Source organism: Caenorhabditis remanei, chromosome IV (assembly GCF_010183535.1).
Source record: "Caenorhabditis remanei strain PX506 chromosome IV, whole genome shotgun sequence".
In the NCBI taxonomy this organism is placed as follows: Eukaryota; Metazoa; Nematoda; class Chromadorea; order Rhabditida; family Rhabditidae; genus Caenorhabditis; species Caenorhabditis remanei.
The window spans coordinates 7,073,738-7,140,141 of record NC_071331.1 but is presented as its reverse complement, the minus strand read 5'-3'; the positions used below and the strand labels follow the sequence as shown (position 1 = coordinate 7,140,141).

The 66,404-nt window shown below is 37.9% G+C and overlaps 10 protein-coding genes across 10 annotated transcripts; 5 read left to right on the top strand and 5 right to left on the bottom strand.

The window, feature by feature from the left end:
* Window positions 1-10,969: 10,969 nt before the first annotated feature.
* On the top strand, window positions 10,970-12,639 carry GCK72_012677 (uncharacterized protein; the record flags this gene model as incomplete). The annotated part of the gene is made up of 2 exons (XM_053729309.1): window positions 10,970-11,094; window positions 12,357-12,639. 2 exons carry the CDS (start codon window positions 10,970-10,972, stop codon window positions 12,637-12,639), a joined length of 408 nt encoding a protein of 135 aa, XP_053584081.1.
* A 7,107-nt stretch (window positions 12,640-19,746) lies between these two features.
* GCK72_012676 (uncharacterized protein) lies at window positions 19,747-20,532 on the bottom strand (the record flags this gene model as incomplete). Its single annotated transcript, XM_053729308.1, has 1 exon — window positions 19,747-20,532. One exon carries the CDS (start codon window positions 20,530-20,532, stop codon window positions 19,747-19,749), a length of 786 nt encoding a protein of 261 aa, XP_053584080.1.
* Window positions 20,533-20,962: 430 nt separating this feature from the next.
* GCK72_012675 (uncharacterized protein) lies at window positions 20,963-21,560 on the top strand (the record flags this gene model as incomplete). Its single annotated transcript, XM_053729307.1, has 3 exons — window positions 20,963-21,125; window positions 21,315-21,451; window positions 21,501-21,560. The coding sequence occupies 3 exons, from the start codon at window positions 20,963-20,965 to the stop codon at window positions 21,558-21,560; spliced, it is 360 nt and encodes a 119-aa protein (XP_053584079.1).
* A 4,930-nt stretch (window positions 21,561-26,490) lies between these two features.
* On the top strand, window positions 26,491-32,575 carry GCK72_012674 (uncharacterized protein; the record flags this gene model as incomplete). Its single annotated transcript, XM_053729306.1, has 7 exons — window positions 26,491-27,160; window positions 30,050-30,187; window positions 30,279-31,095; window positions 31,188-31,504; window positions 31,602-31,902; window positions 32,009-32,255; window positions 32,453-32,575. 7 exons carry the CDS (start codon window positions 26,491-26,493, stop codon window positions 32,573-32,575), a joined length of 2,613 nt encoding a protein of 870 aa, XP_053584078.1.
* Window positions 32,576-33,828: 1,253 nt separating this feature from the next.
* On the bottom strand, window positions 33,829-36,124 carry GCK72_012673 (uncharacterized protein; the record flags this gene model as incomplete). The annotated part of the gene is made up of 13 exons (XM_053729305.1): window positions 33,829-33,979; window positions 34,025-34,120; window positions 34,173-34,426; window positions 34,557-34,692; window positions 34,737-34,861; window positions 34,908-35,024; window positions 35,072-35,171; window positions 35,216-35,356; window positions 35,404-35,570; window positions 35,621-35,725; window positions 35,770-35,947; window positions 35,994-36,064; window positions 36,113-36,124. The coding sequence occupies 13 exons, from the start codon at window positions 36,122-36,124 to the stop codon at window positions 33,829-33,831; spliced, it is 1,653 nt and encodes a 550-aa protein (XP_053584077.1).
* A 1,875-nt stretch (window positions 36,125-37,999) lies between these two features.
* Window positions 38,000-40,426, bottom strand: GCK72_012672 (uncharacterized protein; the record flags this gene model as incomplete). The annotated part of the gene is made up of 4 exons (XM_053729304.1): window positions 38,000-38,071; window positions 38,714-38,760; window positions 39,761-39,962; window positions 40,091-40,426. The coding sequence occupies 4 exons, from the start codon at window positions 40,424-40,426 to the stop codon at window positions 38,000-38,002; spliced, it is 657 nt and encodes a 218-aa protein (XP_053584076.1).
* Window positions 40,427-41,072: 646 nt separating this feature from the next.
* On the top strand, window positions 41,073-48,877 carry GCK72_012671 (uncharacterized protein; the record flags this gene model as incomplete). Its single annotated transcript, XM_053729303.1, has 11 exons — window positions 41,073-41,080; window positions 44,009-44,196; window positions 44,365-44,569; window positions 44,680-44,793; window positions 45,373-46,043; window positions 46,443-46,550; window positions 46,648-47,416; window positions 47,521-47,837; window positions 47,907-48,207; window positions 48,333-48,579; window positions 48,755-48,877. 11 exons carry the CDS (start codon window positions 41,073-41,075, stop codon window positions 48,875-48,877), a joined length of 3,051 nt encoding a protein of 1,016 aa, XP_053584075.1.
* Window positions 48,878-50,744: 1,867 nt separating this feature from the next.
* Window positions 50,745-53,806, bottom strand: GCK72_012670 (uncharacterized protein; the record flags this gene model as incomplete). Its single annotated transcript, XM_053729302.1, has 8 exons — window positions 50,745-50,816; window positions 50,999-51,086; window positions 51,131-51,271; window positions 51,415-51,461; window positions 52,051-52,278; window positions 52,411-52,801; window positions 52,959-53,202; window positions 53,797-53,806. The coding sequence occupies 8 exons, from the start codon at window positions 53,804-53,806 to the stop codon at window positions 50,745-50,747; spliced, it is 1,221 nt and encodes a 406-aa protein (XP_053584074.1).
* A 7,033-nt stretch (window positions 53,807-60,839) lies between these two features.
* Window positions 60,840-62,741, top strand: GCK72_012669 (uncharacterized protein; the record flags this gene model as incomplete). The annotated part of the gene is made up of 7 exons (XM_053729301.1): window positions 60,840-61,265; window positions 61,310-61,855; window positions 61,998-62,183; window positions 62,232-62,331; window positions 62,381-62,471; window positions 62,519-62,632; window positions 62,681-62,741. 7 exons carry the CDS (start codon window positions 60,840-60,842, stop codon window positions 62,739-62,741), a joined length of 1,524 nt encoding a protein of 507 aa, XP_053584073.1.
* A 1,042-nt stretch (window positions 62,742-63,783) lies between these two features.
* Window positions 63,784-66,205, bottom strand: GCK72_012668 (uncharacterized protein; the record flags this gene model as incomplete). Its single annotated transcript, XM_053729300.1, has 7 exons — window positions 63,784-63,922; window positions 64,116-64,442; window positions 64,494-64,788; window positions 64,864-65,287; window positions 65,338-65,489; window positions 65,816-66,097; window positions 66,151-66,205. The coding sequence occupies 7 exons, from the start codon at window positions 66,203-66,205 to the stop codon at window positions 63,784-63,786; spliced, it is 1,674 nt and encodes a 557-aa protein (XP_053584072.1).
* Window positions 66,206-66,404: the final 199 nt, after the last annotated feature.

Sequence of the window (66,404 nt, the reverse complement as noted above, 5' to 3'; positions counted from 1 at the left end):
ATGCGACGAAGTGACTCTCGGAATCTACAGAGATACCGAAGGAGATTGGAAAAGCGCGAATGGAATTCCAGTTATCCGAAACATTTTCCTCATCTGCGACTTCGTTCGCTGTTTCGTGTCTACTTTGGAGTCGCTTTTCGATCTCGGAGATTCCTTCTCTGACGGTTGTGTCACCTTTCTCAATTTCTTCGGCATATTTGATTGCTTGTTCTGCAAATGTGGTTCCTATAGGGGCTTGGTAAAGTTCACTCAATCCTTTATAAAGTTCTTCTTTATATGTTTTGTACTGGTCTTTAAATTTCGCTTCTTCTGAACGAAGAGTAACCATATATTTGCCAAGATAATCCTCAATTTTCTCATTATTGGTATCTGCTCGGTCCTTGGATGGGACCGCGTGGAGCGTAGTATGCTTAGAACTATGAAGATTGGTGTTTATTTGTTTTTGTAAGTCAACAATTCTATCTTTGATTTCGCGTACTTCTTCTAAAGAAGACATTTTTCAAAGTTATGGGAAAAGTTTTTTGTTTTTTGGTTTTTAGGATTTTTGTACTAATGATGGATAAACGTTTGATTATAGATACTGTTTTCGAAGTAACTGATTAAAGCACCGCCGATGAGGTGTGAGGGTTGCCGATATCCGTACGTGGCTTAAGCTATTATAGCTGGCTGTTATAGCGCCGATCAAGGACCGGTATATTCCACTGAGTGGAATGGGACGTACCTGGATAAATCCTCCAATTGCTCGATTTGGTCGATGCACCAATGTCGGGACCCCTAGATTCTCTAGAGTCTCCGGTAAATCGGTGTATAAGGGTTCAGTGGTATTTGTTGTTTATTAGGAAGAATAAAATGTAGTAGAATAAAATGGGGTGAAAAAGGGGGAAGAATGCGATGGGGAAAGGTAGAAGAGGGAGTTTTGGACGGGGGAACTCTTTGCTTCAGGGAAGCGCTAAATCAGGGAAGTAAATCATACCAAAGTACAGAAGACAAGAGTATTTATAGTCGAGAAGACCGGTCCCCAATTGTTGCCAAATTGTTGCGTTGCCAATGCCATCCTTCGTCCTCTAAAAAACCATAAGAAGGTAATTGAGGTGCTGATGCGGGAAAGCAATTGAGGCGAAACGAGAAGGTTTCGCTTGAGTAGGTGGGAGGATAATTACTTCAATAGATGGAAGGGAGGGCACGATTCGGAGGAAAGTGAAAGTGGTTGAAGATGGAAAAAATGATGCAACAATTATAGAATAATTATAGAACAATTATAAATCGCGTCCGCTGGGCGCGACACCTATCTCGTTTACAAGAAAAGCAGAAAAAATAAATTTGACACTATCAGCACCACCCGTTTTCAGCAAACTAGAAAACATTGATAACCCATTTGCTTATCTTGCAGCATGGACAGTCAACCTCATGAAATTGAAGGAAACCCAACGCGAACTCATGCTTAATCTGCAGAGTGAAGGGCTATCTTCACAGACAGTGGAGGACATGCTGAGCAGAGGAGCTGAAGGATTTAGAGGTTTAGCCGGAATTATTCAGGATAGTTTGGACAAAGGTGCAAGTTTCATTGAAAACGAAGTCATGGGTACCGTGAAAAAAGTAGTAGTACCTATTATCTCAATAGCCTTTCTGGCAATTGCGGTAATCATAGCTTTCAAAATCTACTTCGTCAGAAAAGCAGCTGGCATAGCTGTATCTGAATTAGTGAAAATCACAAGAAAAGCACCTCCAACTATACAACAGATGATTCGCCGATGGAAACCGGAAGTTCATAACATCATGATGAACGACGATCCGATAGATCTGGATGTTATGAGCATTGAACGGAGTGATTCCATTGTAACTATGCCAATGATAGCAACCATTTTAACAGAAGGAGGAGAAGAACTAACACCAAAAATTAAGGTGAAAATACAGCAAGCCTACATTCAAGCGATGGTAGATACTGGAGCAAGTATCTCTCTCATATCTGAAAAATGGTTGAAAGGAATGGGAATCAATTATAAGGCTCACAACACACGGCAAGTTGCAGGAACTGCTAACGGCACGTTGTTGAACCTCATAGGATCCCTGAGAGTCCCTATGAAGATTGGACCATTCAGAATAATGACAAACTTTTCAGTTGTGGAAAATTGGAAAATTCCTTATAACTGCATTCTTGGAATGAATGTTGTCAGTTCATTAAACAAACGAAACCTGCTTATCGCAGTTGACACCCAGAACAAATGTCTCCGAGTTGGAAATGTTTCAATTCCATTTCTGGAAAACGGGAACAGGATGGAAAACACTCCAGAAAGACAGGGGGATAATGAATCCAACTTAGACGAAGACGAAATGGCATGGACGCACAAAAGTCTAGGAGAAGTTCAAAGAAAAAGCGAGAAAATTGTCAAAATACGCAATTTATTCCGTGAAAATAAAGCAACAGAACGAATGAAGAATATGTTTTACCTCATAGGAGATGTTGTTTATCGGATCCCACGACACAAAAGACAGACCCCACCAGTTCTTTTAGAATCGGGAGAAGATGCGAAACAATTAATACGAGATCTTCATTTTTGTGAAGACTCGGATGGTTTCAAAACAGTCATGGAGAGATTGCAAGACATCGCAGTCTGGAAAGGCATGAGACAGGACGTAGCAGAAGTTCTACATACTTGCAGAAACTGTTGGAGAAGGAAAGCATTTCAACAAACACCCTACTTAAACTCCATAATGACAGTTAGCGGGAGAACACATTTACCATTTGTTCCCGTTCACTTGGAGGGAGTCCCGGTGGTAGCTCTTCTCGATTCAGGAGCTTCGGTATCGCTTATTCCAGAACGAATCCTAAAGTTACTGAAACTAGAAGGGAAGGTCAAAAGAACTACCTGTTCAGCAAAAGTAGCAAATGGAACTGAGTTGAAATTTCTGGGAAAAGTAACCACTATAATCACCGTCGGAAAAACAAACGTATCGCATGAATTGCTGATAACGGAAAATGAAGGAGCTCCAGCACCTTGTTTGCTCGGAGTTGATTTCATCAATGCCCTAAATAGCAGAGGAAAATTGTTGACTTTCAACATGACGGAAAGAAAAGTGAAAATAGGAGACACTTCAGTCAAACTATTGGATCCAAACCAGAATGGGCATGAGAATATCATGAAAATATCGGTTACATGTGCAGAAGAGGAAGTTATCCCACCAAGGTGTCAAGCAATAATTGCCGGAGAAATGCCTGGGGTGACTATAAAGAACAAAGAGTTCATCATCACGGATACTGATAGAGAAACAGATGAGATTTACTCAATCAGTTCAACTCTCACAAAAATGGATAGTGAAGGGAAGGTGGTAGTAAAAATCACCAATCCGGGAAATGGCAATTTAGTGCTAAGAAAAGGTGAGAAAATCGCTGAAGCAGAAGTCTGGTCAGGAATAACAAAAACCTCACCGGAAATAAATTCAGTCAATATGGAGGATCAAAATATTGAAGTTCTTCTATCTAAAGTAGACCTGGAGAAATCCTCTTTGTCCGCAAGCGCAAAGAAAAGAGTGAGGCAAATGATAAGGAAATACAGCCAGGCTTTTGTAGGAATCGATGGAAGAATTGGAAGGTTCAAAGGAAAAACCAAGCATTACATCGAACTAAACGACAATCATAGAATTCCGCAATGCCGGCCGTACAGAGTTAGCCCTCAGCAAAGAGAAAAATTGGAAAAAGAGTTGAAGTTTATGAAAGACAACGGACTCATTGAAGAATCGACGTCTCCATATACATCCCCTCTTCTGAGCATTCCAAAGGCTAATGGAGAAATAAGAATTGTCATTGACTATAGAAGATTGAACCTCATCACTAGAAGTCGTACATATATCATGCCAAACACCATTGATGTTACGGAAGAAGCTTCTAGAGGAAAGCTATTTTCTGTGTTTGACATTGCTCAAGGATTCCACACAATACCAATGCACGAAGCGCATAAAGAACGTACAGCGTTCTGCTGTCACATGGGTGTATTCCAATATCGATATATGCCCATGGGATTGAAAGGCGCGCCAGACACTTTTCAACGGGCTATGGCTGAGGTAGAAAAACAGTTTACAGGAACAATGATTCTATACGTAGACGACCTCATTGTAGTATCCCGAGACGAAGAGGAACATCTGAGAAATTTGGAAGAATTTTTTCAACTCATGATTAATATGGGGTTAAAATTAAAGGCAGAAAAATCTCAGATTGGAAGAACTAAAATTAGCTTTCTGGGATTCGTGATCGAAAACAACACGATCCAACCAAGTGGGGAGAAAACAGAAGCTATTAGGAAATTTCCGACACCAACGACACTATCTGAAGTGAAATCCTTCCTAGGAATGTCAGGTTATTTTCGGAGGTTCATCAAAGATTATGCCATTATTGTAAAACCCCTTACAACGTTAACTCAAAAAGACGTTGAATTCAATTGGGGAGAGGAACAAGAAAAAGCTTTTGAAGAAGTCAAGCAAAGATTGATTTCTCCTCCCATTCTCACAACACCTAGAATGGACGGGGATTTTGAAATGCATACCGACGCGTCCAAAATAGGGATAGCAGCTGTGTTACTACAGAAACAAGACGACGAATTGAAAGTAATAGCCTATGCTAGTCGTCCAACTACACCTGTAGAACAGAGGTACGCAGCAATTGAGTCTGAAGCCCTTGCCATTACTTGGGGACTCACGCATTACAGACCATACATTTTTGGGAAAAAGGTAAAGGTCGTAACAGATCATCAACCATTGAAATCTCTGCTCCATAGGAAAGAAAAAGAAATGAGCGGTAGACTACTACGTCATCAAGCAATAATACAAATGTATGATGTGGAAATTGTTTATCGTCCAGGGAAAGAAAATCCTTTAGCGGATGCTCTTTCAAGACAAAGAGTAGAAAACGAGGGAAAAGTGGTAACGTTCATTGAAGGAACAAATGAAATTGAAAAAACCACTAACCTGAAGAACATCCAAGATAGGAGCAAGGCTATCCAGCACATCAAGAGAAAACTCCGGCAAGAAGACGAAGACATTGAATCCATGAAAATGCAAGACAAATTCATGGTAATCAATGACATAGTATACGGAATCCCGAGGAAAGAAGGCCAACTGCCTCCTGTAATAATTGAAGGAGGAAACAGGGAGACCGAGACTCTTATCAGGACAATACACAAAGCAAATAGCCATATAGGCGCCGGCAAAATGATAGCGAAATTAGAGAATATTGCGATCTGGAACAAAATGAAAAGTGAAATAGAAAAGGTCATTTCAACATGTGAAGAATGCCAGAGACGAAAGAACCCGTCAGCTTATTGTCACGTCTTGCCTATGGGCAAATGGGAAATCCCAAATAGACCTTTTCAAAGAATTCATATTGATGTCATGGGACCACTATCGGAAACGATACATGGTAAGAAACTCATTATTGTTGCCACCGACGCGTTCTCAAAGTTTGCAATTGCCAAAGCAACAGCAAATCAAACGGCGGAAACCACCTTGAAATTTCTTCTTGAGAACATTGTGTCAATACATGGGATTCCTGAAGAAATTGTCACAGATCAAGGGACAAACTTCATGTCAAAAATGTTTGAAGAAGTGTGCAGAATATTAGAGGTTAAACACTCCATATCTACAGCCTACCACCATGAAACAAATGGTGCGGTAGAAAGACTAAACCGAACATTGGAGGAAATGCTAACGCTATCCACAAGTAATCCAATTAACTATGATAATTGGGATGAAAAGTTACCGTTAGTAATTCAATCATACAATGCTAGTTACCATTCCTCAGTGAAATACTCTCCAGAATACATCGTTTTTGGAAGAATGACAGTATCACCAACCGATATAATGATCAAAACACTGAGACCAATATACCGGGATGAGGAAGATATGGTAGAGAACTTGTCAGAAAGCATTCGACAATGTCATGCAGCGGTCTACGGAGAATTGGAGAATTCTTTAAGAAACGCCAAGAAAGCTCACGACAAAATTAGAAAAGTCAGGGTACCCATCTTCGAAGTAGGGGAGAAAGTCGTGATACAAAACCCCACTGCAAAGAAACTCATGTACCAATTTTCACCGCCAGTCACAATTGTTTCATTAACGGCATCAACAATCACGATAAGAACCGATAGAGGCAAAGTCGAAACGGTGCATAAAAATCGTGTCAAGAAATTCAACGAAGCCAGACCGGAACGAGATGACGGCGACGACGACCTGGGAAGCGAGACGTCTGCTACCGAAGGATCGATTGGTTCAATGGCACCATCAATGCACCAGAACAAAAATGGCAGTTTCGATGGAGAGATGGGACAACACGATTGGATGGAGAAAGAAGTGATTGGTTGGAGTCAGAGAGATCGCGCATCAACGGGAGATGGCCAACAACATCCAGGACAGTTGCGAAGAAGTCGACGTCTTCAGAACCTGCCAGCTGAGTTGGACCACGTAATAATTTGATCTGGTATTTTCTAATGTACTCTCCTCGTTCACCCTTAGATAGTGTATTATTATTACCCTGTACTATCCTTCCGCCCGGGACGTGCGTCTTCTACGGAGGGGGATGTCAGGGTACCGTTTTTGTTTTGTTTCTTTTATCTATAACTTTCCGTTTGAGACCGATAAGAGTCCTATAAAAGGTCTCTTACGGGCGCAATCGGGGCTCTCCGTCCAGCTCTCTTATCAGAGAGACTGGTCTTTTCTTATTATTTTCGAGGTAGAAATAAATGTGTATTTGAATATTGAGTTAGTCTTTCTTACGAACCGCTACACGATGGAAGATAAAGTACCTAAACCTCAGGGTTTAGCTACCCTATTTAACGCAGTTGTCTTCACTTAGAACACCACGTGTTAGATAATAACAATACCATATCGCACTTATCCAATAATCAATAGTGAAAGTCCCTGTTATCGCAGAAATGTCCGAAATATCCTGAATAGTTATCTCCACTTCGACCTTGACTGGTGCAGGTTCTGGTAGAGCATTTTTCGAATAATTTGTCTTCAAAATCGTTGCCAGATCAGTTGCTTTCGCTCCGGAAGAGGCCGAAACACCAATGTTATCGCATGTGAAATCTTCGATATGTTAATAGGTCACATCTGGAAACTTTCAAAAACGTAACGTTTGTAAAATCAAAATCAAAAAACAGGAGGCTTTTTAAGTGTATATCGGATTTCCTTATTTCGATTCAATGTGTATGCACTTGGTCTTAAGTTAGATGAAAAAGAATATTTTTAGTTTATCGGCCTCCCGACACATCAATATTTTGAACTTATCATTAAATTTAAGCAATGACTGAAAAAGCAGTCGAAAATTACAGACATGAAACGGATTTCTAGTTTTAAAAGTTGCATTTCAAAATTTCAATTACTTAATTTTTATCATATTAGGAACTGGAACTATTTGCAAATTTCAATTCATTTTAAAACTGCAAAAAAAAGTATGCTTCAAATAATTTTTGGCTGAAAAAGATTCTATTTATAAAAAAAACTTCGGCATGATTTTAAAATGATTATTTTCTAGATTAAAACTCAAAAATGGATATTTCGTTGTAAAATTATTTTTGGGCGGTTAAAAGAACATCAATGAAAGAGTAATTGAAAAAATCAATGTTTCGTTTGTTCAAAAAATGAGTACCCATTTTTGAATCCGTGCCGACCGGGGCGGAGAGAATACTCAGCCGTCTTGGAATTCATAATACTTTCGATCGAATCACATTCCACAACATTCTCTATCTCATCACTAATTTCTGAGAATTCTTCCAATTTTAATCCCTTCCAACGCACCACCTTTTCATCCTCAATTTCATCTCTTATTCCAAAATAACAAATCAGAAAAAAGTACATTTCTCTATCTCTCATCTTCTTCTTTTTCATATTTTCATCTTTTTTGTTGACACACGGCTCACATGGAAAACCAACCACACCATCTAGGGGAAGGATCAGAGGCTAATTTGGAGGGGAGAGATAGAAAAACGGTTGGGTTGTCAAGGACGGCGAGTTGATCTACATACCTACTCCATGTGTCTCCAGATTGTCATTTTCTGCCAACTTGGTCCGGCCAGGATCCGTGGAGTTCACTTATCGGTGAGTTGAAGAAAAAATTTTGTTTTTTGAGTTTTTACTTGGGATTTTACCCGTTGAAGAATTTTTAATAGAGTCTGCGCAATAATTAGGAGAAATTTAATACTGCAGAATAATTCATAACGACTGAAATTACTGTCCAGAAACCGAGATATTAAATTACTGATAATCTGATATGTTTGGATCAGGCTTGGTCGAGGTCGGGAAATCGAGTATCCCGATTTCCCGATTTTCCCGACTTTTTTCGGGAAAATTTCCCGACGGGAAATTTCCCGAAAAAAAAATCGGGAATTTTTTCCCGACGGGAAATTTCCCGAAAAAAAAATCGGGAAATTTTTCCCGACGAGAAATTTCCCGAAAAATTCCGGGAAAATCGAGAACACTTTTTTTATCGCGTGTTGCTAAAATTTTCATTATTTCTGTCTCTTTCCCGTATTTATCATGAGTATTTGAGCTCTCTAGCAACGAATTCCGAAGCAGAACGTATGTTCTCGTCGCCAAAAACTGTTTTGATGATAGAAAGTTATTGAGAGCTGAGAGATGTTTCTTCAGCGAAACGGGAAATTGATAGGGTTCCAACCTCAACAAACGAACTTTTTGTTATTGAATAAGTTTTTATTGCTAGCATTGATGATGAAAATAAAAAATGTGGAAAAATACGCATTTATGAGTCATTAAATGTTCGTTTTCAAAAATTCTCGAATTTCTCGAAAAATTCCCGATTTTCCCGAAAAAAAAAGTCGGGAAAAAAACCGGGAACCCGATTTCCCGAAAATATTTTTCGGGAAATTTTTCGGGTTCCCGATTTCCCGGAAAAAAATTTCGGGAAATTTTTTTGTTCCCGATTTTCCCGAAAAGTTTTTCCCGACCAAGCCTGGTTTGGATAGGACTTTCTGTGACCTTGTGAAAAGGGTTTAACAAAAACAAAAACCTTGAGATACGACAGAGGGTCAGTACGTGGGGTTACCAAATTCTTAACTGTCACATAGAAGTAATATTAACCATTGAAAACAGAGAAAATTTGATTTTTTTGACTCATACCGGTTCTAATTCCTTCCCCTTTTCCTGTTTTCGTTTGTTTTTTGTGATTAGTCATATCCCATTTTTCTTCCCTCTGATTCTCTCTAATTCTGTATTTTTGGGGTTCTGCACACACGCTAGAAAATGCCAAAATTTTTATTGTTTGTCATGTTTTTCTGTTTTTATTTTCGCGGTTTCGAATAAATGACGTAAATTAAAATAAAATAATGAATATTGATAGATTTCTGATTGTCGGCAAGGGATTTAAAAATGGAGAAATGTTTATAAATGAATTGCACAAAAGCGAATCAACATTGCTTTCATGTTTGTCACTCCATATAACCAGTAGCTGAAAGTGTAATTTATTCATTTGAACGCCGCATATTGGGACGCAATGAAACGTTAATCAATTATTATTTCAGAGAATAGTTATGCACTAATAATTTTCAGTTGACCTGCTGGGGTAGAAATTGAACCATCAGTTGCATATTTTACATTCATTAAAACAAACAGTTATTTTACAACAAAATTATTTACAACACAAAAAAACTCAACAAAAATACAACAAAGAGATTCACATGTATGTGTTGTTGATGAGTTTCAACCATACTTGTCAACCGGGCCGAAACGGGCCGGCACGGGCCGGCGCGTAACTCGCGTCCAAATGAATATTATGAGCTGAAAAATATACCAAAATGTAGATCTCAACGAGTTCTATGTCCGTGACCTACTACGGGCCGGATGGGTATTCGTTAACGTGCCGCGGGCCGGGAAAAAGTGCCAAAAAACGCGAAAATGGCCAAAAAAGCCATTCTAGCCCGGCCCGCGGCCCATTAACAAATAGCCATCCGGCCCGTAGTAGGTCACGGACATAGAACTCGTTGAGATCTACATTTTGGTATATTTTTCAGCTCACAAAACTCAGTTTGAAGCGAGTTACGCGCCGGCCCGTGTCGGCCCGTTTCGGCCCGGTTGACAAGTATGGTTTCAACTAATTTTCATTTTGAGCTTTCAGCTAATTCTCATTTTGAGTTTGAAATGGTCTATGAGGTAATCTGTGTTTCCGGTAATAGAAATCTTGGAAATAAAAAAAAAGCGACTAATTCCGATTTTCACAAACAGTTTAGAAGAACATTCTGAAACAGAGATCACTGGAGTTTAAAGTATGCATTCGAAGTATCATCTCAATGACAGGAAAGTGTAAAATTCTTTGAATTACTTATTGAATGTCGCAGGGTTCCAAGTTTCCTTCTCCAGTAATCGTTAGGAAAATAACAGAACTGACTTATGAATCAACTGTAACAGTACAATGTAAGCTATCCGTTTCAGATGATTGAAAACTAATTTTCCGTTTCCAAACGCGTGTTGTTTTATTTTATTGGTACAGAACGTTACGAAACTAAACAAACCAAGATTTTCTAGTTTTAGTTATTTCTGTGAAACATGCTTGACCTCACAAATCCGTTTCATATTTTTCGGATAACCAAATGTGTTTTCAAGGAAGTTCTTCTCCTATAAATATGATCATCAAATTTCACACCAATTCATTTAAAAAATACAAGAAATAATAACCAGTGTTTAGATCAAAATGTAGCAATCAGTGTTCATGTATAAACCGGATTCATACTTGTCGTCAAGTAGTAGGACCAATAGACCAGATTGAAGAGAGCGAACATCTGGAATTAGAGACAATTGTGGGGGAACAAAATGCTCAAATCGGTGATAAACAGTTAAAAGGTAAAGCCGTTCATCGGCTTGCTTTTTTCTCGTATTGTGACCAAATTTAAAAAATTAAAACGGATTGTTGGAATACCCTTAAATATCGACATCTGATTGCTGTGACTTTTGTAACAATCAACAAATCATGAAACAGCAAGTTCTTACCGGCAGTGACTTGACAGTAAGGCTTCCATTCGGTCCAGTCGGGTTCGGTCCGACCGCCGACCGACCACCGACCCGACCGACTGCCGACCGACCGAGCCGACCGAGGTCCGCATTTGTGCGTGAAGTGTTTGCGTATTTATTGGCGGAAGTTTAAATTTTAACAATTTTTTCACAAAATATCAGAATTTTTCAAAATTCAAATTGTGAAAAGTGCGCTGAAAATTATGTCAAAACATGATTCACTTTCAAAAATGTAACGAATTTCGAGTGATTTTCGAAAACCCAAATAATAAACCTGTGCTCATTAAAAATTGAACTATGACCGAAAATTGGTATTCAAAATTGTTGAAAACACTAATTCTGTTCAAATTAGTCCAAATTTATTTCATTTTTGTCATTCTCCTTCGTAAAAATGCCAGTTTTGAGCCCATTTCTTTTATCAAAAATTGTCGTCGAATATAGCGCATGCAGACAGAAAAAATTGCGTAGGTCGGCGATCGGTCGGTCGGGGGTCGGCCGGTCAGGTAGGTCAAAAATTGGACCGAATGGAAGCCTTACTTGACAGTGTTTCCAAACTGAAACATCAATGTCATTAACAAAGAGACTGAAAGTGTGATTCTAGCAGGGAGTGCTTTCGTATCCATCCAGAAAGCAATCCATGAAATGAATACAGATATGTAGGTGGGAAGATACATTTTAAGGACATAGAAACCGTAGAGACGTTCGAAGTGGATGGACACGGAGAGACGGTGCCACATTCCTGCGGTATAGGCCTGGATGGTTAGGTAAAAATAATTTAGAACAGATTTTTCAAGTTAATCACATGATTGATGTTTCCCGTTTTATATGCTTGACATAAAACATAATGTTTTATGAAAGTAATTTTTTCTGGAAATTGCCTTATATCTTCTCACCTCCGTAATACTTCGATACGTGGTATTCGTCATTCAAAAGTCCGGAAAATTATAGTCACTTCTCAACAAGTCCGTTTCATATTTTTCAGATAACCATGTGTTTCTTTCAATGGAGCTGTTCGCTCCACTACCAGTAAAATTCTTAAGTTTCACACAAATTCATTTAAATAACACAAAAGAATAATAACCAGTGTATAGATCAAGTAGTTGCAATCAGTGTTCATGTATAAACCGGATTCATACTTGTCGTCAAGTAGTAGGACCAATAGACCAGATTGAAGAGAGCGAACATCTGGAATTAGAGACAATTGTGGTGAAAACCAAATAGGAAAGATGAATAATTTTAATAAATATGAATATAAATTCGTCGAAGCATACTTTTTTTAGTTTTTTTAATTAGCATTTTTCATGAAAACCAAACTTGATTAACTCCAAATTTTTCTTGAGTCATAGACACTGCGTGATCACCGGTGCCGCTTCCCAAACGAAAGAAGTGACTTGCAGTGCATTCACTGCCTTCCAAAAGACTATTCTGACTATTCTCGTCCTCTCAATGGTACTCCTTTCGCTTGGATTCATTTGTATTTGTAGAAGAAATCGACGACTGGAATACAAATATACGAGACTTATTGAGTCTCATACTGGAGAATTACCAGCTGTGGAGACGTGTGGATTGGATGAGGATGAAGATGATGATGAGGTTGGTTTGAAAAGTGTTGGGGTCGATATACTATAAGAACATTTATTTTCAAGTTTTGAAACAAAAGTGAAACATAAATTGGTACCTATATTAATTTTGCTGTCTCATAACTTTCAAAAATCTCTTCGACCTATATTTCTTACGCTTCGTTGTCTTTCTGATAGCTTTTATCATTTCCAGCTTCAAGACCGTGTAATCTTCTCGAAAGGCCGTCGTTCAGCTCCAAATAACTCGAGAACAACACTTCGAGATCATCTTTCCCATACTTGCAAATTTACGGCCCGGCCCGGCCGGAAGGCCCGGCTTCAAAAAAAAGTACCTATTTTTTACCAAATTTTTTGAAATTTTTTGAAATTTTACATTAAAAATTTCAATTTTTGATGCATAACTATCTTTTGATTGAATTCTGAAGTATAGTCGAAAATTCGACATTTTTGGGAAAAAATTCAAAAAAACTCAAAAAAATTCAAAATTTCGTTCAAAATTTCAGTTCGAATTTTTCAGCCGGGCCTTGGAAATCCTCGTCACGGCCCGGCCCGGCCCGTTGCAAGTATGTATATTCCAGACTAATTCCAAGTATTATAGTTTCTCCATTTTTAATCATTTATCATAGTAATGATACTGCAATATTGTTGTGGCTGATTAGGTTAAATGATTTATTTGATAAATATCAATCTTGACATTTTTTTCCTCTTTTCCACTAAAATTATTCGGTTATTGAATATTTTTATTACCAAGGTAAAAAAATGAAACTATTATGTCGTTTCTCTAAATTACCGTGAAAATCTAACACCATCAGTTGCAGTTTTCACTTTCATAACAAAACTCATACATAAGTTCTCCAGTTAAAAGGAACTGTTATTTTTCAACAAACATATTTTGAGTTTTTCTGAACAATATTCATATATAGATAGAGTGTTAATATCAAAAATGGGAAACGGGAAAAGTCTATTGGTTCGACAATTACTATTGCTGCGGGTACCACCTCCAACGGGAAGATTTGTTATTTGCTGGTGAGTTATAATGTTTCAGCTAATTCTCATTTTGAGTTTGAAGTGGGTTAAGAGATTATCTAATTTCAGACTCAATTTCAATCAACTCTTGAATAAAGTCAATATGTACTCTTATCGTTTTTTGCTTCATTATCCCAACTGTTTCAAAAAACCTGAGTTCAAGCATACAATTTGCTTGAAACCTTAGAGAAAAAAGTACTAATTCCGATTTTCCACAAAAAAGTTTAGAAGAACATTGTGAAACAGAGATCACTGGAATTCAAAGTATGCATTCGGAGTCTCATCTCACTGACCGGTAAGTGTAAAATTATTTTAATTAATTATTGTAAGCCATAGGATTTAAAGTTTTTCTATAAATCAAATAACACATATTAATCGTAAAGAAAATTGCAGAACTAACTTCTGAATCAACTGGAACAGTACAACCCGTTTCAGATGTTTGAAAATCAATTTTCCGTTTCCAAACGCATGAAATCAGATTTTATTTGAACATTCAGATCCTTCCGAAATGAACAAACCAAAGCTCGATTCCACAAAAATAAAATAAACACCTTCATTGTCAATAGAGCGCCCTTTACACCATACCTCCTAGATTCCAGATTAGGGTGTCCCACCCCATTTGAGTTGAAGATATGCGTATGAAGAAATCATGATTCTGAAACACGCACTTATTGAAATCTCCCAAAATTTGTAGCGAATTTAGTTTTAGAAATTCTGTGCAGACAATTGTTATCCTATTTTATTTTCGCGTGTTTTGAAACTAATAGAAAGACAATCAAAATCTCGGAAAATGGAAATTTTGAAACAGAACATTCTAACGTTGTAGCCAATAATCACATTTTCCCACAAATTATTAGGCTGAGTCATAAGTTTCTTTCTTTTTTGAGATGATTTTTGACACGCGATTTCTCGAAAGCTAATAACTCACATAATGAGAAATATAATTGGTCAGTACATATAACTCATTGTGATTCTACCTGTGATTTGACGTCCGCCATCTGCTTAATCTCAGCCGTAGACAAGTCAAAACACTTGAGGAACCCTTTTTTGGTACAATTTTTTGACTTCATTTTTTTCCTATAAAATTTTGGCAAGAATGTGTGAGTCATTCGGAATTAAAACAAGTTAGAACAATTATGTATAAAAAACTAATAAAGATATTTGAACTAAACAACGATGGTTTAATGCGGGTCTTTGAAGAAAGGTGACCATAAGCAATTTAGAGAGGTGCGAGTATTTTCGATTTTTCTTCAACGCTAGTTAAGTAAATTAGTGGAAATGTTTATTATTGAATAGAGTAGACATTGATATTTCTAAATTTACTTTGTTTTGGATATTCACACCATTTGTCTTTTTTCGCAAGAAGCCCGAAGTTAACATCATCAAATTCACGTGATTTTTGAGTTTGATGAAGTCTACTGCTCGTAATTTTGAATCAATCCACTAGATCTTTTGCACAATTTTAGAACAATGTATCTACTGTTGATTACTTGTAACAGAATATTTCAGACTTGTTCGTGATCGTTGAAAAAAGATCCAGACTTCACTCAGGTCTACTTCATTAATATTCTCAAAAGTGTGAAAATCTTAACAATCACATCAACCAAGTTTTATCACTTATTCGAATGACTTTGGTATACAGTTTTTTGTTGCATAATTTGCTTATGTTACTGTCTAACTTTTACAAATAGTTTGATATAAATGCTCTCTCCAATATTTCAGTAATCGACTTAAACCCAGGTGAACATTGTTTTCTCATACCTGTCGGTCGTCTGATCATAAATTCTTTATCTTGGAGAGTTTTATCCAAAACTAAATTGTTATAACAAGACAAAGTCTTTCTTTATAAATACCACTCGTTTCCTTATGAAAATTTCAGAATTTTGATATAAATCCGACTAGAATAAAAAATCTTTTCAAAATAGGAATTTGATTAGAGACAGAAAAAAACTGTCGTTTTCACGAGTGGACAGCCTGTGCACTAACTTGAAACATTTTTTGTTAGCCACTGAAAAGGTCATTATAATGCAAAAAAGTTTGGGTCGATAAACAATCACAGTACTTAGAAACTGGAAATCAAAGTTCAACCCCAAAAAAAGAAAGAAACTTATGACTCAACCTAATATTTGGAAGCTTGAAACATTTAGATTTTTGTAACATTCCAGCGTTTTTTGGCAAACGAACTAAACAAAGGACACAGGGTGGACGCGGACTTGATATTTTTTCAAACATGGACTTGATAAACAACTTCGATGGGAACGCCGTTCAACGTCTCTCTTTTTTCTCGTAAATATTGTCGGCGGATTTTAAAATTAAAACAGATTGTTCGGATACGGAAACTCCCAACTATTGGTTTTTAATAAAAAGTTTTAAAGTAGGCGACTTCGGATTGATTTGACATTTGAAGTCAACAATAAATCATGAATCTGAAACAGCAAGTTCTCACCTTAGGCAGTGACTTGACAATGTTACCAAACTGAAACGTCAATGCCATTAACGAAGAGACTGAAAGTGTGATTCTAGCAGGGAGTGCTTTTGTATCCATCCAGAAAGCAATCCATGATATGAATACAGATATGTAGGTGGGAAGATACATTTGAAGGATATAGAAACCGTAGAGACGTTCGAAGTCGATGGACACGGAGAGACGGTGCCACATTCCTGCGGTATAGGCCTGGATGGTTAGGTAAAAATAATTTAGTCCAGAATTTTGATATCATAGGAGTGTTCACTATCAGTTTCAAATGCTCGACATGAAACAGAATATTTTATACAGGTGATTCCTATTTCAAATCTATATCTTCCAACCTCCGTAATACTTCCATACGTGATATTCGTCATTCGAAAGTCCGGACTGGATTCTAGAAATTCCAATTTTTAATTTAATTTAATTTATTGACTAAGAAAAAATAATCAATACTATACACTAGAGACCTGATCAAGCCCCTCACGAGGCGACAGACCAGGTAGGGGGGGGGGGGGGGGGGAACAAATAAAAAAATAAAAAATTGAGAATCATAATGGCAAGATAGGATTGGGGTAAGGATTATAAAACCGAACTGTGAAAGTGGTGGTGGAAGAATTTCGAGAAGGATAAATTAAAATAAAGTGACAGACCGTTAAAATGGGAGAGTGAGCAATATAATACATGGGGGTGGGAGAGAGAGAGTTTAAACTTATAATCGATTAATGGATTGTTCAAGAAGGGAGATAAATTTACCGGGGGAGAGAAATTCAGGGCAATTAGATGTGATGGAATTCCAGATGGGGACAGTGGAAGAGAAGAAATCATTTACTTGTGGTCTAATACAAATGAGGGTCATGGGTCGTCGGTTAGAGTTAGACAGTCTGACATAAGAGTGGATTTCAGGAAAGAAAGTGGCGCCGCAAATTATTTTATAGAGGAGTATTAATTGAGATTTAAGACGACGGTGACGGAGGGAGTATAAATCAAGAATCTCAAGACGGTTTAGATAGGAAGTATAGCGAATGTTACATCTCTGAAGAACTTTCCTGGTGAAAGATCGGAGAGGTTTTTCTAGTTTATGAGAGAGAATGCTAGAGGGAGAAGGAGAGTAGACAGCTGAGCAATATTCAAGAACTGGAAGGACGTAGGTGTTGAATAAGTGCTTGTAGAGAGGAAGTGATCGAGATCGGAATGACTTGAGTAGTTGGCTGCAGCGAAGGATAGCTAATGAGGAAGTTTTGGCGATATGGCTATCAAATTTCAAATGAGAGTCTGTTAATAATCCTAAGTCCCGTACTACTGCGGATTCGGTGATGGGGATGGAGTCTATATGGTAATGATGACCCGGGTTTTTAGCACCGAGCCTAAGGAGAGTAGTTTTTGTGTGAGCCAGAGGGAGGGAGTTGGCAGAGGCCCATTCGGAAACAATGTCAATACCAGATTGTAAAAGTATCGAGTCATGAGAATACAGCTTGATATCATCCGCAAAAGCGGCAAAGTGTATGCTAGAAGGGAGAGAAAGGAGGAGATTGTTTATGAAGATTAAAAAAAGGAGAGGGCCGGCTACTGTACCTTGGGGAACTCCAGAGGGTATGGGGGAGATTATACTATCGATGGATCCGTTAACCATGACGGAGAAAGTACGATCCTTCAGAAAGGATTGGAACCAGGAAACGTATTGTAGGGGGACACCAAAACCTTTAAGTTTTTGGAGCAAGAGGGTGTGGTTTACTTGGTCAAATGCTTTCCGAAAATCGAAAAAGACTACGTCAACAGTCTGGTGGTCTTTGAGAATCCTTTTGTAGTTGGACGTAGAGTAAACAAGAGAGCTGGGGCAAGAGCGACGGGGAAGGAACCCATGCTGGTGAACGCTGAACTGGTGGCCTACGTCCAATCTAATTTGACGACAGATTATTCTTTCGAAAAGGCGCGCGAAGGGATCTGTTAAACTTATGGGACGGTAATTTTGAGGCGAGGAGGGATTACCTTTCTTGAAGACGGGTATAATAGTGGCGTGTAACCAGGCTTTGGGAACAGTAGAGGTTTTAAAAGACTCAGAGAAAATTATAGAGAGAGGGAGGGCAAGGGTAGTGGCGCATTGTTTGATAACGTAGTAATTGGCTAAATGAACTGAGAAACCACATTTGGGAGGAATCTTGGAGATAGCTTGCTCTATAACCCAGGGAGGAAAAAGATCCATGAGAGGGAGTGTATGGGGGGAAGATGAGGTCTTTGTGGTCGAGAAGGATGGGGAGGAGGGGCCAGTGGAATTATAATTTGATAGAAATTCAGTCGAGAAAATGGAAGCTTTTGCGGAATCTGAAGTAATCAATTCATTGCCTACGGAAAGATGTGGGATTGCAGACCTGCACTTTACCCGTGAGTTAATTAAGGTACGAGATGACCTACTGTGGAGGGAGGCGAGGATATAGTTTTCGCGGCGGTGTAATTTTATTTTCATACTATGTTGGATATTCTTGATTCGGGCTTTGAATTTTTGAATTAGAGCAGGGGGAGGAGTGGATAGCTTAAGAGCTTTAGAGTATGAGGCGCGAACCCGTTTGAGCTGCCTAGAGAGGTTAGAGGGACCACGGGTTTTGACAGGAGACATGAAGGGGGTGTAGGAGGAAATTAGATTGGAAAGTAATGAGATAAATGTATCGTATTTGTCAGATGCTGATGGGAGGGTGCTGAGTAGAAGATCCCAATCAGTAGAGGCAAGTGAGGAGTTAAGGGCTTTGAAATCGCATTTACGGTAGTCAAGGCGATTGCGACAAGTGGGTAAAGGTCTGGATGTATTAGAGTTTGTAATGGGGGGCCCGAATACACAATGCACGCTGAGATGATCTGAATTGAGAAGAGGTGGACTGCTTTCTAATTTATAGATGGGAAAATCGTTGGATGTGATAATGAGGTCAAGAATGTTCGAAGAAGTAGTGCCAATTCTGGTGGGGAAGTTGGTGAGCTGAGCAAAGCCACGGGAATCTAGAAAGCTTTGGAACTTGTGAGGGGCATGAGATTTTCGAGACCAGACTATTTCGGGAAAATTAAAATCCCCGATTAGGAGACATGATTTGAGAGGAAGGATAGTATTAAGGTGATTCAAGAGGGCTTCGGACTCAAGGATGCGTGAGTCGGGTGGTCTATAAACAAGGCATATAGTAAATGGGGCGAAGTTAGAAGAAGAAGCAGCGGCTGGGGCAATCTTGCAGGAAAGAATTTCAGACTTGTGGAGAGGATAGTGGACTGCTGAATTAATTTCAATTGGAGAGACGGTGATACTGCTTTAGGACAAAATTGCGATTCCGCCTCCTCGAGACTTACGATGTAGGGAGGGATCGCGGTCAAACCTAACGATATTTATATCAGGAAAGGTGAAAAGAGCAGATGATACTGTTTGATCAAGGAAGGTTTCGGTTAATGCTAGGAAGAGATGGTTGGAGGATCGGAAGAAGTCGATGATGAGGCAAATTTTGGATAGAGTAGCGGCACCGCGAACGTTGGAAAGTAGAAAATCTATGCTTATGTCAGACTGTCTGGATTGGATGGCAGGGGAAGACTGAGTGAGATAGGAATGAGAAGGAGAGATGAGAGAAGAAGGAGAATTAGATGGAGGAACAAACGTGGGAGAAGAGAGTAGGGGAAAAGGAGGATGACAGGCATCTAGATAAAAGGGCGGGGGTTACGGTTCAGCTTGTAGTCGATATCCACCATGATATACTTGGAAGACTTTTCCTTCAGATTGTTATCGTATACGAACTTTCTCGATTCGTAAAGTCTTTTCAGCTCCTCCTTGGTGAGATCTCTCCGAGCTCGTGGGCGATTCTGGATGGACGAGAGAGACGGGTCGGAGTTTTTAACTTTGTAGAAACCATGAAGAAATTTGTCACGCTCGGCGTTGTTAGCGAACTGGAGTTTCAGCGGGCGACAGGCGGTCTTTGAAAAGTGACGATGAGCTTCGGAAGGCACCGGCAGTCCGTGAGTGGTACTGAATTTAGTGAAAAAAACCAGGTCTAACTTCTCTTGATCAGGGTCTTCTTTATTATCTGGCATCCTCTCGACAACGGCCCGAGTGGCCTTGTCCATGATTTTAGCGGCCTCTTTAGCAATAGAAAGTGTATCGATAGGCTTAGCCAAACCATTCGAAGCAGCGTTAGCGTAGGATTTGGTATTCGTGGAGGGATCAGTGAAGACATCGTCGCGAACAATTAAACTAACCGGCTGTCCGATGGGAAATGGGTCTGGAAGGATAGGACAAGTGTCGGTCAGCCTTTCGCTGACTTTGGCGGACGCGGATTCCATCAGGCTAGATTGAAGTTCATTGATTTGGTGGGTCAGTTTCACGACATGATCGTAAAGCTTCCTGTAGTCTTCGTAGGCAACATAACCGTCGATAATATCAGAATCCGTGAGAGCCCTTTTAAGGCTAGGGGGGCCGTGTTTCAGCATCGCAATATTGATAATACAGCAGAATATAGAGTAGAAAAAAATCAATAAAATATCGATGAATCAATAAAATATCGATGTTTAATCCCCTCCAACACACCACCTTTTCATCCTCTATTTCGTCTCTCATTCCAAAATAACAAGTAAAATAAAAGAACATTTCTCTATCTCTCATTTTCTTCTCTTTCATCTTTTCATCTTTTTTTTGACACACGGCTCACATGAAAAACCAACCTCACTATCCCCTCTAGAGGGGAAGGATCATAAGCTGGTTTGGAGGAAAAAGACGGGTTAATTGAGGGTGGAATATTGAAAAAAAAACTATGATTTTGGTTGAAACCCCAATAACTATATCCTTCGAAATTAAAATTTGACATAAATTTGAAACAGTACTTTTTTGCATTTCAGTATCCATATCATCTCCCTCCTGTTCATGCTATACTCCTTCACTACATGCCAACAAATTTGCACGGATCAGGATTACGAGTTCACGTATACAAACTGCGATGAGAAAGGAGAGAGATGGAGGGTTGCAGTTCCACATAGTGGAATGCAGTGCTCGAATCTGCCAACTCCGAGGAGAGGATGGAATTGCTGTGAGTTTTACATCTATTCCATTTTTTTTTGGTCAAAAATGTCACCTCATGTTTCAGTAATCCGTTCCGTGTTACACATCCATAATTATTTAACCTCGTTGTAAAAATGTAGAATTTACCATCAACAATCCAACGTGACTAAAAATATTTAACCTCATTGTGACAGAAAAACCCGCAAGACATTTTCAGCGTTCTCGTGTGAACCCGGTCACTACCTCGACCTAGACAGCCAACACTGTCGTCCCTGTAACCCTGGATTCTTCAGTTTGGGTGGTGGTATCAGATACGAGGAGTTTGTCACGTTTTGTAGTGGAGTGTCCGAAAGAGTTAGTTTGTAAAACGGTTTCAGTGGTGATTTAATATCAGTTTATTTAGGACGTTCTAATAGTATACAATAAGACTGAAGAATCAACAAGATTCTTTGAGAAGAAGTAAAGATACATTACATGGCCTAGCTATTTATACTTATGTTTCGGCTCCTTGCCTTCCTGATCCTCCTATCCTTTCGTCTGCGGTGGTGTTCATGATATGGTGTAATCTTCTGCTCCTCCTCTGCTCCACATGCCCTCTTCCAGTTGACCTCTTAACCACTGCTCCCGCAAATGACGTGGGCAGCTGTTCTTGTGGTATCTCTGTGGCACTTCCAAGCAACATGTGTTATCCTCCTTATCCTTGATTGATGAGTTGACTCGTCGGTCACGACACTCCCGGCCTCACGAACGAACGGTTGTTCGGCACCAATATTACTTATACTCCTTCACGACTCGATTTGACCAGTGATTGCGTCTGACCGCGGCTACTGACATGGCTGACTGAAACTGCTTGGCCACTGCTTGGCTGCAGCTTGGCTACTGCTTGGCTACAACTTCTCGTGGCAGCTTCTGACTGGATACTGAACATACTGCTTTCCTAGATGCTGCTACTGGAACGGATCTCTTGCGTCGTATGAACTGCTTTTCAGGGCGATGTTGTAAACTTACAATAAAGTGGGCCTCTGAGATGAATTTACAAATTATTATTCCTTTTAACAATTACACTATGAATTTTCATGAGATCCGAGGTTACATACTACCTGAAAGTAAGGGGGGAATTTTTAAGATAAAAGGTGGTCTTTACGAAATGTTAATACTATGGGGTTTGACTTACGAAAAAGGTAATGCTATTTGGGTTTTGTTTAAAAGTTCTAAAAAGTTTAACTAATGCTAGGGCATCCTCCGGGGGTGACAATGCTATTCTCAGTCTATTTTAGCTCCCTATTTACATTTTAAAATGGGTTTGTGTGGGGATGGGCCGTGGATGTTAAAATTTAGTTGTTAACTTCGATCTCTATGTTAATTGGACTGTTCCAATATTATATATTTTTACTAAAAATAGTTAGCTCTTACCTGTTCTAACCTTTCTTCTCATTTTTCTTCATCGGCTATGCTTATTATTGGCTTTTTCAATGTATAGCTCACCTGAATTTCTGCGTTTAGGGTTGTGTTAATACATTTACTGAATACATTATGATTTTACTAGAAATCGGCTTATTGAACTTATTGTTTAAGACATTACATGCTTGATAAGTAGATGCACGTTACATGAAGGAAACATGCTTTCCTTAGTTATTAATGTTTTCCTTGATCTATAAGAATTAAGTTTCTTACTCTTTTTAGTATGATCATCAATTTTATAATTTTTGTTATTCTTGAGATTAGTCTTACTAAAAAAGTGTATCATGTTGATTAGTTTATAGTGGTTATACTTTAGTTAAGCATGAGAGTTTTACTCAAATTTACTATTATGTTTAAATTTGACACAACAAATATACCGTTTTACATTCTATATTTTCTGTTATTTCTAACGTATCTCTCCTCACTGGATTCTTTTTCAAAATTATCCCGGATTTCCAGTACTTTTTTACAAATTGATATGTGATGGTTTTTGTCACATTTCCAACATTTTCTACTCCAGCATTCTCTCACACTATGATTTGTACCTCCACATCTAAAACATAACCCATGGTCCTTGAAGAAACCTATTCTGTCTTCAAAAGTAGCAAAAGTTCTACATTTTTTAGATGAATGGTTTGACTTATCACAAAATATACATGGTTTCCTAAGATTTGATTGTTTAAAGGGTTTCCTATTATTATATGAGTCCTCAGAACTATCTGACCTATCTGACCTATCTGATGAGCTAGAGTCTCTGTGTCTGTGTCTATGTTTATTATATCTGTGTGATTGTGATGCTCTGTGGTCCCTATCATTTCTTGAGTGTAATGTCTCGATCGTGTTGTGTTGTTTGTATGTTCTGTGATGTGGGTCTCTATCCCTATCTCTATACGCGCATCCTCGCGACCGGCTGTATGCTCCTCTATCTCTCTCATCTCTTTTTTCCCTGTTATCTACGAAAAAAGTTTGACCCTCTGATTTCTTATGACCTATCATATCCTTTTCTATTCTCTCCTCTCTATTGATTGTATCTTCAATTTTTTCTAAAATTTTATCTGTACTATCACACTTTGCGTCTCTGCTCAATTCTTCGTGTATCTTTCTAGGAAACTTTCTCTTAATGAGAACTTGTAATGCCATGGTTTCGGTATCAGTCACTCGTTTCAATGCTGCAACAATCGCAGCCACCTCGTTTATTGTCCGTCTCATACTCCCTACGTTTTCTCTAGCTGGTCTTAATTCTTCTAAACGGTCCCACAACATTAAGAATCTGTTATCCTTATTCTCGTAGTTCTTTTTAAGTCTTTCTATCGCCTCTTTAAAACAGTCTGCGCTGGTAAATATTCTTATCATATCTCCTGCTTTTCCTCTACACGCCTTCTTCAGTAGTGCAAACTTAACTATATCTAGTAACTCCATGTTTTCCTCTACTATGGGCTTAAATATATCATAAAACTCCGCCCAATTTTCCGGCTCCCCGTCAAAGTCTGGGACAGGGAGTGTTTTGTTAGAAATTAGTGCACTTCCTACTTTCTTCCTAACATACTCGATTCCCTCTTCTTCTATTCTATTTGATGTTCCATGAAATTTATCTTCTAAGTCTCTTATGGTTTCTACGTCAATTAAATTCTGGCTTGGTGATGCGAACACTATTTCTAAGGCCTCACACTCTTCCTTACTTTCCTCGAACCTTTCTATGACTGTTTTCATATTTAAAGCTATTTGCCTTTCTGTGTCGTCTATATCTTTTCCCCATTTTTCTATCAATACTGCCGCTTGTCTACCTAATACTGTGTTTACTGATAGTTTCCCTAACGCCTCTGTGGCTTTTTTTACTAATTCCTGTAAGTTTTCCCAATCAATTACTATCTCTCTATGTTTTTCGTAGCACGCCGTTCCTATTATCCCATAAATTTCTGTCGCCTCTTCTACCGTCGCTGTTGTTTTTGGTTTTTTAATTGCCTTAATATCGGCTTCGTATTCTTTTGCCTTCTGCACTATTGCTCTTATTTTAGCGCTAACTAAATTTTTTCCATTTATAACTAGCTCAGCCTCATTTTTAGTTGATTGCCTAGTTACGCGCTCTACTAAGCTCTCCCTGCTGTTCCTAACACTCATCTTTTTGCCACTTCTTACCACTTTTTACTAATTTCCTTGCCAGATTTTTTTTTAAACTCTCTCTTTGTCCGCTCTGTCTGTTACGTGTGTCCCGCTGTTCCGCCTAAAATTCCGCTCTCCCGTAATTCCGGTGTAAATTTCGCTGCGTTTTCCGCTGTTAGTAATCTCAATTCCGACGCGTATTCCGCTGTTAGATTTCCCAATTCCGCTGCGCGTTCCGCTGTACGTTTTCCGCCACCGCCGTTTGTTCCGCTGTTAGTTTTTCCGCTGTAATTTTTTTTTTTTTGCGATTCCGCTGTTAGTTTGCCACGTTTCCAAATTTTTCCAACCAATCTTTCTGCCTAACCAAGATTCTCACCATATACTTTTTAGTGCCTTAAGGGCGACTTATACCAAACACTTCTCACTTATACCTACTTACTCTAGACTTATCTTGACTTTTTATGCTCACTGAAGTGATATTCTTACTATTTCCAACTTTTCCACAAGTAAAATTTAAAATCACGTACCTTTTATTCTTTCTTATCCTATCCTTTAGGTCGATGCACCATAAAACGGTTTCAGTGGTGATTTAATATCAGTTTATTTAGGACGTTCTAATAGTATACAATAAGACTGAAGAATCAACAAGATTCTTTGAGAAGAAGTAAAGATACATTACATGGCCTAGCTATTTATACTTATGTTTCGGCTCCTTGCCTTCCTGATCCTCCTATCCTGCTCTGATATTTCGTCTGCGGAGGTGTTCATGATATGGTGTAATCTTCTGCTCCTCCTCTGCTCCACATGCCCTCTTCCAGTTGACCTCTTAACCACTGCTCCCGCAAATGACGTGGGCAGCTGTTCTTGTGGTATCTCTGTGGCACTTCCAAGCAACATGTGTTATCCTCCTTATCCTTGATTGATGAGTTGACTCGTCGGTCACGACAGTTTGTGTCAAATCGAAAACAGCCAAGTATCAAATAATCCAGCTTTTCAAAATGTTAGAAAAAATTAACTGAAACAGTAAGTGTAAACAATCCAGAAATTTTTACAGAGCCGGTTGTGTCGTCATGGACGGCGAGTTGATCTACATACCCACTCCATGTGTCTCCAGATTGTCCATTTCTGCAAATTTGGTCCGGCCAGGATCAGTGGAGTTCACTTATCGGTGAGTTGAAGAAAACATTCCGGTCTTTGAGTTTTTACTTGGGATTTTACCCGTTGAAGAATTTTAAATAGAGTCTGAGCAATAATTGGAAAAAATTTAATACTGCAGAATAATTCATAACGACTGAAATCACTGTCCAGAAACCGAGATATTAAATTACTAATAATCTGATATGTTTGGATTGAACTTTCTGTGACCCTGTGAAAAAAAGTTCAACAAATACAAAAACTCGAAGAAAAGAAGTTGCTGTTTCTTATCTTCAACTTTCCTTAAACTTATCTTAAACCAATCAATTGGTCTTCCTGTTGCACCTGACTATCTTGGAATATCAAAATAACTGACACTATTTTTTCACAAGCAGCTCACATTGAACCCAAATCCTTTCAAAACCTATTTTTTACATAGTCTTAGTAACTGGAAAACTTCCAACTGGAAACAAAAAAAACTTTTTCCAGGTTGTATCAGGACAGAATAACGTGGCGTCTAGTTTACTGCTCTTTTGAACTTCCTAATCTCCAAACTAATATCCTCGGTCTCAAATGTTTTTATCATCAGACATATCATCTATTTCAAACCTACTGTTGCAAAAAGTGTTCTTCGAATTTGAAGAAAACTTGAAACTGTTTCAATTAACTCACAAAGGGAAGACTTCCATATTTCCAGAATGCCCCGTAACAATCGTGCTCTCTCCATGCAAGTAGACATTCGTAACGAGCAATGTCAAAGTTACAATGACGTCGCCAAGTCAATGTTTTTGAAGTACACGAAAAAAGAGAAGGATGAAGAAGAGAGGAATGGAGACTGGAGGAACCGGAGAATTGAGTTGAAGTCGGGTGCCAATGTGATCTCATGGATTATTCAGAACAATCTGGGATACCAGGCATCCAGCCAACCCATTCATATTGATCGGATTGATGTACTAGGATTAGCATTCACAAGACAATGTACCGCCTGTCCACCGGGTACAAGTTCTCACGGAGGATCTGCAGAATGTATTCCATGCTCTCCTGGTCACTTCTCTTCCAAAGGGTCCTCTCAATGTGGAAAGTGTCCAGAATCTCAATACTCTGGATTCAAATCCGAGAAGTGTATTGACCGACCTCCTTGCCGTGTATCCGACTACTATCCAGTCCGTGAACCGTGTACAAACGGTTCAAGTCGGGCGGTCTACAAGAAAGTGTTACCGTCGATATGTCGAGATGACATGCCTTCTTCTACTAAACTCCCTCCACCAACTCCATGGAAGACGTGTCCGAAATGTAATCCCGGAATGGAGAAGAACAAATTGGGAGTCTGTGAATTCTGCAAGAAAGATTATTATTCGGATGGGAATTGTGAGTTTAAAAAAGTATTTTCTGTCTGATAATTTATAGAAGTGACTGGTGGAACTACAGTTATGATATCCTGGTTCCAATCATTTCTTGAGAGTATGTGGGGTTACCAAATTCTTAACTGTTACATAGAAGTAATATTAACCAGGGAAAACAGATAAAATTTGATTTTTGTGTTTATTGTGACAAATTAGTTGCATTGATTGTCAAAATAGAAAAGTTCGACTAATTGAAAGTTTAGCTTGGTTAAGTTTTTATCAGGAGCAAAGTTGTTCACTTATCAGCATTACTAGATACGAAGATAATCCTCCATGTTTCAAAATCATGCTTTGTACTAATCCATGTGATTGATATTAATGTAAAGGTGCAACTGTTACTCTATCCGGTTTACAATCAGTACCTGACTAGGGAATGACTTACACATAGGTTGGAGATACACAACATGACCTATATCGCTGGAAAGCTGACGTTTTCCTTATTCCGAATCTATATTCAGTTTTTGCAGTGGCCCTCCCAGTTTTGAGAAATTCGGCTCCAAAGTTAGGTTAAATTTTAGTGCTCAAACTCGAGTTGTCAACCCGCGTGTTGCCCTAAGGCGTAAACCCACTCGTAGGACAGTTAAAACAGCGGTTGAATGGTCGAGGGGGTTACAGGTGTGGTAGTAGGTGGACACTCTATGGTTCGATTCTTTGCATTTTTTCCTTCTTTTTTACTTTTTTGTAATCCTCGTTTTTGGGTCCCATGGTCATCACAATGTGTTAGAATCCGGTTTTTGAAGCTTTTCGAGTCTATATTGACTTTCTCCGACGATTTAAGACTTTTTTGAAGAAATTACTCTGCTTCTTATGCGGTGATTCAAAGTTAAAGTCGTAATGAAGATCTCTATCATGTAAACATGGAGGAATCTAATATTAAAACGCATTTTCTATTGTTTTTTTAAACTTTTAACGACATTTTTTCAAAAAAAAATTCCGACTGCCCACCATGGACTTGGTCACAGAAAAGTTGAATTTCTTGAAAAAAATAATTGTTCTTAAATTGTCGCAGAAAGTCAATATAGACTCGAAAAGCTTCAAAAACCGAATTCTAACACATTGTGATGACCATGGGACCCAAAAACGAGGATTACAAAAAAGTAAAAAAGAAGGAAAAAATGCAAAGAATCGAACCATAGAGTGTCCACCTACTACCACACCTGTAACCTCCTCGACCATTCATCACAGGCAAACCGCTCCGGATGAAATTTGGTCCAAACGCGGATGAACACTCGCGTCAAAACGATACCAAAAAAGACATCAAATTTGGTCCTAATTTGGACCAAATTTGATCCTCGGCGGTCGGCAGCGGAAAAATTGGGCAGGGGTTCCCCGGATCAGAATTTTCTGGTTCTTTCTAATCGTATATAGTTAAGAAGCAACAAACAATTGTATAAATGTACATCAATATTTATTTTATTCACACTCAAGTAAAAAAAAACATAGAAAAATTTAGAAAAGTTGTGGAAAATTCGAAGATTTGACAGTTTTGATTTTGATGTTGCTTCTTGGTCTGCTTCCAGGGCACGATCCAGATGTTGACGATAATCTGAAAAATGAGTTTATAGTTATGTATTATTCTTGGTGTTACTCATAAAGTGACATTTTTCAGTATAATTTGCCAAGGTTATTGAAAAGAATTTTGAAAACAAAAGATGGTTACTTCAACTTCGTAGAGCAAAGAATTTGGATTTTTGAAACGTCTTTTTTGCTCAAAATAGAAGTATGAACTCAAAAAATACAAAGATTTAGAATTTTGATTAAAAATTCCGAAAACTTACAAAAAATTCGGGATATTTCATTCAAATATTCTGTGTTTCAATTTCCTTTATAACCAAAAACGTTTATTCAAAATTTCGGAGTTTTTGTGTTATGCATAAGAACTTACAGTTATTGAAATGCTGCGTTAACACTTGCAAACCGGAATCCAATCATCGAAAACTTTTCTGAAAAGAAAATTGTTCAATTTTTCCAATTTTCGAAACAAAACTAACCTCTATGATTTTTGAATGGAGTAGTTCCTCTATTTAGTCCAACTGGTAGACCTCTATTGAATGTAGTTGACTGAAATGAACTTATTTTCGATGAAAACCGAAAAATCTTATATGAAAAACGAGAAAATAGAAGAAAATGAAATAAAAAGTGAAAATGAATGAGTGCCAACTCATCCACATTTGATCCTCGTTTCATCCTCGGCGCTTTAGAGATCCCCTCAAAAATGAGGACGCCCGCATCTGACCCGCGTTTCATCCTCAAAACGGCTTTGAGCCGCGTAGGATGAAATTAGGGCCACGTTTGGTTCTAATTTCGTCCTTCGCCCGCGTTTGACCCGCGTTTCATCATCAGCGGTTTGCCTGTGCAACCGCTGTTTTAACTGTCCTACGAGTGGGTTTACGCGTTAGGGCAACACGCGGGTTGACAACTCGAGTTTGAGCACTAAAATTTAACCTAACTTTGGAGCCGAATTTCTCAAAACTGGGAGGGCCACTGCAAAAACTGAATATAGATTCGGAATCAGGGAAACGTCAGCTTTCCAGCGATATAGGTCACGTTGTGTATCTCCAACCTATGTGTGAGTCATTCCCTAGTGAGATACAAAAATGGATCAATATCCCAAATTACCGGTTTCTCAACTGATACCTAGAAGTAATATTAACCATGGAAAACAGATAAAATTTGATACTTTTTCTAATTTAGTTGCCTTGAGTGCCAAAATGGATAAGTTTGGCTATTTGAAAGTTTAGATCAAGTTTTTATAATAATGAGCAAAGCCTCACTTATCGGCTCATTCAGACAAAAAAAAGAAAAGAAAATCCTCCATGTTTCAAAATCATGTTTTGTACCAATCCCTGTTTAGCTAATTCTAATCTCGCTTCGTCTTTTGTAGCTTGCGCCCGATGTCCAGTCGACACAGTACCAAACTACGGACTACAATACCAGAATTGGGAAGTTATGCCGCCAAAGTTGAGCAGTCGATGTGAATATATTTCTGAAGGTGAGTGAAAGTTTGTTTGACCGAGTACTCAATAAACTCATGTATCATTGAAACCTTAATTACGAAAGTGAAACTGTAACAATATTTCCAGACGTCGCAACTACTTGTAACATTGGCGACGCCTGGCTTCCTTCCGGTGACTCTCTCATCTCTGCTCCATCCCTTGAGCTTGGAATCGCCTTCGAACTGATTCTTTCGATAGAAGAGGGATTCTGGAACCCTCTTGCCCCTAAGCCATCCAAAACTATGAAAGTACCAGTAGCCCAAGTGACAATAGTATTCGAAACTTCCTGTGCTGATGAGTCATGCGCCCTCTACTTCATAGAAGACATGTCAGCTGGAATCAAAGGACAACGAGAATCATTCTATCACTTCCTCGCTGCATTTAATGGAACAAACAGTAAACGAGTCTGGAGTCATACTGTAACTAAAAACACTCCTGCCAGATTCATGGTAGCATTCTTACGGTCTGGAGTATCATCTGGAGAGGATAGAATCTCAGATGAAGCTAGAATCTACTCAATCAACGTTACCAATGTCGGACATCGTGGAGGACAAGGCGGCGGTGCATCTCAATGTCTGACATGCCCACATACTGCTGGAGGAGAGACGTGTGTGCCGTGTCCGGCTGGAAATTATATGCACGAAGTGACGAAATTGTGTGTGCCGTGTCCGGCTGGAAATTATATGCACGAAGTGACGAAATTGTGTGTGTCGTGTCCGGTGAACACGATTGTGAACGCTTCTTCGAGTAGAGTTGGAGTCGAGAGTTGTGTTCCGTGTGGACAAGGATTGACGTCGAAGGATGGAGTGGCGTGTACAGCTATTGGGAAGATTCAGTTGGATTCTGGAGGGAAGGATAACAATGAGACAAAGTTCACTTATGATTTTTCGCCGTTTGTTGGGAGGTAAGTCACTGTTTCGAAATGTTGCTATCACAAATATAGAAAATGTGAAACCTTAATAATGTTCTTCCAAACTTGGAATATTATAATTTCAGATCATGGAACATCTCTGGTGTCCGCGTATTCTCCCGAGAAGGCTCCGCCTACTATCATTTTTTCACTGTCGCCCTGTTCCCTCCTAATATCAAATGTCAGGAACAATACGATAATTTCGATATGATAGGATTACTGGACCAAGATAAAGAGGCTGTTGAAGGACTTGCTTGTCGAGTGACTGCACTGCCAACTCCTAGTTCGAATAGATCAAAAACTGCCTACGTGACTCCGTTGTTAGTGGCGAGTCGATTGGATTCAATCACTACCAGTCGGACTCATGGGAACACGAGTTTGAGTGATGAGGTGTTGGAGTATGGTGAGTTTAAGGAGGACAGTAACGTAATATATTCTGTTACAACCTATTCATAATCTGGTAGTACTAAAACAGTGAATAATTATATTTTATTATTCAGACAGCCATGACAACACGTCCCGCCCACTGGACGTTTTCTTCTGGTTCGACCCGGTTGCATCGCTTTCCTCCACGTGTCCGAATGGCAATCAACTCGTAGTTGTTGCTCGTTGTCTCCCAACCAAAAAACAAATGGAAATGCGTCTTCCACACAGTTGTCCCGATGGAACATGTGATGGATGTCTGTTCTTGGTGATCATGGAAACTGCGCAGGCGTGTCCAATTTGTGAATCGAATGACTATGAGACGATAAATGGAGAATGTGTTAATGGGAAGCAGACGATTCATAGTATTCCCAAAAAGTGAGTCCAGCGTATAAATTAATGAAAAAATATATTTCGATATAACTTTAGGAATTAAATGAAACAGTATAAAATATCAGTTCCTAACACAATTTCTCTATTCCAGACACTGCGTTATCACTGGCGCCGCCTCCCAAACGAAAGAAGTGGCTTGCAGTGCATTCACTGCCTTCCAAAAGACCATTCTGACTATTCTCGTCCTCTCAATGGTCCTCCTTTCGATTGGATTCATTTGCATTTGTAGAAGAAATCGACGACTGGAATACAAATATACGAGACTGATTGAGTCTCATACTGGAGAATTGCCAGCTGTCGAGACGTGTGGATTGGATGAGGATGAGGATGATGATGAGGTTGGTTTCACAGTTATTATAAATACGTATCATAAGAAAAATTCTTTTGAAGTTTTGAAACATTAGTGAAACTTTCATAAACTAGTAGATGATTATTAATTTTGCTGTTTCACAACTTGCAAAAATCTCTTCAATTTTCATTTTTAACGATTCGTCCGGGATATTGCCTTGGATATATTGTTAGATTTTATTTCCAGCTCCAAGACCGTGTAATCTTCTCAAAAGGGCGTCGTTCAGCTCCAAATAACTCGAGAACAACTCTTCGAGATCATCGTGAAAATGACAATGCTGCATTTATTTCTCTCGACAGTGAAGATTGATTCATACCGGTTCTAATTCCCTCCCCTTTTCCTGTTTTCTTTTGTTTTTTTGTGATTAGTCATATCCCATTTTTCTTCCCTCTGATTCTCTATAATTTTGTATTTTTGGGGTTCTACACACTCGCTAGAAAATGCCAAAATTTGTATTGTTTGTCACGTTTTTCTGTTTTTATTTTCGCGGTTTCGAATGAATGACCTAAATTGGTAAAATAATGAATATTGATAGAGATCTAATTGTCGACAAGGGATTTAAAAATGGAAAAATATTTATAAATGACTTACACATAGTCGAAGCAACAATATTTTGAGTTTGTCATTCCCTTTAATCAGTAGTTGAAAGTGCACTAATTTCATTAAAACATCGAATTACGGGAAGGAAAAGTGATTCTATTATTATTTCAAAGAAAAAAGTATATCAGAAGACATATCATTTTCCAGACGGTCTCTGCATAAAAACAGAAAAATGTGGTAAAAAAAACAGAAAAAAAAGAAAAATTCACGGTTTCTAATCTTATAAATTAAGGGAACTAGATTCGTGGGTACAGTCCGTGGTTACAATGAAATACGAGCAGAGATGATAGAATTATGCAAAGCATGAGTAAGAAAAAACTGAAAAAATTGTATAGTGTTTAGAGTATCGTGTCGAAAACAATGTCAGCCGAAATTTTCGACAAAAATCTAAAAAAGTCGTGCCGAAAATTCCGAAAAATGTCACGAAAACCGAAAATGTAGCTTATTAATCCGGAATAAACCGAAATGACATGAGTTTCATTTTATTTCGGCAAACCGAAAAAAAAATTTCCGAAAACCGAAAATTTCCGGTTTTCGATTTTTCGAAAATCGTGACATTCCGACACAATAGATTTCCGGAAAAATTAATATTTCGGAAATCGAGTCATTCCGGAAATATGTCAACGGAATTTCGGAATGAGGGACTGTGGCCGTGGCCTAGATTTCGCAAGCTTCGTGTACTCCACGCGGAAAACTATGAATGGAAAATTTTTCTTCGCATTTTTTCTTGTTTTATCTGGTTTTTTTTCGCATTATCAGCAATAAAAGACACTGTCAAGCAGAATTTATTATGTTCAAAGAAAAAAACCTTGAATGAGCGTCGATACAGAATTTTAGAGATCATTCAAAACGCAAGCAACAATTAAAAATGGAAGAAAGAACCTGTCAAAGAGAAAAAATCAACAAACTATTTCGAATAGAAGATAAAAAATAAACAAGAGAACAAGATAGAATAAAAAATATTAGATCGTGTTTGAAGTTGAAGCGACAGCTGGTGGTGCAGTGCTGGTAGACGGATCGATAGTAGATGGTGCAGGAACTGATGATACTATAGGCGAATTTTCGGATTCTCCGTCCGATTCAAAGTCACTTTCCTCATCATCTGAAGCAAGACTGAAAAACTTGGTTTAAATGGAGGAAAAAGCTGCCAATTCATACTTTAGCTGACCAAGAGCTGAATTCAACAACATGTCGTTGAGAGTTGTCGCTGTCAATCTGTTACGCTTGCACGACGAGAGAATGTCTCCACAGCGACTGAAAATAGGATTTTTGAACTTTTTTAGACATTTTTTTAGTATTGTATTACCTGAAGAGCCTCTCGACTTGAGCAGACGACATCGGAATCGAAAGGAAATGACTCGCCAAACGGGATAACTGAGGGAATCTCGTAGATTGCGTATGCCAGAAATGAAGAGGGGACGAGGTGACTGGAGGGCGAGCAGCACGAATCAAGGCCTCATATTCGACGATTTCGTTCTGAAATAGTGCATAATTCGCATCGATAAAAAACCTACCTTTGTAGTTCCAGATTGAGCAGACTCCGTTTGAGATTCCACATATCTAAGAAAATTGGAATCTGAAGTTTTTGATTTCTTCGGCGGCGGAGGAGAAGTTGTTGTCGTCGACGGAGAGCTGTCCCGAATGCTATCTGTAATGATTATATATAACTTTTTTAAGTGTCGTTACAAACCGTACCACAATAATTTTCAACTATTGCTTCAACATCTTCCCATTTTAACGAATTGATCACTCCCGGCATATATGCGTAACGTGGATCAACGAATGTAGCGATTAAACATGCATCATTCTCAAGATACCCAATGTAACTAAATTTTGAAAATTTTTCGTTAAAATCTAATATTTTTCAAACCGATTCAAAGTTTCGTCGGAGAGAAGACGAGTTATGGTTTTACGCTGCTCCAGTGATTTAATGAAATGATGAAGACTCGCGTATTGCACCAGAATAGAAGATGAGAAAGAATCATCTGTTTCTCCCTAAAAATTGATGAAAATAATGAGTTTTCTATAAAATAACAGAAACCTGAGAAATCGCTTCTAGATATGGACTCGTCACATTTACAAAATGTTCCAGCGCATCTTTTTCAGTAGAGTCAAGTAGAAATGTTTGAAAGTTTGACAACGAGCTGATACTTTGAAACTGAAATGAGAAATTAAGGATATTATGAAACGAATAAACGCATTTACATGATCCAGGTACGCCTTCGCTAGCATTGCAGATCCTCCCCATCTCGTGATGCAAAACGGGAGTGGAATTCGACCCGCAATCTTCAGCGCTGTAGATCTTCTAAATAAAAAAAAAAGAATTAATACTTTTAATTTTATAATTACTCTCTGAAAATAGTCCGATCGGTTTTCGAGCGAGACAAGTGGCTAGCCAGTTTGTTGACCTTGGCAAGGATTGGTGACATTGATGGCATCTCGGCAGCAGCTTTCAAGATTAGCGAAACAGAATGAGCAATACAGTGCACACTGAAAAATAATATTTGCATGTTTTCACTTTTTTCAAAGTTTCTCACTGATATAACGAATTTTTATCCAGAAAACATTTCAAGTTGCTGCCAGCATCACATATTCCTCCAATCACTTGCCCCATTTCGATGTCGAATTCTTGGAGAACTTCAGTAACCAAATCACCGACATTTTCTGCAGTGCTTTTTCCTTTCAACTGCCGAATACCAAGCAACTAAATAAAACAACTAAATAATAACTCATATTATTGATTGAAATCCTTACCGTCTTCTTGCGACGAAAACTTGAATCGATGTAGTACACATAGACAGCGTAGATTGCGACAGTCTCGAATTTTCCGTCCCATCCATCCACTGAGATGAAACACTTCTGTAAACAAATAAGTTAACTTATTCTTTACACCGAAATCATACATTCATCTGTAGCAGTTCAGTTTTTGTTCTTCTTTTGTATTCCTTTGAATTTTCGGATAATTTTCGACGAATAGCATCTGGTGACAATAATTCATAATCCGGGTCCAAACTACGACAGAACAATTTGAAGAATCTGTTCTTCACAAATCGGAAGGACACGTTGGAAGTACAGAACGCCCTAAAATATAAATATTGTTTTCCAATATTTTTGATTATTGACTTACAAGACCAGCGCATCATTTGCTTCAGAATGCGATCTCGGAGTTCGAATAATTGAACGATTACGAACGTATTTCTGAAAAATACTTCATGATTTCAGTGAATACTAGTTCCTCCAACAAACCGAGTTTTCCATTTTCCTCAGCTCTCGCGAATGGGAATTCCGAACGTGCACTATCATTCCAGAAGTCGAATGGGTGAATTTGTACACTTTATTGCATCTTGTACATTCCACGCTTTTATCTCCATTAATCTTTTTAAAAAAGCTCCAAACTACCGAATTTTCTGTTTTCGACGCCATGTGTAGGTGATTTGAATAAATTTTAGACGAATGCCTGAATTTATAAAAAAAATTCGTCATAAATCAACCAAAATGCGAAAAAAAACCAGATAAAACAAGAAAAAATGCGAAGAAAAATTTTCCATTCATAGTTTTCCGCGTGGAGTACACGAAGCTTGCGAAATCTAGGCCACGGCCACAGTCCCTCATTCCGAAATTCCGTTGACATATTTCCGGAATGACACGATTTCCGAAATATTAATTTTTCCGGAAATCTATTGTGTCGGAATGTCACGATTTTCGAAAAATCGAAAACCGGAAATTTTCGGTTTTCGGAAATTTTTTTTTCGGTTTGCCGAAATAAAATGAAACTCATGTCATTTCGGTTTATTCCGGATTAATAAGCTACATTTTCGGTTTTCGTGACTTTCATTGAATTTTTTTTTTCGATTTCCGGAACAAAATTTTCCGAAATCCGTGTCAACACGTCACTCTAATAGTGTTGTTAAACGAAAAGAAAAATATCCACTAGATGAATTCCAATCATTATAAGTTCTTCATTTTTAATCACTTATCATGGTAATGAAACTGCAATATTGTTGTGGTTGTTTAGGGTAAATGATTTATTTGATAAATATCAATCTTAACCTTTTTTCCTCTTATCCACTAAAATTTCTCGGTTATTGAATATTTTTATTAACAATATGAAGAAAGAAAACTATTATGTCGTTTCTCTAAATTATTACCGAGAAAATCTAACACCATCAGTTGCAATTTACACTTTCGTCACAAATCCCATACATAAGTTCTCCAGTTAAAAGGAACAGTTATGTCTTCAACATACACATTTCGTCAATAAACCGTTTTGGATATCAACCAATATTCATACATAGATGTGAATATCAAAAATGAGAAACGGGGAAAGTGTATTGATTCAACATCTACAATTGCTACGGGTGCCACCTTCAACGGGATGATTTGGCATTTGTTGGTGAGTTATAATGTTTCAGCTAATTCTCATTTTTGAGTTTGAAGTGGGTTAAGAGATTATCGAGTTTCTGGGCTCACTTCAATCAGCTTTCAAATGAAGTCAATATGTAGTTTCATTGTTTTTTTCTATATTGCCGCAACTGTTTCTGAAAAAGCCTAAAGCCTGAAAAGCCGTGTACAGTTTGCTTGAAATCTTGGAAAAAAGGTACTAATTCCGATTTCCACAAAACAGTTTAGAAAATCATTGTGAAACAGAGATCACTGGAATTAAAAGTATGAATTCGGAGTATCATCTCACTGACAGGAAAGTGTAAAATTCTTTGAATTCATCATTTGAAAGTCACAGGATTTCAAGTTTTTTCTAAAACTCAAATAGATGTGATCAATCGTAAGGAAAATAACAGAACTTACTTATGAATCAAATGAAACAGTACAATGTAAGCTATCCGCTTCTGATATTTGAAAATCGATTTTCCAAACTCATAATATTATGTTTTATCGGCACTACCAGATCTTTTCGAACTGAAAAATCTAAATGTTCTAGTTATAGTTATTTTCTATTATCTGTTTTCTTACTGTTTTCAACAAACCCGTTTCATGTATTTCACATATGTAACCAAATTCTCTTTTTTCAAGGCTATTCTGTTCAGAATAGATCCAATCCTTAAATTTTACACAAATTCATTTAAATAACACAAGAAATAAGAACCAGTGTATAGATCAAATTGTAGCAATCAGTGTTCATGTGTAAACCGGATTCATACTTGTCGTCAAGTAGTAGGACCAATAGACCAGATTGAAGAGAGCGAACATCTGGAATTAGAGACAATTGTGGGAAAACGTGGGGAAAGATGAATCATTTTTAACAAATATGAAAGAAAAATATAAATTCGATGAAGCATAATATTTTTTTAGTTTTCGCATTTTTGAAATGGTTTGATTAACTCGATTCGATACACGACTCGTACTCGACCTTCAATTAACTCCTAACTTTTCTTACGTCATAATGTGCCTGCTTTGAAAAAGTAGAAAAATTCTCTCACCGTTGGAAATAGCATACTGGCCACTCGATCTATCGATGCTCCGAGTTCACTTCCTTTTGCTCGTCGGGCACTCAATTCCACGAAACTTCTGAAAACAAGCTCCTAGATTATCAGTAGAGCGCATTTCCATACCTCCTAGATTCCAGATTAGGATGTCCCACCCCATTTGAATTCAAGTTCCCCACTGAACATCTCGCTTCTCGAAGTCGTTGGTCATGCATTTTATCGTTGTATGCCACAATGGCTAGTTCGATTAGAGAGAAGAATATGAATTTGGAAAATAGGAAGGATGCTTTTTTGTATTTAACTTCTGTTTCGGGGGTGAGACATTATTTTTGGATGTTCGGAAAACTGATTCGTTTGATCAAAGTCCTGATTTTTGTTTTAAAAAAATGAAAAAAATAGAACTCACCCAACACAACTGAACATCCAGATATCGATTGCTTTGACGTAGGAGGCCTGAAATACGTAAGAGATGATTTATGTTATGAATTCAAAAGGAAAGAAATGGAATTTATTGTCCTACGAAAGTCAATGCAATAATGTGAAAGATGTGTGCAACAGAAATATTTAATTTTTTAAAGTATTATTTTTTCAGGCGTCGCAGGAAAATGAAGGATAAATGAAATTCAAATTTAATGCACAATCATAAAAAATTTTGACAAGAATACCTGCAAATCTCTTTGCGGGTCCTATAGTTCATCTTACATATTTATTCACCCTTCTTGTTGTATGTTCTTATAGATTTCGCCCATTTCTTTTTTTTCTCTTTCGCACAACAAAAGATGAATAAATTATTATTATTAAATTGATTATAAACTATCCTTTTTGGTAGAAACTATATTCAAGGTTGAATGAAACCGAGTTTTCTATCAGAAAATATAATTTTTTTATTTTGAGGGTCGGTTTCGCTATTTCAAGGCAAGCTTTTTTTTGACATGCATCATTTTTGACATGAACGATAGTTACTTTATGCGTATCCAAAAATCATGATTCTGAAACACGCACTTATTGAAATTTGCCATAGAAAGACAATCGAAATCTCGGAAAATGAAATTTTTAAAACACGATGTTCTCACGTTGTAGAAAATAATCACATTTTCACAGAAGTTATTTGGCACCCTGATACAGTAAGATATTGGTACAAATTGTTTGCTTTTAGGCACTCGAAAAAAGGACAAATTGTGATTCCACGGCCTCCTGCAGAGGCCCTCTCAAAGTACTGTGCGCAGTGCATTGAGAGGGCCTCCGCTGGAGGCCGTGTGATTCCGGACGTGGCATTTTCTCAAACGTTGACTCAAATTTTAAAATTCACTGTCCGCTCGAATACGCAAACTCATGAATATCACTTGTTTTTTGCTCTCATACATTTCTTGTTAATTTGATTTTTTTGACAAACAACAACTCATGAATCTGAAACAGCAAGTTCTCAACTTAGGCAGTGACTTGACAATGTTACCAAACTGGAACGTTAATGCCATTAACGAAGAGACAGAAAGTGTGATTCTAGCAGGGAGTGCTTTCGTATCCATCCAGAAAGCAATCCATGATATGAATACAGATATGTAGGTGGGAAGATACATTTGAAGGATATAGAAACCGTAGAGACGTTCTAAGTGAATGGACACGGAGAGACGGTGCCACATTCCTGCGGTATAGGCCTGGAAGGTTTGGAAAGAATTAGAAATTATGATATCGTAGAAATGTTCATTATCTGTTTCAAATTCTCGATATAAAACAGAATAATTTCTTATTGTTAGTGTGTTAGATACAAATTTTCTCTTCTCACCTCCGTAATACTTCCATACGTGATATTCGTCATTCGAAAGTCCGGAAGATTATAGTCACTTCTTACTGTACACACCGGTGACCATTCCAACCATTGTAACTCCACGTCAGCAGCATTATAGGAGTAACTCTCGAAAACCAAGGAACATCTGATACTATCCAACGGGAAGTTTCTCAAATTCATCTGACACGGTGCCTCGGATCGAATACGGTAGTTTAGCCAGATGGTCCAGTTGGGAAATATCATGAGGAGGATGTTGGGTTTAGGGGAATCGTGCACTTTTGTGGATTTCGAGTTGACGATACAGACATTCGGGGACCACAGTTTTGGTTCCATGTCGTGATCGAGTGACAAGTTTTTTCGGCATGGGTCGAGGTGGGAGAAGGCTAGTCTGGAAGCACTTATGAATGAGCAAACGAAAAAAAATAGTGAGAAGGAAAATATCCATTATCTGACAAACAGAAAACATTTTCAGTTTCAGAAACCTGACTTTGAGTATTGATCTCAGGTATATTTCATTCGGTAATCGTGATTAAGGCTTTCATTCGGTCCACTTTTTGACCGACCTGACCGACCGCCGACCCGACCGACCCCCGACCGACCGATCGCCAACCTACGCAATTTTTCTGTCTGCATGCGCCATATTCGACGACAATTTTTGAAAAAAGAAATCGTCTGAAAACTGGCATTTTTCCGGGCAAGGATGACAAAAAATGAAATAAATTTGGAATAATTTGAACAGAATTAGTACTTGCAACAATTTTTGGCTCCGGGACGTTTCGACACCAGACATTTCGACACCGCGACATTTCGACACCAGACATCACCGAATTGTCTGTCAAGTTGGAGAATGTGGAATTGGAATCGAAGAAGATATACTATCAACTGAAAGTGCTCCAGAAAAGTGGTTAAGCCGCTCCTCACTAAACCTGTGTACTATTAACTTCTAAGCCGGGGATAAACAAGCAAAATATCAACAAATATGTATTGGTGAGTTTTAATTTTTTGAATAATTTTTTAACGGAGCACGATTAAATACTGTTCGGTTTTCAAAATAAGCAATTTATAGGGAAACAGAAACGGCTAGTTTTGTAATTTTTTGAGCATTATAGAGTGTATCTATCAATTGCAACGCATTTTTCTGTCCATTGATGAACACCACACAGTCTCCCAAACCCCGAAAAACAACTGCAAGCGAAAATTCTCAGTGGAGCGCAAAGGCCGCGCGCTACAGTAGTCAGAAATATTTTTTTAGTTAATTTTTCAACTGAAAATTTTGATTTTATTTTAATTACGAGCAATAAAGGAAATAAATAGTGGAAATTGTCCATAACAAAAAACGAGAAAGGCAAAAACAACATTTCGGAAAAAAGAAAACTATTTTTGGAGCAAAAATGAAGGCGCTGATACAGATCGAAGTGTTGGCCTGAAAAATCAGTTTTTTCAATATTTCTCGAAACTTATTCGACAAAAAAGTGACCCATCCATCAGAAATGAAGATCTATTTATTGTGGATTTTTTGAGCTATAATTGAGATGGAAACGTCAAGAAATAGAGAGCTGGATACAGTTTGAAGTCGAGAATTCGCCAAAAAAGTTTCTGTGGTAAAAGGGGTTTTCTTAGAAAAATTATCAAATGCAACACTCAAAAGACATGATGTCATGGTTTTTAGAAAAATAATTGTTTTTCCTTGATGTATTCATCACATTAACCTTTTTTGAAGTGACTTTTTCATCTTTAGCTTTACGCTAAAAATTTAAAAATTCACTTTTAGACCTGCAAATTTCTCAAATTTTTCGTTTCGTGAGGGGAGATCGAAAATTTCCTTGCAGTTCTTACTCGGAGTCTGGGAGACCGTGCACCATGAAACAGAAAAAATACAAAGTTTGATACACGGTTTTTTATGCTCAAATTTTCAAAATCTGGAGAAAATCTTGATTTTTTCAAGAGCGATTTCAAGTCAGAGTTGCAACGGGCCGGGCCGGGCCAAAATCAAAATTTCTCCGGCCCGGCCCGGTTCGGCCCGGTTCGGCCCGGATTTTCAGTACTAAAAAAAATTCAAATTTTTTTTCGAAAATTTTCCGATTTTTTTGGAAAAAAATTTTAAAGGGGGACACAACTACTTCTAAACTAAGGGTTTTTGATATGAATCGATTCAGAAAGCCAGGAAAAAGATACATTTCTTTTGGTTTCATGTCTGAAGCGAGTTATGAGACCTCAAAATGTCAAAAATATTTTCAAAAATTCTTAAGAAATTTCTTTCGAAAAATGAACATTTATGAATGCATTTCACGTTCAGACGAGGATAATTTCTATTGACATGTACTGAAAAAATGACGACGGGGAGCGATTTTTGGAATTTTGAGGTCTCATAACTCGTTTAAAACTGATTTTTTGATATTCTTGAGAAAAAATTTGGAAAATTTTCAGACAAAAAAATTATTGAAAAAAAATTCAAGTGAAAAAAAATTCAAAAATTCAAATCCGGGCCGGCACTTTCTCGGCCCGGCCCGGAATTTTGCAAGTATGTTTCAAGTAGCAACACTCAAGAGTAGTTTTTGAAAACATTTAGTAAATTCGTTGCAGTTTCAAAATTGGGAGAAATCTTGAGATTTTTAATTTTAATTCAATATATATACCTCAAATTGTCGTGAATAAATGGAGAGATCATTAGTCCAAAATTATAGGCTTTCTAGTTTTGAAAGTTGAATTTCAAAATTTCAAAAACTGGATTTCTATATGGCATTAGAAATTGGATCTATTTGCAAATTTCAATTCATTTTAAAACTGCAAAAATAGTGTTCTGCAAATTTTTTGTTGTTGGTTGAACAAAAATTCCGTAGCCTGGCCATCCCGTTTTGAATCAATATATTTTGAGTATTTCTGACTAAAAATTTAAAATTTAATCAGAAGTGAATATTTATGGTAATTTAAGCACTTTTACTCTGAAATTTCGAAAAATTGCAAAAAAAAGTTTGTTTAAAAATCCGGGGCCGAGAGAAAACTCAACCGCTTTTGGCAAGTTTGATATAAATTTAATTTTTAATTGCCAGAATATGACCCACAATGAGAAAAACGTAAATCTTAAAGTACTTGATAGAAACTTCCTGAAATCTCGAACTAATCACATTCCCTTTCATTTCGTGTTTCTGAAAATACTGAAACTCACAACATTCTCTATCTCACCACTGGACTCTAGAAATTCTTCCCATTTTAATCCCTTCCAACGCACCATCTTTTCATCCTCAATTTCATCTCTTATTCCAAAATAACAAATCAGAAAAAAGTACATTTCTCTATCTCTCATCTTTTTCATTTTCATCTTTTCATCTTCTTTGTTGACACACGGCTCATATGGAAAACCAACCACACCCTCTAGGGGGAAGGATCAGAGGTTAATTTGGAATGGACAGAGGGGATAATTAACTAGGGAAGGCCTCGGGGTGACCGTGGAGTTATGGAACGTGACATATATCATTGGAAAGCTGAGAGAACGCTGATTCCAAATATATATTCAGTTTTTGCCCTCGAGGCCTGGTATTCGAGAAAAACAGGGTCAAAGTAAGGAAAAATGACAAATTATTGCCTTTCTAACACGCGAAAAAATTTTTGCAATTTTTTTTGCAATTTTCGCGTGTTAAAAAGGCAATAATTTGTCATTTTTCTGAACTTTGACCTTGTTTTTCTCAAATACCAGACCTCGAGGGCAAAAAACTGAATATATATTTGGAATCAGCGTTCTCTCAGCTTTCCAATGATATATGTCACGTTCCATAACTCCACGGTCACCCCGAGGCCTTCCCTAGTAAGGGTGGAAGATAGAAAAATAGATTTTGGATTTTGCTAAAGAGTCAGTAAATCAATTGTCCAGAACTCAAACATGACATAAAATTGAAACAGTTCTTTTTTGTATTTCAGTATTCATATCACGTCCCTCCTGTTCATATTATACTCCTTCACTACATGCCAACAAATTTGCACGGATCAGGATTACGAGTTCACGTATACAAACTGCGATGAGAATGGAGAGAGATGGAGGGTTGCAGTGCCACGTAGTGGAATGCAGTGCTCGAATCTGCCAACTCCGAGAAGAGGCTTGAATTGCTGTGAGTTTATTATCCATTCAAATTGTATTGGGTCAAAAATGTCGCCTCATGTTTCAGTAATCCGTTCCGTAATACACATTTTCTATTTTCTCGGTATCATTAAAATCCAAAATGACTAAAATTATAAAACCTTATTGTGACAGTAAAACCTATTAAAACTTTTTCCAGCCTTCTCGTGTGAACCCGGTCACTACCTCGACCTAGACAGCCAACACTGTCGTCCCTGTAACCCTGGATTCTTCAGTTTGGGAGGTGGTATCAGATACGAGGAGTTTATCACATTACCCAGTGGTTTCTCAGTGGATAATATGGATTCCAACCCGGATACACAGTTTTCAAGTAAACAGAGTCAAGTGGTGGAATGTCCGAAAGAGTGAGTTTGTGTGAAATCAACAAAAAAAAACGAGAACATCAAACAGTGTTGTTTCTATTTTTGTCAATAAACGGAAACAGTAAGCCCAAACAATCTGGAAATTTTTACAGAGCCGGTTGGGTGGTCAAGGACGGCGAGTTGATCTACATACCCACTCCATGTGTCTCCAGATTGTCCTTTTCTGCAAACTTAGTCCGGCCAGGATCCGTGGAGTTCACTTATCGGTGAGTTGAAGAAAACATTCCGGTTTTTGAGTTTTAACTTGGGATTTTACCCGTTGAAGAATTTCGAATATATCGAATAGAGTCTGCGCAATAATTGGAAACAATTTAATACTGCAGAATAATTCATAACGACTGAAATTACAGTCCAAAAACCGAGATATTAAATTATTGATAATCTGATATGTTTGGATAGGACTTTCTGTGACCCTGTGAAAACAGTTCAACAAAAACAAAAACTCGAAGAAAAGAAGTTGCCGTTTCTCATTTCCAACTTTTCTGATGCTTTTCTTAAACCAATTAATTGGACTTCCTGTTGCACGTGACTATCTTGGAATATCAAAATAACTGACACTATTTTTTCACAAGCAGCTGACATCGAACCCAAATCCGGTCGAAACCTTTTTCTTTTTACATAGTCTTAGTAACTGGAAAACTTCTTTTCTCAGGTTGTACCCAGACAGAATAACGTGGCGTCTATTTTGCTGCTCGAACTTCCTAATCCCCAAACTGATATCAAAACTTGAAGACCACTTGAAACTGCTTTGAGGATTAACTACGAACTTTTATATGTATTTCCAGAATGCCCCGTAACAACCGTGCTCTCTCCATGCAAGTAGACATCCGTAACGAGCAGTGTCAGAGTTACAACGATGTTGCCAAGTCAATGTTTTTGAAGTACACGAAAAAAGAGAAGGATGAAGAAGAGAGGAATGGAGACTGGAGGAAACGGAGGATCGAGTTGAAGTCGGGTGCCAATGTGATCTCATGGATTATTCAGAACAATCTGGGATACCAGGCATCCAGTCAACCTATTCATATTGATCGGATTGATGTACTAGGATTAGCATTCACAAGACAATGTACCGCCTGTCCACCTGGAACAAGCTCCCCCGGAGGATCTGCAGAATGTATTCCATGCTCCCCTGGTCACTTCTCTTCTAAGGGATCATCCCAATGTGGAAAGTGTCCAGAATCTCAATACTCTGGATTCAAATCCGAGAAGTGTATTGACCGACCTCCTTGCCGTGTATCCGACTACTATCCAGTCCGTGAACCGTGTACAAACGGGTCAAGTCGGGCGGTCTACAAAAAAGTGTTACCGTCGATATGTCGAGATGACATGCCTTCTTCTACTAAACTCCCTCCACCAACTCCGTGGAAGACGTGTCCGAAATGTAATCCCGGAATGGAGAAGAACAAGTTGGGAGTCTGCGAGTTCTGCAAGAAAGACTATTATTCGGATGGGAATTGTGAGTTAAAAAAGTATTTTCTGTCTGATCATTTATATAAGTGAGTGGAGGTACTACAGTTATGATATCCTGGTTCCAATAAGTCCTTGAGATACGACAGAGGGTCAGTACGTGGGGTTACCAAATTCTTAACTGTTACATAGAACTAATATTAACCATGAAAAACAGAGAAAATTTGATTTTGGTAGAAATTTAGCCGGCTTGAGTGTCAAAATGGTTTAATTTGATTATGTGAAAGTTTTGCGGGGTCAAGTTTTTATAATCAGGAGCAAAATTGTTCACTAATCAGCATTATCAGATAGGAAGATAATCCTCCATGTTTCAAAATTATGGTTTGTACCAATCACTGCTTAGCAAAGTCTAATCTGGGCAATCCATTTAGTTTTGAAATTTTTCTAGCTTGCGCCCGCTGTCCAGTCGACACTGTACCAAACTACGGACTACAATACCAGAACTGGGAAGTTATGCCACCAAAACTGAGCAGTCGATGTGAATATATTTCTGAAGGTGAGTGTAAAGATCACAGGATGGAATTGGTTAATCAGGGAACTCCTGTATCATTCAAATTTTTATTACCAACATGAAACTGTAACAATATTTTCAGACGTCGCAACTACTTGTAACATTGGCGACGCCTGGCTTCCTTCCGGTGGCTCTCTCATCTCTGCTCCATCCCTTGAACTTGGAATCGCCTTCGAACTAATTCTATCAATTGAAGAAGGATTCTGGAACCCTCTTGCCCCGAAACCATCCAAAACTATGAAAGTACCAGTGGCTCAAGTGACAATAGTATTCGAAACTTCATGTGCTGATGAGTCATGCGCCCTCTACTTTATAGAAGATATGTCAGCTGGTATCAAGGGACAACGAGAATCATTCTATCACTTTCTCGCTGCATTCAACGGAACAAACAGTAAACGAGTCTGGAGTCATACTGTAACTAAAAACACTCCTGCCAGATTCATGGTAGCATTCTTACGGTCTGGAGTGTCATCTGGAGAGGATAGAATCTCAGATGAAGCTAGAATCTACTCAATCAACGTGACAAATGTCGGGCATCGTGGAGGACAAGGCGGCGGGGCATCTCAATGTCTGACATGTTCACATACTGCAGGAGGAGAGACGTGTGTGCCGTGTCCGGCTGGAAATTATATGCACGAAGTGACGAAATTGTGTGTATCGTGTCCGGTGAACACGATTGTGAACGCTTCTTCGAGTAGAGTTGGAGTCGAGAGTTGTGTTCCGTGTGGACAAGGATTGACGTCGAAGGATGGAGTGACGTGTACAGCAATTGGGAAGATTCAGTTGGATTCTGGAGGGAAGGATAACAATGAGACAAAGTTCACTTATGATTTCTCGCCGTTTGTTGGAAGGTTAGTGAAATTTTCAATAGTGGATCACTATTTCAAAATTTTGATATCACTAATATGGAAAATGTGAAACCTTAATAATTTCTTTTCGAGTAGAAGTCTTTCAGATCATGGAACATCTCTGGTGTCCGCGTATTCTCCCGAGAAGGCTCCGCCTACTACCACTTCTTTACTGTCGCCATGTTCCCTCCTAACATCAAATGTCAGGAGCAATACGATAATTTCGATATGATAGGATTACTGGACCAAGATAAAGAGGCTGTTGAAGGACTCGCTTGTCGAGTGACTGCACTGCCAACTCCTAGTTCGAATAGGTCCAAGACGGCCTACGTGACTCCGTTGTTAGTGGCGAGTCGGTTGGATTCAATCACTACAAGTAGGACTCATGGGAACACGAGTTTTAGTGATGAGGTGTTGGAGTATGGTGAGTTGTTACAACCTACTCATAATCTGGTAGTACTAAAACAGTAAATAGTTAAACAACATTATTCAGACAGCCACGACAACACGTCCCGCCCACTGGACGTCTTCTTCTGGTTCGACCCGGTTGCATCGCTCTCCTCCACGTGTCCGAATGGCAATCAACTCGTAGTTGTTGCTCGTTGTCTCCCAACCAAAAAACAAATGGAAATGCGCCTTCCACACAGTTGTCCCGATGGAACATGTGATGGATGTTTGTTCTTGGTGATCATGGAAACTGCGCAGGCGTGTCCAGTTTGTGAATCGAATGACTATGAGACGATCAATGGAGAATGTGTTAATGGGAAGCAGACGATTCATAGTATTCCGAAAAAGTGAGTTGATCTGGGAGGATGAGATAGAAAAGAATCAATGAGAAAAAAGATTTGGAAGCGACTTTCAGAATTAGATGAAACTTTATAAAAATTCAGTTCTTATTTAACACAAATCTATATTCCAGACACTGCGTGATCACTGGCGCCGCCTCCCAAACGAAAGAAGTCGCTTGCAGTGCATTCACTGCCTTCCAGAAGACCCTTCTGACTATTCTTGTCCTCTCAATGATCCTCCTATCGATTGGATTCATTTGTATTTGTAGAAGAAATCGACGACTGGAATACAAATATACGAGACTGATTGAGTCTCATACTGGAGAATTGCCAGCTGTCGAGACGTGTGGATTGGATGAGGATGAGGATGATGATGAGGTTGGTTTCACAGTAATTATGGAAATATCATAAGAAAATTTTATTTTGAAGTCTTGAAACAATTGTGAAACATAAATTAGTATAAATACTAATTTTGCTGTCTCACATCTTGCAAATAACGTTTCGAGTTTTACTTCAAACGCTTAGTTTCTATTCTGATCATTTTCATTTCCAGCTCCAAGACCGTGTAATCTTCTCGAAAGGCCGTCGTTCAGCTCCGAATAACTCGAGAACAACTCTTCGAGATCATCGTGAAAATGACAATGCTGCATTTATTTCTCTTGACAGTGAAGATTGATTCATACCGGTTCTAATTCCCTCCCCTTTTCCTGTTTTCTTTGGTTTTTTGTGATTAGTCATATCCCATTTTTCTTCCCTCTGATTCTCTATATTTTTGTCTTTTTGGGGTTCTGCACACTCGCTAGAAAATGCCAAAATTTGTATTGTTTGTCACGTTTTTCTGTTTTTATTTTCGCGGTTTCGGATAAATGACGTAAATTGATAAAATGATGATAATTTATTATTTAGTCGACAATGCATCAAAAAATCGTATAATATTTATAAATGAGTTACACAGAGCCGAAGTAACAATGTTTTGAGTTTGTCACTTCCTTTAATCAATAGCTGAAAGTGTAATTATTTCATTAAAACATCACATACCGAGATGCAATGAATCGTGGATATATTATTTCAATGAATAGCTATCCATTAATCATTTTCAGTTGACCTGAGACTGGGAAACAGTTGATGTATATGAAAAGAAATATGATTTTCCAGACGGTTTCTGCATGAACACAGAAAAATGTGGTGCAGCTCAACACAAAAAAACATTGGAAAACAGAACATTATAAAGAAAAAAATCACGGTTTCTAATATAATAGAAAAGGGAACTAGAGTCGTGTGTACATTCCGTGGTTACAATTAAATACGAGCAGAGATGATAGAATTATGCAAAGCATGGGTAAGAAAAAACCAAAGAAATTGTATAGTGTTGTTAAACGAAAAGAGAAATATCCACTAGATGAATTCCAATCATTATAAGTTCTCCATTTTTAATCACTTATCATGTTAATGAAACTGCAATATTGTTGTGGTTGTTTAGGGTAAATGATTTATTTGATAAATATCAATATTAACCTATTTTTCCACGAAAATTATTCGGTTATTGAATATCTTTATAACACAGCTGAAAAAAGAAAACTATTGAAACTCCATCAGTTGCAGTTTTCACTTTTACTTCGCAATATTCATACATAAGTTCTCCAGTTAAAAGGAACAGTTATGTCTTCAACATACATATTTCGTCAAGAAAGCGTTTATGGTATCAACTAATAATCATACATAGATGTGAATATCAAAAATGAGAAACGGGGAAAGTGTATTGATTCAACAATTACTATTGCTACGGGTACCACCTTCAACGGGATGATTTGGCATTTGTTGGTGAGTTATAATGTTTCAGCTAATTCTCATTTTTGAGTTTGAAGTGGGTTAAGAGATTATCGAGTTTCTGGGCTCACTTCAATCAGCTTTCAAATGAAGTCAATATGTAGTTTCATTGTTTTTTCTATATTGCCGCAACTGTTTCTGAAAAAGCCTAAAGCCTGAAAAGCCGTGTACAGTTTGCTTGAAATCTCGGGAAAAAAAAGTAATTCCGAGTTCCACAAAAAAGTTTAGAAAATCATTGTGAAACAGAAATCGCTGGAATTCAGAGTATGCATTTGGTGTCTCATCTCAATGACAGGAAAGTGTAAAATTCTTTAAATTCATCATTTGAAATTCATTGCATTAAAAGTTTTTTCTAAAAATCAAATAGATGTAATCAATCGTATGGAAAATAATAGAACAGACTTAGGAATCAACTGAAACAGTACATTGTAAGCTGGTCATTTGGGATGTTTGAAAATTAATTGTTTGTTTCCAAACGCATGTTTTTTGTTGGTCCAATCCAAATGGTTTTCAACTGACCAAACCTAAAGGTTCAGTTTTTAGCAAATTCTGTGAGACATGCTTGATCTTAACAAACCCGTTTCATATTTTTCAAAAACTAAATGCTTCTTTCAAGAAAACAATTCTCTCAACTTTTTATAAATTTTACACAAATTTATTTAAATAACACAAAAAAATAATAACCAGTGTATAGATCAAATTGTAGCAATCAGTGTTCATGTATAAACCGGATTCATACTTGTCGTCAAGTAGTAGGACCAATAGACCAGATTGAAGAGAGCGAACATCTGGAATTGAAGAAATTGTAGAAAAACGTACAAACAATAAAAAAACTAATTCGGATTCAAAAATATAAGCGGGCCGAAACATCATTTCTTGGTTTGTGAAGTGTAAAGAAATTTCTTTATAATTTCTCATTATTCTTAAGTCATAATGTGCCTGCTTTGAAAAAGTAGAAAAATTCTCTCACCGTTGGAAATAGCATACTGGCAACTCGATCTATCGATGCTCCGAGTTCACTTCCTTTTGCTCTTCGAGCACTCAATTCCACGAAACTTCTGAAAATAAACGCCTAGATTATCAATAGAGCGCATTTCCATACCTCCTAGATTCCAGATTAGGATGTCCCACCCCATTTGAATTCAAGTTCCCCACTGAACATCTTGCTTCTCGAAGTCGTTGGTCATGCATTTTATCGTTGTATGCCACAATGGCTAGTTCAATTAGAGAGAAGAAAATGAATCTGGAAAATAGGAAGGATGATTTTTTTTTCCAATTGAGCTTCTGTTTCGGGGATGAGACATTATTTTTGGATGTTCGGAAAAGTGATTGGTTCGATCAACAGGACTGATTTTTGTAAATAAAAATCAAAAAGATAGAACTCACCCGACACAACTGAACATCCAGATATCGATTGCTTTGACGTAGGAGGCCTGAAATGAGATGATTTAAGTTATGAATTCAAAAAAGTTTCAGTGGAAACTAAACTCAAGGCCTTATGGAACATAGTTTTCAATCAGGAAAAAAAGTGCGACGTTTGAGAAAGGATATCGTTTTGAAAGTCTTTTCCTCTTATGAAGTTCATGAATGTCGAGTTTAAACAATAGTAATTTTATGCGTATCCAGAAACTATTATTCTGAAACATTCACTTATTGAAATTTCTCAAAAATCAAAATGAATGCAGTTCTAAATAGAAATCAGTATGATGTAACCAATAGAAAGACAATCGAAACCTAGGGTAATGAAATTTTTGAAACAGGATGTTGTAGCGAATAATTAAAATTCCCCTGAAGTTATTTGTCACTTTGATATAGTAAGATTTTGGTACAAATTGATTGTTTTAGGCAGGACACATGGTGATTGCGGACTTGACATTTTCTCAAACTTTGACTTTAAAATTCCCTGTTCGCTCGAATACGCAATCTCATGAATATCACTTGTTTTTTGCTCAAATAGCTTTACTATTAAATTGACTTTTGTAACAAACAAAAAATCATGAATCTGAAACAGCAAGTTCTCACCTTAGGCAGTGACTTGACAATGTTACCAAACTGAAACGTTAATGCCATTAATGAAGAGACAGAAAGTGTGATTCTAGCAGGAAGTGCTTTCGTATCCATCCAGAAAGCAATCCATGATATGAATACAGATATGTAGGTGGGAAGATACATTTGAAGAATATAGAAACCGTAGAGACGTTCGAAGTGGATGGACACGGAGAGACGGTGCCACATTCCTGCGGTATAGGCCTGTAAGTTAGGGAAATAATTTGAGCCAGAAGCTGTATTATCACAGGAGTGTTCACTACCAGTTTCAATTGCTCGACATGAAACAGAATATTTTATACAGGTGATTCCTATTTCAAAACTCTATCTTCTCACCTCCGTGATACTTCCATACGTGATATTCGTCATTCGAAAGTCCGGTAGATTATAGTCACTTCTTACTGTAGACACCGGTGACCATTCCAACCATTGCAATTCCACGTCAGCAGCGTTATAGGAGTAACTCTCGAAAACCAAGGAACATCTGATACTATCCAACGGGAAGTTTCTCAAATTCATCTGACACGGTGCCTCGGATCGAATACGGTAGTTTAGCCAGATGGTCCCGTTGGGAAATATCATGAGGAGGATGTTGGGTTTAGGGGAATCGTGTACTTTCGTGGATTTCGAGTTGACGATACATACATTCGGGGACCACAGTTTTGGTTCCATATCGTGATCGAGGGACAAGTTTTTTCGGCATGGGTCGAGGTGGGAGAAAGCTAGTCTGGAAACAAGTATGGATGAATGAACAAAAAACAGTGAGAAGGAAATTTTCAAAAATCAAAAAAACAGAAAAAATTTCAGTTTCAGAAACTTGAGTTTCGATCTCAGAAATGTTTCATTCTGTTTTCTCGATCGTCAAGACGTGTCAAATTCCTCACCTCTTATCATTCCATATCGCACTTATCCAATAATCAATTGTGAAAGTCCCTGTAATCGCAGAAATGTCCGAAATATCCTGAATCGTTATCTCCACTTCGACCTTGACTGGTGCAGGTTCTGGTAGAGCATTTCTCGAATAATTTGTCATCAAAATCCTTGCCAGATCAGTTGCTTTCGCTCCGGAAGACGCCGAAACACCAATGTCATCGCATGTGAAATCTTCGATATGCTGGTAGGTCACATCTGGAAAATTTCAAGAAATTAAGTAACTATGAATCAAAAACAAAAAACAGGAGGCTGTGTATGTTGGAACAGGAAATTTTTTTAAATTAAAAGTAATTTCTACGGTTCAGGAAGGTTTTCATGATTTCTTAAAGGAAACACTTGCCATTCCTAACTTGTTGTATTTGAAAAACGACTTCAAAAATCAGTTTAAAGGTGGGACCGCTTACACTTTAATTGCATTGACCACGTTAAAATCGAAAAACTTACAATAAACAATTTTTCGATTGTTAACGAAAAAATTTCGTTATTTTAAGAAACGGCACAACATTTTGTTGTACTTTAAAAAGAAAATATTATTTGTTCTAAAGGAGTTGTATCACTTCATCAAGATTTATTATTAAACTGAAACAGTTGATTCCTTGAATAGAGTTACAATAAAACATTTGTTGGTGGCAGCGTTATAGCGATTTTGGATTTCTACTCTTTCAAAATGCGTATTTCAAAAGGTCTGCGAATTGGAAACAATGCATTAGTCAATAGTTTTATTTCTGAAAATCTGGTTGTTAAACTAAAAAATAAGTAAGTTTTTGTAGTAGTATTTGGAGAACTTACTTTTGAGCATTTAGTTAGAACTATTGAATTTCTATCTACGCGCTACCATTGCGCCAAGCAGTCATGTTTTTCACTAGTCGTATTGGCTGTGAAGAGAAAAGGAGGTGGCAGAAATAGATGGGCTAGGCGTAGTTTTGATAAGAAATTGAAAGTGCTCAAAAGTTATTTTTGTAAGAGTTTTTCAATTTATATTCCGTTTCAAAAAGTATGAATATTTGAAAGAAAATAACGTAGTTGATTGGTTTCACTCAGGCTGAAATACAAAAATATCAGAAACCTGTTAAAAAATGTCAAAAACCTTCCATTCCGTAATCAGAAAATTTTCAATGTAAAATCTTAGCGCACTGTTTCAATTAGTTCCCTTTAGATATAAACAATTTTTATCTCATTATTCAGCATTTGGTGGATTTTCTGTCAAACAACCAACCGTGTATCCTAGCCGACATGAGAATCGTTTCGATGAATAGCGCCTGAAAAAAAGAGAGATGTCTCAATTGTGACAATTGGATTTAGGGAAAGAAGGGATCACAAGTCAAAAAACAGAATTTTGAGGATTTTCTTTCAAGTAGAACTTTTTGTACGAAAGCTCTTGAATTTATACAAAAAATGTAAAAAGAACATATTGAAACAAAAAATAATACTGTTACTCAATATTATTTTTTATTTGGAATTTTCTGTCTACTACAATTTGATGTTATTATTTCCATAAATCTCCTACCTGGATGCTGTAGATCATCAGACTCGACGAAGCACAAAGTTCATAGATATTCCATACTTCCGCAATCCGTCTGAAGTCGTGTCACGTTGCAAAAAAATCTCCAAGAAATCTCCAAAAGAATGTTGCAAAACACAAAGTCGAATATCTTACAGAGAAAATTTTTTTCAAAAAAAGAAAAAAGAATATAACGTCAGAAGAAGGGAATATAAAGAGTCAAGTGTGAAGAAGTCAGGGGGCCCCCCGTTAAAATCGAGTTAAAATGGATAGAGTGAAATGTGGAGAGATTTGAAGAGAAGCGGGGAGATTTTGAAAAAGAAAAGGACCTCCCCCACACCACATCATCATGTTTTTGGACTGGGAGAAGAGGGGAAGGTTTGTCTTTTTGACCTATTTTGGAGAAGAATTTTAAGACGTTTTAGAAGAATGGTATTTAAACTGAATAACAATGTAAATGGAATTTTGAAAAGTTCAGGTAATTATCGAATTTTCGAAATAGTACAGTTTTATTATTGGAGTATACATATGCTAAAAATAGCTCAAAACGCTACAATTTCCGTTCCTTGACTTAAAAGAAGACTAGGTGGAAGAGTTTTTTCCACGCGACAGTGTAGTTTTCTCGAGTAAAACTTTTGCAATTCCTTGTTTCCTCATTTTTTTTAACAAACTGCGTGTTTTTTCAATTTATATCGACGAAAAAAGAGAGACCACGAAAATTTGTTGGAAAGTGAAAACGAGGAATTGAACAGAAAATCTGAAATAAAAAATATGACTTCAGTCCTCCTTTAAAATTAAATTCTATAGCTTGTTTTTCACTTCATCGGGATTAGAAAATGATTTTAGGAAACAATTGAAGCAAGGACTACGAAACGGAAAAACATCTCCTGCCAGTTCCAATTGACATACTGTTTCACTAATGACTGATAATGGTCAGACTAATGGGTTTCAACATTCGGATGTCAATGGAAGAGTTTCAATTCATCCAAGTCTCACCTATCAGCATATCAAAGATATCGCATAAAGCTACAGATTTGGCAAGAATTCTAATGACAAACTATCCAAAAACAAGCAAAATCAAACTATCAAAATTAAACAGGTAACTTGAAACAGAGACAAGTTTTTACCATTTATCTCCTTCGTTTTTTTGTATTAGGCTGAGTCATAAGTTTCTTTCTTTTTTGAGATGATTTTTGACACGCAATTTCTTGAAAGCTAATAACTCACATAATGAGAAATATAATTGGTCAGCACATATAACTCATTGTAATTCTACCTGTGACTTGACGTCCGCCATCTGCTTAATCTCAGCCGTAGACAAGTCAAAACACTTGACGAACCCTTTTTTGGTACAATTTTTCGACTCCATTTTTTTCCTATAAAATTTTGGCGAGAATGTGTGAGTCATTCGGAATTGAAACAAGCAAGAACAATTATGTATAAAAAATTAATAAAGATATTTGAACTAAGCAACGATGGTTTAATGCGGGTCTTTGAAGAAAGGTGACCATAAGCAATTTAGAGAGGTGCGAGTATTTTCGATTTTTCTTTAACGCTAGATAAGGAAATTAGTGGAAATGTTTATTATTGAACAGAGTAGACATTGATGTTTCTAAATTTACTTTGTTTTGGATATTCACACCATTTCTCTTTTTTCGCAAGAAGCCAGAAGTTAACATCATCAAATTCACGTGATTTTTGAGTTTGATGAAGTCTACTGCTCGTAATTTTGAATTAATCCACTAGATCTTTTGCACAATTTTAGAACAATGTATCTACTGTTGATTACTTGTAACAGAATATTTCAGACTTGTTCGTGATCGTTGAAAAAAGATCCAGACTTCACTCAGGTCTACTTCACTAATATTCTCAAAGGTGTGAAAATCTTAACAATCACATCAACCACGTTTTATCACTTATTCGAATGACTTTGGTATACAGTTTTTTGTTGCATAACTTGCTTATGTTACTGTCTAACTTCTACAAATAGTTTGATATAAATGCTCTCTCCAATATTTTAGTAATCGACTTAAACCCAGGAGAACATTGTTTTCTCATACCTGTCGGTCATCTAATCTTAAATTCTTTATCTTGGAGAGTTTTATCCAAAACTATATTGTTATATCAAGACAAAGTCTATCTTTATAAATACCACTCGTTTCCTTATGAAAATTTCAGAATTTTGATATAAATCCGACTAGAATCAAAAATCTTTTCAAAATAGGAATTTGATTAGAGACAGAAAAAAACTGTCGTTTTCACGAGTGGACAGCCTGTGCACTAACTTGAAACATTTTTTGTTAGCCACTGAAAAGGTCATTATAATGAAAAAAAGTTTGGGTCGATAAACAATCACAGTACTTAGAAACTGGGAGTCAAAGTTCAACCCCAAAAAAAGAAAGAAACTTATGACTCAACCTAATAACTAAAAAAGTAGTTTTTTGAAATACCAACAGTTTCAAAAAAGTTATTAGACGGGATCCGATATTATATGCCAATCAGTCTCATCGATGCCCAACCATGAGTTCTGCTCTTCTAGAGAAACGAATCCACAAATTTACAGACAAATTGATATTTCTTAATGTTTCCGGCATTCTTTATTGTAACAACGAAAAAGTTATATCAACAATCCCAAGATAAAGAGAAATAAAAAGCGTAAACTTATTTCATCATTTCGACCTTCCGTTTGATTCCGTTTGAAACGTTTTCCCTTCAGCCGGTATTCCTTTTCATAACCAACGGAAACATAGAAAAACATGACTCTTTCAAATTTTCATATTGTTTGAAACGGAATATAAATTGAAAAATTCCTACTAAAATAACTTTTGAGCGGTTTCAATTTTTTATCAAAACGACGCCTAGCCCATCTATTTCTGCCACCTCCTTTTCTCTTGACAGCCACTACGACCAGTGAGAAACATGACTGCTTCACAGGTAGTTGGCGTGCGGACCGCATGCGGATTCAGTCCCATTTTCCGTCCACATAGAGTCCGCAGCGGAAATTTGGTCCGCTGCGGACTGTATATGGACGCGGTGTGGACTTGGGGAAAAGAGAGGGAAGTGGGCGGCAGGCGTCCGCGCGCGGACTCAGCGTGGACTGTATATGGATTGGCGAAATCGTCCATATGGACTGGCCGTGGCTGTCCATTGGAAAAGCTCTTCCAGAGCTGTCGGACTCCTTTCGGAGTATATTAATTTGTTTGATCCTGGTAATTTATTCTGTTTTTTGTTACAAAATTGGAAAGATTCTGAAATGCCTTCGTCTATTTTCAAAGATCATTCGAATAGGAAAAGAGTTCATGATGATAAAGGCAAGTCTCCACGTCATAGGATTATGAAGAATCCGATAGAGCTTGCAGATATTATGCATCCTAGGGTAGAAGAAAGAGAATCACTGCCACGTCCGAGACGTGATAGTGAAAGTTTCTTATCAACAAATGAAGAGGTCAATGACTCTAACCTTACATTGGATTTTGGAGAGCTGGAAGTTGATCATGATTGTGAAGGAAATGGTTCGAATGCATTGATTTCAGGTAGAAGAGGCTTTCAGGAATTTAGAAAGAGAAACAAGGAAGATTTGTAGATTTAACGACGGATTTGATAGCGTGTCCTGACCGAGTACTTCAATTTCTTGCATCTGCGTGTTTGGAAAGATTATCCGAGAACGGTTAATAATGTTGATTTATGATAGTTCAAATAGTTTTGGTGATAATTCAGGATTTGAAAGATTCCTATCGGCACACGACGAGGATTTTGCTATTTCAGTCAGAAAAATCTGGGATCACAAAAAGAACAAATGCAGTATCTCCTACTACTGTAATAAGTGTGGTTCAAATGGAAAAGACAACGTGAAATGGTATGAATTTATGGAATTTTATAATTTTTAGTTAATCTATTCAGCTGCAATGAACTTCCGGCCAAATTTGTTAGAAATGGAATAATGGGTCAATTACACCAGCTAATGTCTGCCTATTTAAATAAAATCATTTCGATTAGAAAAGAGTTGAAAGAAGGAAAACAACAGACTCACAACCTGGCTTCTCAGTTTTTTTCTCCCCTGAGAGATTTAGAAGAGAATGAGTACGAACTTCGATTATCTGGAATCTTGTCAATTGATGGAGTAGCTGTTCCGGGAACACAGAAGTGAGTAGTACAAGATTTTATGCAAACCGTGAGGTATTTGTAGGAAACTGTGGCCTATTTCTTTAATGCTGGTAGATCTACCAACAAACGATATGCAGAAGAGCAGTAATGTGATGTTAGAAGGAATCATTGAGAGTAGCAGCAACCCATCCACGACCCTATGGAATGCTGTGTTGCCCATCATTATGACCGATTGTGAGAGTAGAGAAGGAACTGTGGGAAAATACAAATACAAACTTCACATTGCTACTGTTTGTGCAGATCAACCGGTAATGTGGGTGAAACAAATTTTGATGAGTGAAAATGTTCAGGCGAAAAGAAGTTTGTTCGGGATGAGAGCTCATCATGGATCATCGTCTTGTTTCTACTGTCTTTCTCCTGGCACATTCTATAAAATGGAAGGAGAAAGTACATTATTCTCAGAAAAGAATCCAAGGGAAAGAGACCTGATTTTTCAGAACGAGTGGAAAAAAGACCTGGAAATCTCACCGTCATGGATTCGGAACACGGTGTGAATGGATTCGGAACTGTTCCTGCTCTTATCATTTCATATGTAAAACCTTATGAAACGCCAATTGATTTGTTGCACAATCTAGGAGAAGGAATCTGTGAACACATCACAAAAGGTAACTAAACCAAACGATTTGGAACATGTATTGTTTCAGAACTATTCTCGAAAGTGAACAAGATCATTCCGAAGTCCGATTTGTTCGTTTGTAACAGCGATGATCTTCAGAATGCGTTGGATTCTGTCACTCTGCCAACCAGTTTCAGTGATATCAGTAACTGTCGGAATGGAACAGATAAAATATCAGTAAGGATTCTGAATTTATGTTCTGTAGGTAAAGGAATCTTCAGTTTTTTCGACTCAGCATCGCATTGTCAGCTATTCATGGTGATTTTCTCAAGGCAGAAGCAAGATTTGCCATTGTTGCGCTATCCATGATTGCCAATAAAATGTTCACGACAGGGATGGGACCTCCGCTGTTTGATGAGCAGATGTGTGCTGCGGCACGGTGGTTTCTGAAGGAAGCTAGCAACGAGTATTTGAATTGCAAAACTCATGTGGGTTAGAAAAAAGCAAGCGATTCCTACAGTAAACTGTTCAGGAATTACTCTTCCATTTGCCTGACGTGATTCACACATTCGGAAACGTCGGTCCACTTGGTACCTTTGCATTTGAGAGTTCATATCAATTTGCATTAATGGGATATAGCTCCAGATTGACAAGAAACTTTCCGGAAACGGTCTGCTCGAGGTCAGCAGTTTTTATATTTTATTCGTGCCTATTCTAACTTATTTAGAGTACTTATTCACAACTCCATCAGACGTGAAGTCTCTCGACGTTCTACCCACAACCCTAGTTCGAGTTTCAAGAAGTTTCTGTCCTTTACCAAAGGACTTTCCCCTCAACAAGTATCCTGCAAGATCGTCATCTCTTCCCAAATGGAACCTGAAGATAAACCATTTTCTGAAGGACGTATATTGTATGGGTCTCTTTCCTTGCCTTGTGGAAGACTTATTTCTGAATATCACGATCGAAACACTACGGATGACGTGTTTTACGCGGTGAAGGAGAATGGGCAGCTGGAGTGCCACAGATTTGTCGCTGCTACGATGGAGTTGGGGGAAATTCAGTTGATAACCGAGCCGTTTTCGGAAATTGATGATGTCAATCAGTTTTCCTCCCTTTCTAAAGCTCTCCAAGAACTGGATGGAACACACTTTTATTACGGACAGGAAGTTATCCGAATGTTGAAAGAATACGAAGGAGTAAAATACTGTCGATTGTCGGGAAAAAGGGTCGTTGTACCTTTGAAATCAGTGATTTCTATCGGAAGTTACATAGATTGTGGTGATGGATTATGTGTTCTAGCAGTGAACGGCACTATGATTCACAATTGAATTAATTTCAATTTCTTTTTGTCCTTTTTCTTTCACTTCTTTCCGCTCCAATCTATTTATTCCTATTTAAATGTTTCCGTTTCCCTCCAATTTCAATGTGGCCGTCATTGATATTCTAGGCCGTGTACTACTCTCGGACGACTTTTTTTCTTCGCTCTTTTCAGGGCGCCGGCGACCCCGTATTGTTTGTTGCTTTATCAAAAAATTTTTTTTTAATCCTCTTAATCTTAATTGTTTACTGAATGTTTCAAATGAATTTATTTTTCCAGAAAAACGGGTAAATATGGTCCGAACACGTATAAAGAAGTCTAACGATGCTGTTGATAGTGTTGGGATTCCGGCTGCGAAGAGAGTGAAGAATAAGAAAGAACCAGTTTCTAACGAAACTTATAAAACAAAAACGGTATCTAAGGAAATTTCGAAAACAAAACCCGTTTCTAACGTAACTTCTAAAACAACACCCGTTTCTATGGAATGTTCAAAAAAGAAACTAGTGCCTATCGAACCGGAAAGGTTCGGTTTGAATTGTTCACTTCCACCTACTCCGAGCTTTGAAGACGATATGTTAATTGATGAGAATTTCGACAACTGCGAAGATGCTGAAACTGAGACTACTGCCACTGAAGATACTTCGAAAATTCATAAAGAAACAGCCACTTATCATCAATTGCGAAATGTGAAAATGGAAAGAGCTATAAATTGTGTAAAAGTGGGTCACATATCTCGTATCAATTTCGTAACGCTTGCTTTCAGCAAGAATTCTTCGAAACTCCGAAAACACCTCGTTTCCCACCTACGAACTTCTTTAAAAAGAAGAATTCAACATCTCGTCTAACGGCTCCACTGCAAGATTTAGTGGATATCGACACCAGTAGTACTTCGATGTTCACTGATGGAATGAGAAATGTTCAGTCCGATGCGCCCACTTCGGCTCCTCTGGTCACGACACCTTCATATGCCGCACGTGTCACTCCGTTCCTTCACTCAAAAACAGGCGAAGGATCTCACTTTTCTTCAAATAATGACAAATGGAATCCGATTGGATTTACCGTTAATAATCTCTACAACTTGGAAAAAGGAATTCCGCTATCACGATCGGAATGCGAAGTTGATAATTTTTCCTATAATTATTATTCCATTTACGTTTTACAGGAAAACCTTCAAAAGCTTTCCAAAACCGTTCAAGAAACAGATTTCTACCCAATACTAGAACTTGCCCAAAAGTTTCATAACGTACATCCGGATTTGGAAAAGTTGGCATTGGGTCTGGCTTTTAATACTGCAATGGTAACTGACACGGTAAGGGTTTTAATACTTAACACTTGCAGAACAATAAACTAGTAAATCGTCTTCGTCAAGCTGAGAAATCCAAAGGAATATATGATAGAGAGGTAAACGCTTCTTTTACATATACACCCTGTTATAAGTTGCTGATTTCCAGTGCGATTTCATAAAAGGAATCGGATTCGATCTAAGAAAGGCCACGGAGAACGAGGAAAATGTTATGCTACCGTGCAAAAAGACCTTCAAACTCTCTTCGATTGTTACTCCATCGGAAGCTGCTAAGTGGACATCATCTCGTTTTTATGGCGATGCGCGACTTCTCTTCCGATTCGTTTTTAAAGAAGTAATTCTTTGAAATGACAAAGCTTTCAATAACATTATTCTCTTTCAGGTCGCTAAAAGAGACCCGTTTTTCGTCGCATATTCTGCACAAGACTTCTCAAACGCCGGTTACATCCCATTCGGCGACAAATTCTTCGGACCAATAGTTCGTACGTTCCATATACTTCCTACGAAAATGAAGTCACTGTTTTCTTATAGGATTTGTAATCAGAGGTTTCCGACAAGACAGCGACTTAAACATTCGAACTACTTTGCAGTGCGTGGCTAGAGAAACTATGACAAATTTTATGTGAGATGATTTGCTTGTGAATTGATGATGAAATGTTAAAATTACAGTGATCGGTTCCGTAAGGAGTATAAATCACAAATGGACACCACCCCGAAAGAAGTCGCGTTCACTCTGAAGCAATATCTCGAGGAAGTAAAAGAATTAGATGAAGGATCGTATGTGTAAGTCTCTTTCACATCGCCGTAAATTCTAATTCCGTTTAATTTCAGCACAGCTCTTGATTTCACCACCAGCAACCCTCCCCAATTCGATTACGCCTGTCTTACGTAACCGTCGACCAAGAAGTTCATTGCTTTATTTCTTTATGATTCTTTCAATTTTTCCCCATTCGGTGTTGTTAGTTTTTGTTGTTTTTTATAATAAATTTGGTTTAATAATCACATTTTCACTGTTTTCTGTTTATCGATTGCAGAGAGAAGCGGGAAGGGGGAGGAGGAGGGAGAGGAGCGACTTTTTCGGCGCGCGGACTCAAAACGGACCGTATACGGACCACATACAATCCTCTGCGAATTCGTGCTGAGTCCACGCGCGGCCCATAAATCGCCCATATTGCGTCCGTGGCGGACTACCTGTGTTGGCGCAATGGTAGCGCGTTCGACTCCAGATCGAAAGGTTGGGCGTTCGATCCGCTCAGTGGTCAAAGTTTTTTCCTATTTTTGTAAATACTTCTTTTTTCATTTTTTCTAGTTACTATAACATTTGTTTCAATGAAATGTTGTAATTCAGAAAAATTGAGCACTATGATCTGCTGGCAATGTTCTAGTATCTAGAAAATTCAATAGTTTCAATCATACCTGTCTCGGGCCGGCCGGGCCGTGGCCAATTTCCAAATTTTCCCTCGGCCCGCCTGACCGGCCCGTCAAATGACAAGTATGGTTTCAACTGAATTCTCAAAAGTAAGTTCTCCCAGACTTGCAAAATCTCGGCTCTGTTCGGAGTCAAAAAATGTGCACATTCTTTCACAACATTTTGTAAAATTCAGGAAAGTTTAAACCCGTGGTTGGAGAATTTCAGGACATTTCTAACAAGAATTTACTAACTCGCCGGAAACCAAAAACTAGGGGGAATCCGAGTCCGGCGCACCTTTGACGCGTTACTCAGTAATAAAAACTCAAAATTTCAAAATAAATTGTATTTTATCGTTAAAAACTCAACAAGAACAATAAAAGAACACAACAAAAAATCAATCATCACAAATCTTCATCTTTACCCAATCAATCCAATCCTTTACTCCAGAAGACTTGCAACGCGTTTGTATGAAACGATGAACTTTCCGAATGTCTACGGAACGATATCGTCTGTATCTGCGAATTCAGGACATGATTTCAGTCATCAGTTGGGATTTTTGATTTCCAGTCATGTTTCGATTAGTGGAGAATGAGAAGACATGAACGAGGATTGCTACAGCGGCTTGACGGGAGCGTTGGTTAGAGGCAGTCATCATGTAGTTACTGAAAAGGAAACATCTTTGAAGTTCCCTAATAAGCTTTATCGCTCTGATAGGAAGTCAGAAACAGTGATTCCGCTTGAAATTTCGTTCTACTCAGCTCTGGGAAAGCTTTCTCTGCGTCTCACAAATTTCAGCGCTTTTTGCAATTCCATCCTTGCGCTTTCGCGTTTTTATACCATTTTAAGAAAACTCACAACATGCAATCAAATCTTTTCGTTTGAAAATTCTCATCACTTCTAGACATCTTGCACAAACATCTGCTTAATATCGATACGCCCGTTTCAAGGACATCTAGTATATGGTAGGTGCAATCTGAGACCTCCCGAAGAACAAAATCGATCGTTTTGTTACAGACCATACTGTAATTGATGTGACGGGTAGCAAGAAAGGCGTCGCTAGTAAAGCACCGCTGGAACAAAGTGAAATAAAGAAGAGGCCGTTCCTCAGGTGGTTCCTGTCCCAATAGGTATTTGGCTAGAGAGTGACGTTGAAAAGCTGTGATTCCTTGAAGACGGTTCTCGCTGTAAATCGGTACACAGGATATAATTGGAGCATGCCTAATTTAATCTTACTCAATTAAGTTGGTCAAGGCAAGAAGTGGTACAAGAATGTTTGTGAATCTCGGTCCATGATCTAGTGCTTCAATTATTTTGTCGAGACACTGGATCTTCAACTGTTCAGGAAAAAGAAAAGTAGTCCATATGCACTCCCGATATATTTTTCTGATTATCTCGACGATAGTTTCATGTTCAAATCCCCAGTTGTTGAGGTAATAGTCGAGAGAGTCCAAACATTGCTCGACAGTAGTATTCAAATGAAGTTTGACACCTGGGATCTCAGTGTTGGTATTGGGAGGGAGTTCGTAACCTGAATGAACAATTTTTTGTTATATGAAGTTGAATTGGCTTGGCTAGGAAAGTCCTCTAAATCGTTGTTACTCACCAATCAATCCAATAGTTTCTAATTTCGGATAAACTTCAATCAATTTCGCTATTTCACGCAAATCGTATCCACATGCTGAAATGTCCAAAACTTTTAACTCGGGATGAGGTGACTCTTCTTGAAAGGAATACTTGATAAAACCCATATACGGGTCATAATGTAAGTTGGACAGATTCAAAAAATGCAGTTTTCTCAGTTTGAAGAGTTCTTTGAAATCATCAAGGCCTAGTTTTACGCCAGCAAGCGTCAGATTTTTCAGATTTTTCAATTGAGATATCCCTTCAGCCAATAAGATGTGGGTGTGAGACGCATTGAGTTCTGTGAGGTTTGAAAAACGATTGAAGATAGGTTTGGATTGTCCCCAAGATAAGCGATAAGAGTTGATGTCGAGATGTTGGAGAACTGGACCTAGTACTTTTGCTATCTGGAAAACATGGGTATAACTGGAACTACTCTTGATCTTGAAATCCTTACCTGCTCAATCCATTCACCATTGAATTTGGTTTTATATCCATAAATTTTTAGAACGCGTAGGCTCTTGCGGCTTTTTGAATTCAAAATCGAGTCGAGAGTAGCGATGATGTCAAACGAATACTCCTCATCATCTGACAAATACTCCTCATCATCTGAATTCAAAAAGGTTGCTCAGTTAACAAATATTTTGTAAGCGCGGCCCGTAACGAAATGCACATTAGCAAGATGAAGTGCTATTGCGAAAGGGAAATTTTTTGCCGATGCATAACTTTTCCTACAAAAATTGGCTTTATGGGACAACCAGACTTGAGCGCAAAGTAGTAAAATTTATGTAAAATTTCATTTTTTCCTGGCGGAATGCAAAAAAATCTTAAAATGACGGAAAGAGGGAAATGACGGAAAGAAATCCCTCAAGGAAATCCCCTCAAAGAAACACTTTCCACGTTTGATTGTTTCTACTAAAAAAACAAAAACTAACCAATCTCCTCTTCTCCTGTATTCTCCTCCTTCTTCAAATCTAATAATTTCAGCTCCAGCTCTACCAAATTGAATGATTGCAAAAGCTCAATCGAAGCATCGTTAATAATTGAAGATGTCAGTATCACTTTCGTTACGTTGAAAACTTTCGAAATCTCATGCGCAGTGTCAGATGAGAGTCGAAGAGGTGTCTTGGTAAGAATCTCGAAGATCCTGTTTCTCAGCTCCGAAGGAATTTTAAATTCTTCACCAATTCTCAAGCCATCGATTAGTTTTGCATAACCTTTGAATTTTGCTGAAGTAGATTAATAAGATTAGAAACTGAAAATAACTCACATTCTTTAATACAATTCGCCAGCACTTGTATACACGTATTTTGAAGCGTTTCCATTAGGAAACCCGCTGGAAAAAAATGAATTTGGGTAAAAAAGAAAGAAAAAATATTCGAAAAGGTGTGAGAAAGAGAGAAAGAGACTCAGACAACACGAGAAGCAATTGGTGTGGAGAGAGGGACAGAGAGAACTAATGGAGACGGAGATTATGAAAAAGGTGTTGGGAAGGACGGGTCAACATGAAAAGCAGAGAGGGCG